Raw genomic sequence first — 72,089 nt, 5'->3', positions numbered from 1 at the left:
AAGAATCAATGTCTTTTAAGGGAAAAAAATAAATTAATAAGTTCGTATTTTGGAACAGATTTATGACAAAAGCTAGAGCTATGTACATACCCTCTAAGATGCAGTGTTCTATACTATAATTCATATTTCCATTGTTATACGTGTTGCTTACTTTTAAGTAGACTTTTTGTTAGAAATTAAACACCTTTGTGTATAAGAGCATAAAGTAAACATGCTACGTAAAAATAGAAACTCTTTCTGAATAGAAAACTGAAGCACTTTGAAGGTTGGATGCCCGCTGACAAGTGTAATACTCTGTATGAGTATGATAAAATCTAACATCATTACACAAATTGCAACAGGTGAAGTTACAATTCAAAAAAGCTCTTTTTAAGCAACACCACATTATAGACATTTCAAAGACAAAAGCTTTTTATGACTGCTGGCTATTAGAAAATAGTAGTTTAGAGGTGCTGTATTTTGCTGAACTGAGAAGTTTAAATTTGAAATAAAGATAATTTAATCTACTACCACAGAAAAATACATGTAGTCACATATGCTGTAAGATTGAAGCACATTTCAAATCTGTGTCAATCTTATGTGTATCAGTATTTTCTTTAGCAAAAACAATGTATCTGCAATACATAGATTTTCTTTCTATATCATCTTTCATCCAGAAGCTAATCTTAAAGACTAGGAAAATAAATTCTGTTTGGATTCCTTCCAAACCCATTAAAGATGAAAGACAGCTGCTCTTTGACAATATTTAATATCAGCACATCATCATTTATAACAGGTATGTCAGAAGAATCTTGAAATAACTATTTTTCAAAAAACATTTAGAAAATAATTTTTGTTTCTTTTAAATGAAAAATTCATGGGGAAAAAAAACTTACCTTTCTATACAAATGCATTTATTTCTCATTAATATAAACCCTGAAAATTAACCATTAGCTTTTTTCATTAAACTGTATTGGCTTGTGTTCCTTAACTCTTTTTTACAATAGATTCTTTAGACAGGTACTTTTCTCAACAGATACCATTTCCATGTGCCAGCCATGATGAATTTCCTCCATTCCCCTTAAGAAACACTGGAATATTTAATGAACATAGGCTACAACTGTATAGAAGTGGAAAAAAGAGTTTGATGACAAAATCATTGCTGCTTCATATCAAAAGTCTGGAAGTGTAATTAACCTTCCTCTCTATTAAAAACACAAATATTTTTACTGATATTAGTTTATTTCTTAATTTTCTTTATAAGAAAAGTAACATTTGGAGAAATATCTTGTCTTTGAGCACTGATTTTGCCATGTAATTAAAATCTTCTCTTTGAATTAATGTATTACAATTGTTTTAATAGGATAGAAAATTATTTTGAAGTCATGTTTGACACCTCTTAAGTCTGACACTGAATCTAGTCAAGTCATATCTGGCTGTCATTACATTCATGTAAGAAATCAAACTGCAATTATTCAGGTCATATTAGACACCATTTTTTTTCAGGACTAGAAAAGTTACCATCCAAATGAGACTTTCTCTTTTCATTGTCTGCAAAGGGAGCCTCTGTGAATTAACTTAGAATCACATATTCAGCTTCCATTTTACTAAAATTACGGTAAATGAAACCTGTCCTAAGTACCTTTCTGAGGTCACCGTATTAGATACTGAGCAGACATAGTCCTGCCTGGCTTTAGAAGTCAAGCGGCATCACACCCTCAGGAGTTTAGATTCTTATGCAGTATATCAAATGTCATTTCTGGATCTTACTACCTGTTTGTAGTTGCTTTAGATACAGAATTAGTTTTGTTGTGAGTTTTTAATTTGTGTGTTTAATTAGAAGAAATAGTTGTACAGTCAGTGAACAGTGGTATTGAAAGAATAAAATTACATTTGTAGAACTAAAGTAAAAAAATAAAACTTAATTTCACTTAACCAATAGGAAAAAATTTCATTTGCTGACATTGTTTTAGGTTATGTCTTATTAGACAGGCATTTTCTAGCACTTTCAAGCACAAGTCGTGTTCAGTTAAGAAGCGTTTGGAATATGTGAGACATGTTTCTCTTAACAATATTTCTGAGTGATTATTTCATAAGACATTTTTTTTAAATAAGAATTTATTTTCTGATAAGAATCTCAAATCAGCATGTTATATATGTAAATTGAAAATTGTAAGTATTACAAGGTATCTTGGATAACTAGTATCTAACAATGGTAATTATTAACGTATTTACATTTAGCACTCCAGTACGCGAGCATCATGCATGTGGTCTTTATGCACTACAAGGCTCACATTCTCCAAATTGAAAAACATTCTAAAAAACAGTTATGCATATCCATAACCTCACTATCCTGAATCAATTGTTATAGAAATCACATGTGAAACCCCCAAAATATCTGACCGCTTCAAACTATACTCCACAAGAACATGTGCCATAATCAGTTTAGAATTACTTATTATCTCATTTATTAAATTTAGCACAGTTGCATTAACAAACCACTCTTCCTTACATGCATTCTTTGAGGAAATAAACTGAATACAAACAGAAACAAAAGCCTGTTCCTGACTTCTGAGAAAAGAGACAGTCACACTAAAATTCTGAACTCAATCTCAAATCTGATCTCTTTCAATAATAATGAAAATGTTAACCAAACTAGGCAATAGTAACAGCAAAGACAGAAAATATCTATAGTTCATTGATTATACATGGTAAATCCTTTCAGGCAAAAGAAGAATTACAACAAAAGTTTTATGGCATCAAATTATGTGCTCCAACCATTCAGCTAGAAAGTACTGGACAAGGAAACCAAATGAATCACAACTTCCTAGAGATGTTTGTGTGTCTATATTAAAGATCCTTAACATCAGGAGATGGATCATGAATCCTAAATGGAGAGAGAAGCCTTTTCCAAGAAAGAGTAAGTGCTTCTCTTTAAGAAAGAGGCATAAGACCTGAAGCTCTCCTCAGCATTTTTGCTAGCAAATTTACTCTCCTTAGTAAAGCATCCCAGGTTATGGACTACTGTCCTGGGTTTAGCAGTGGCAGTCATTTTTCTCTTTCTTGGTAGCTGGTGCAGGGCTGTGTTTTGACTTTCAGCTGGGAACAGAGCTGAAAAACAATGATGTTTTGGTTTGGCCAAGGACTTTGTGGGCCTCATGCTCTGCCAGGGAGGAGGGGAGCCAGGAGGAAGCAGAGACAGGACACCTGACCCAAACTGACCAAAGAGGTATTCCATACCACAGCACGTCATGCCCAGGATGTAACTGGGAGTTAGCCGGAAGGACAGGGGGGACTGCAGGGTTTGGAGGAGGTATCGGTCGGTGCTTGATCGGACTGGGGGGGCAAGTTATCGGTCGGCTGGTGATGGGGTGTTGTATTCTCTTCCCTTGTTATTTCATTTATCATTACTATTATTGGTGTTAGCATTAGTGATTTGTGTTATACCTTAGTTACTAAAACTGTTCTTATCTCAACCCGTGGGAGTTGCATTCTTTCTGATTCTCCTCTCCGGCTCTCCAGGAGTAAGGGGAGGGCAAGAAAGGGGGGGAGTGGGTAACAAGCTGTCTGGCATTGGTTAAACCACGACAACTACTTAGGTCTGTAACTCCTTTCAAGCACTACAAAAGGAGTTTTGGAACTGAAAATTGAATATGCATTTCTATATGAAAGAACAAGAAATTATCACATCAGGCATTTTAAGAAAAATATCCAGTCTCAAATGCTTTGCCATATAATGGAAAATGAATGACAATCTGGAGTCTTGTTCCAAGTGTTTCCTGTCAGTTCTGTGCAACCTACTTGTTACTAAATTATAAGAAGTTCTCCTCTGCCTGGTTGTTCTGTTTTCAATTTTTTAAAATATACATCTAGATAAAAAATCAAAGATATTTTGATAAAGAAAGAACTTAGAAAGCTAATATTTTTTCAAATAAATATTTTTTTCAAAACTGCATAATCAACAGTAAAAAAACCAGAATGCCTTATTAGTTTTATTATTAGTAGTATTAGTATAGCTTGCTTTTTTTTTTTTTTCCTGCAGTAGTGCACTCTGGAGTGGTGAATTATCATAGAATGAAATAAAAGTGAACATCTGAATCTGGTTAAACTGGCATTACCTGCTTTTTAAACATGAAATGCCTTCACTTGGAGCAGACTCTTCAGAAAGGCAATTTTTATTCTGATATATATCCCTATAAGATTATTGTGTGATTTTATTTTTGCCTATTTTAAAATTGAAAATCCTGTATCAGTAACCCAGAAAAACAAGATTTTTCACTCAGCAACCAAATATACAGAAGTCATGTGGTGATATCAGAAATTTACCCTCAAATACTTCAGATTTATATGAACACTCGTGTGTTACATTTTTGGTGTTTTTAGTTTTGAGCTGTGGTCTGTGTGGTGTGTTGACCTTGGTGGGCTGCCACGCCTCCATTCAGACACTTTCACCCACCAAGCTGTTCTTTCGCAACCCATCCTCTATAGGACAGGGGGAAGAAACAAGATAAAAAAACTTATGGATCAAGATAAAGACAGGGTGCGATGGGGAATGGGTGTTGCAGTCAGTCCATAATAGCTCCTCTTTGCTATTCCTTCCTCCTGAAGTTGGGAAGTTTAGAAACTTCACCAAAGCTGTAATAAATTATTTTTCATTAGATAATATTAATATCATGGCCTAGGCCCAAAATGTGGCATTTTTTTGTCTCCAGATTGCTTTGTTAAATCTCTGTAATTTTCTGAGTTTTCTAATAGCCATCAGGAAAAAAACAGGTGTTGCCGGCTTGTATCTTCAGTCCGTTTTTAATGCTTCTGTAGGTACACAATAATAATTACCAATTTTCCATCATAACACTGCAATATTCTTGAAAAGAATTTATTACATTGGCTATAAAAAACAACCTAAGTAAAGACTTAAGAAGTTTTGGATGTAAGTGGTAATCAATGCAGTATTCAAGACTTCTAAAATAGCTTTTGTTGGGTATCTGACATGTTTGTGAGTTTAATCACCTGTATTAAGGTGATCCACATCCAAAGGGACCTTGACAGGTTTGAAAGGTAGGCCCTTGCAAACCTTATGAAGTTCAACAAGGCCAAGTGCAAGGTCCTGCACCTGGGTTGGGCCAATCCCAAACACAACCACAGGCTGAGGGAGAATAGATTGAAAGCAGACCTGAGGAGAATGACTTGGGTGCGCTGTTTGATGAGAAGTCAGCATGAGCTGGCAGAGTGCGTTTGCAGCCCACAAAGCCAACCGTATCCTGGGCTGCATCAAAAGGAGCATGACCAGCAGGTCAAAGGAGGTGATCCTGCCCCTCTACTCCGCTGTGGTAAGACCACACCTGGAGTACTGAGTTCAGTTCTGGGGACCCCAACATAAGAAGGATGCAGACACATTGGAACAAGTCCAGATGAGTGTCACAAAGATGATCAGAATGCTGGAGCACCTCTCCCATGAAGACAGGCTGAAAGAGTTGGGCGTGTTCAGCCTGGAGAAGAGAAGGCTCTGGGGTGACCTTACAGCAACCTTTCAGTATCTAAAGTAGACCTACAAAAAATCTGGGAAGAACTTGGACTTCTTACAAGGGCATGTAATGATAGGACAAGGGGGAATGGCTTTAAACTGAAAGAAGGTAGATTTAGATTAGGTATTAGGAACAAGTGCTTTACTGTGAGGGTGGAGAGACTCTGGAACAGGTTGCTCAGAGTAATTGTGGGTGCCCTGTCCTTGGAAATGTTCAGTGCCAGGTTGGATGGGGCTTTGAGAACCCTTTTCTAGTGGAAGGTGTCCCTGCCCATGGCAGGGTTATTGGAGCTAGATGACCTTAAGCGTCCCTTCCAACCCAAACCATTCTATGGTTCTAAGATTCCCTGCTTTCTCATTAAATCTTTCATAACAAGAGACTTCAACTATTCAACTCAATGCAACAACTAAGAGTTCTCTGGTAAATATTCTCATCTTGAAAACACGAAGCAGATATATTCCAAGATAAGACTGTATTTTGCTGTACTTTTCAAGCTTTAACCACTCAGGGCAAGACTGTCAACATTAATTAAACATTTCTAGGGTAAAAATTAGATCTGGTTAACTTTAATATGTTCATAATCCAATTTATTTTGTTGAATAGATCAGGGACACTTCAAGGAGCTTTTAGTATGGAAAAAAAAAACAAGAAGGATTTGCACCTAACTTTAAGCAGGAGCAGTTGATTTTAATCATTTTCATAATTATATGTGACATACTGTTTTTGTTAATTGCTTCACATTTTACATTGCCTCTCCACATAAAAGGATTGGATATTTCATCTTTTTTTAATTTAAGATTATTGATATAAAGCAAATATATTCTTGTATAGAAGAAGAAATTTTATGTACATAGTGGCAATGATTGCATTATTTTTTGCATCCTTTATTTTTTACCTTCAATTTTTGGCTCTGTCATTGCTGTAAGCAGTAAGTTTCTGCACATACAATATTGTCTGTACAAAGGAATAGCGGTGTTTTGAAACACACAGCTATCACTGACACTGGTCAGATCAAGACTGAATTGTAACAGCTTATCAAATCCAAACACAGTCCATTTTTCAGACACATACTGACTTCAGCAGGCTTTGAACAAGGCTCAAGTGCCTGTGTTTTTCCATTTCTATTTTCCTCAGGCAAGCAAGTCCTTGGTTGCAAGAAACCCATCTGGTTCTGCAGTGTCGGAGCTGTCTGCAGGAGGTCAAAATGTGAGGAGCCCAGACTGGTGCAGAAATGTCTTCTGAGCCCCAGGAAACCTCAAGCCAGAACTGCCCTGCTCTACCAGTCTCTCATGCAAAAAAGTTAAAGCAGCTCAAGGCAGCAGCTGAGCGGTGGTTAGAAAGAAGTATAATTCCATCTTCCCTGATTCTTATGGGTCAGAAAAAGAGATGTTCATTTAAAATGTGTGCAGAAGAAAGAATGCACTAAATGTTGTTTTAATGCACTTATGTTGAAACTCTTTGTATATTTTGCAGGTACAGCTAACGTGTTTTTTTTTTTTTTTTTTTTTTTTTTAAGGCCAACCTCTAACAATGAAAAAGCTTTATTGTTTTGTAACATTGTCATGGTTTAACCCCATCCAAACAGCTTGTTCACTCACTCGCCCCCACCCCCTTCTTGCCCTCCCCCTATTCCTGGAGGGACGGAGAGGAGAATCAGAAAGAATGCAACTCCCACAGGTTGAGATAAGGACAGTTTATTAACTAAGGTATAACACAAATCACTACTGCTACCACCAATAACAATAATGATAAAGGAAATAACAAGGGAAGAGAATACAACACCTCAGCACCAGGCAACCGATAACTCGCCCCCCACAGCCCAACCAAGCACTGACCGATACCTCCTCCAACCCCGCAGTGAACTAGACCTTCTGGGTAACTCCCAGTTACATCCTGGGCATGACGTGCTGTGGTATGGAATACCTCTTTGGTCAATTTGGGTCAGGTGTCCTGTCTCTGCTTCCTCCCGGCTTCCCCTCCTCCCTGGCAGATCATGAGGCTCACAAAGTCCTTGGCCAAACCAAAACATCATTGTTATCAGCTCTGTTCCTAGGCTGAAAGTCAAAACACAGCACTGCACCAGCTACCAAGAAAGAGAAAAAATGACTGGTACTGCTAAACCTAGGACAAACATTATTAAAGAGTTCATCAGTATCTAATATATTAATATAACAGCAGTCTGAATGCAAATATTTTTATTGTGCTGTAGTTTAGTACTAAATTGACAGAACAAAATGATACAGAACTTGCTGGTTTGGAGTCTCCTCAACAGATCAAATAAGTTTCAACCAATTGTTTGTAAAGCTTTAAAGATAATTTTAGCACAGTTTTAGGAAAAGTTGTGTGTTTATATGTGTGTTTTGAAAGCACAGAAAACAGAGAATATACCAAAGCACTATGCACACAAAATCAATTACTACATCAGAAACTAAAAGACATAAAGGAAAGAGTAAATGGTATTTAATGCAAGAAAATCTTCCATATTCACCTGGGGAGACAGTATTGAGGTATTTATGAATACGATTAATATTACTCATGTTACGGTAGCATCTAGATCTATGTCAGTTCTATCCTTATGACGAATCTATCCCCTATCCCAAATATTTATCCCTTTGATAAATTCTGTACAAACTCATACTATCAAAAAAGAATAAAATAATGTAACTATCAGGAAGAGTAACTTCTGTTACTGAAGTCAGAAATCCTGAACAACTTCGCATCTGCCCAATTGCTATTGAAAGACTCAAGAAATAATATAACACAAAAAGTATATTTGAGGCAGCTGTGTAAGTGCCTTTAAACAAACCTGACAGGTTGAATTATGTATTCATACAAGGAAAACCTGAGCTTAGTTTTCCTCCATGCATGAAGTATTGCAAATGTACATTTCTCTGTCCATTGACAGTCACTTAAGCACTAAGCTGGGGGCTATCAGTTGGATAGAAGAAAGGGTTGTAACACTTCTAAAGTTATTCTAAAGATCCTGTTGTATTAGCACAATATGGCAAGAGTGAGTGTACCAGAGAAAGAAAACATGTCTTTTTAGCTTAGAGTTATGACATTTAAGCAGAGATGAAAAATCCTAATTCCCCATCCCTGTTCCAATAATTTATTTTTTCTAATGAATTTTAATATAAACAGCTTTCAACAAGACTGTGAGCAAAGAAACAGAACTCAACCATCTTGTTCAGTCCCCTTTCCCAAAACACCCTGCTGGTTTTGAATGGTCTCTTCTTAATCAGGTAATTTAAAGTTATTTACTGCTTAATAGCACATCTTAAGCAGGAGGAGAGTAAAGTATGCTAGAATTATAAAAACCTTCTAAATGTAGAGATATGACACATCTACAAAAATAGTAAAAGTGTATAAATTACAATAATAAGCAAGATAATTTTACCATTGAATTTCTGAAAGATAGATGAGACCACAGCTAACAAGTCATTTGCAAAACATGCCAGTGGTTTTCAAAGAAGTGGTTACGAGTATCTATTTTCATTCTAGAATTAGCAATAGTCAATATGGTATCAGACATAAGAAACATTCTGCTCCTCAGCACTTGACTACTGACTACACAAATGTGCTAGCAACTCTGGATCTCTTTTTCAGGCTTCTTCCTCTCTATGTGCACTGTGTAGAAAGCCTTGATTTCTAACACAGTCCTCAATCCCCTTCCAAAGATACCTCTGAGCACACAGGTACCAATGTTCCTTTTTAAAATCTAGCTATCATTTTACAGGTACTGTGCAAATTGTATGCTGGAGAGAGTTGGATACAGCTGAGCGGTGGATCATTTTACCCCATATAAATTTCCAAAAGCCATGCATAATGTGTAGACATAATTCATTCCACCATTAACGAATGTGCTAGAGGGCTTATTGCTTTCCACGGGCTTTGGAAAATATCCAGAAAGTTTATGTAGGCTAAATAGCTAACTTGTAGAGAGTTAATACATTTCAAATTATGGGTCCATGCCCAGAAACCTTTCCTCTTAAGTAAAGTATGCCAGCACTGCAAAGAAAGTGCCCAACCTTGTCACGGTTTGGCCTTTTTTACCTTTTAAATATAGTCCAGAGCAGAAATGTTCTGAATACATCAATTCAAATTCTAATGCACAGCTTCACTCCATAATCAGACTTTTTTCTGGCTTACTCAATCATCTGATGACTGTGAAAGCAGAATTGCCCCTGGCTTCTTGGGACCCTTCAGCAAATCACATCATGTAGCTATAAAATGAAAATGATGTAGTCATGCCTATCACTAAAGGGATGTTTGATAAAATGTACGTGTTATGCATTTTGTTCAAGTGCATCAGTGAAAGGTACAAAATGAAAGCTCGGAAAATATTAGAATAAGACATCTGTAGTGGAATCTTGTTACATGGTGTATACAAAAAAAAGAAAAAAAGATACAACCTTAGAGGGAAAATTATGTGCAGATAACAACCATCATTTTAGTAGCAACAAAAAAAAATCTATACACATTTTACCATTGTTCATCCATGTGAATACGAAGTCAGGTTATTATACAGATTCAGAATTCCAGTTTTAACTTTTTATTTAAAGTGTAGTCCTTGTGAAAAGCTCAGAAAAAGTACACTTTCTTGTCTAATTTCTTTTTGCTCTATCTTGTTTTCAATTTTAGCTGTAACAGTAACTAAAGGGAAGGTTTTCGTAGTAACTTTGCGAAGTATTCCAGATCCAGAAATATAGCTACTCATGAAGATTAGAACATTTAAGAGATGCATTTATAAAAATGTAGTAGAATACATAGTAACTCAATGGTACGATACCTATGTATGTAAAAGCTAGACTTGTAACTTTACTGTATTGTGTGCAACATTTATTAAAGTTCCTCATATCTATAGCAAAATTACTGTAAATATCATTATTATGCCTATAAATGCAAGACAATAATGAACAAATCCTTTCCATAACAAAAATGCAGCATTTATTTCTAAACAAGAATCGCCACAGCAGTGATCCCTGGGGCAGGGGAAGTGGGAAAAGCATCGGTTTTCATATATTAAGAAGATGGGAGATGAAATTAAATTATTGTGTATATTCTTCAGAATAATAAGGGCATCTACTTCTTTGTATGGGCATCTACGTCCTAGCACAGATAATTTTGTTAATGCAAACAGTTTTTCTGTAGGCTAGAGTGGTTCAGAAGATCTTAGGCAGGCATTTGACAGCAAATGCTTATGCAAAGTGATGTAAATGAGATGACAAAACCTATTTAGAAGTACTAAAGTCTCTAAAATAATTGAACAACTGTTTCTAAATTATATAATTCAAAAGACAGATTGTGCCTGTACAGGCAGAACAGCAATATGTAAGGCAAGTGACAAACCACGATACACCAATGACAAACAAGTGAGATCATAGCATATATTTCCATATTCTGTGGGAAAGTATTTGTTCTGACTGCACTGGGAACTATATTGACTAGAATACCCCAATATGATGGTTATTAAAATAGAAGAGATGAAACATACAGAGAGAAAGGTATATGTAGTTTGTGATTTATGCTCATTTTAGTTAGTTTTCAATTTTAATGACAGCATAACATTGTTAGTTTAAGAACGTAACTATCTTTTTTTTTCTTCTTCCCCTCCCCCCTTTATTTTTGGTTCCTTTTAAGCTAGATTTAGTAGGGTATTCAGCTCCAGATAAATGTAATCAATGCAGAGACTAAAACTCAACCCATCACAATAAATTCAGGTGATCTAATGTTCATGGTAATACTAAGCTTAAATTCAAGCCCTTAAAGCCACCAGTCAGAGCAACAATTTAAAACTGAACTGCCTATTTTTGGTTTACGTCAACTGTTTTCTTCTTTCTCTGCAACAGCCTGGGGGACATATTGATCTGCTTGTCACTGCAGCATCCTTTGATATGTTTAAGGATTATTATTTAAGGATTGTTTTTACTTCATTGCTCTCTTCTTCAGTTTAAACAAGCCAAGTCATTGCATCCTTTCTTCTGTCCTCTTCTCTAGGCTCTATGCAGATATTACTCATCTTTCCCCAAGAACAGAATAAATTTCGCGAGTTTTGTCATGAAAGTTTCATAACACAGTAACATTGAGCTTCTCCACACTTGCTGCTGAAGTTGTTCCATGGGCAGAAGAGGTTTTGAAATCCAGTGAAGGAGAGAAAGAGGGAATCTAGCTAGTATGACAAATCCACAGTATGACAAATCCACAGTATGTTAGAGATTGGAAGGGACCTCAAAAGATCATCTAGTCCAATCCCCCTGCCGGAGCAGGAACACCTAGATAAGGTTACACAGGAACGTGTCCAGGTGGGTTTTGAATGTCTCCAGAGAAGGAGACTCCACAACCTCCCTGGGCAGCCTGTTCCAGTGTTCTGTCACCCTCACTGAGAAGTTTCTTCTCAAGTTTAAGTGGAACCTCTTGTGTTCCAGTTTGTACCCATTGCCCCTTCTCCTATCATTGTTTGCCACTGAGAAGAGCCTGGCTCCATCCTCGTGACACTCCCCCTTTATATATTTATATACACTAATAAGGTCACCCGTCAGTCTCCTCTTCTCCAAACTATAGAGACCCAGCTCCCTCAGTCTTTTCTCATAAGGGAGATGCTCCACTCCCTTAATCATCTTAGTTGCCCTGCGCTGGACTCTCTCCAGCAGGTCCCGGTCCTTCTTAAACTGAGGGGCCCAGAACTGGACACAATATTCCAGATGCAGTCTCACCAGGGCAGAGTAGAGGGGAAGGAGGACCTCTCTCGACCTACTAACCACCCCCCTTCTAATACAACCCAGGATGCCATTGGCCTTCTTGGCCACAAGGGCACAGTGTCGGCTCATGGTCACCCTGTCGTCCACCAGGACCCGCAGGTCCCTCTCCCCTACACTGCTCTCTAACAGGTCGTTCCACAACCTGTACTGGAACCTGGGGTTGTTCCTGCCCAGATGCAGGACTCTACACTTTCCCTTGTTATATTTCATCAAGTTATTCCCCGCCCAACTCTCCAGCCTGTCCAGGTCTCTCTGGATGGCAGCACAGCCTTCTGGCGTGTCGGCCACCCCTCCCAGCTTAGTGTCATCAGCAAACTTGCTGATAGTACACTCAATTCCCTCATCTAAATCATTGATGAATATATTAAATAATACTGATCCCACTACCGACCCTTGAGTCACTCCACTAGATACAGGCCTCCAACTAGACTCCGCCCCATAGACTACAACTCTCTGGCTTGTCTCCTTCAGCCAGTTCACAGTCCACCTCACTACCCGATCATCCAGACCACACTTCCTCAATTTAGCTGCAAGGGTGCTGTGGGAGACCGTGTCAAACGCTTTGCTGAAGTCAAGGTAGACCACATCCACCGCTCTGCCATCATCCATCCACCGTGTTATTTCCTCATAAAAGGCTACGAGATTGGTCAAGCATGACTTCCCCTTGGTGAAGCCAGGTTGACTGCTCCTCATAACCCTCTTATCTTTGATATGCCTTAAGATGGCACCAAGGATAAGGTGTTCCATTACTTTTCCAGGAATGGAGGTGAGGCTGACCGGTCTATAGTTACCCGGGTCCTCCTTCTTGCCCTTTTTGAAGACAGGAGTGACATTTGCTTTCCTTCAGTCCTCAGGCACCTCTCCCGTTTCCCAAGACTTGGTAAAGATGATGGAGAGCGGTCTAGCAATGACCTCTGCCAGTTCCCTCAGCACCCGCGGGTGCATCCCATCTGAACCCAGGGATTTATGGATGTCCAGATTGCTCAACTGGTCTTTAACCCATTCCTCATCGACTAAGGCAGACCGCTCCGTTGACCTATCTTCATCTGAGGTCTCAGGGGTACAGGGCTCTTCAGGACTGCCTCCGGCAGAGTAGACAGAGACAAAGAAGGCATTTAGTAACTCTGCCATCTCTGTATCTTCTGTCACCAGGGCACCTGTCCCGTTCATCAGCGGGCCTACATTGCCTCTGGTGTTAGTTTTATCTGCCATGTATTTGAAAAAGCTCTTTCTGCTGTCCTTGACCCCTCTCGCCAGCTTTAATTCCAAGGAGGCCTTAGTCATCCTAGCAGCTTTCCTACATCCTCTAGCAGCAGGCTTATATTCTTCCCAAGTGGCCAGCCCTTCTTTCCAGGACCTGTAAACTCTTCTCTTCCACTTGAGCATACCCAGCAATTCCCTATTTAGCCACGCAAATCGTAACATAATAGTGAAGATGTTCAGCCTTGAGAGCTAGGCTTACTTTACAGTTAGGGTATAGTTAGGCTAATTTATGCAGTAAGGTCTAGGGAGATATGTCACATTCAAGGAGGCACTTAGATTTGATTAACAGACTACTTCTGAGCTCGACAGGCGTTTTTACCTGGATCTTCATTGACCTTAAGGGGTAGTTAGGCAGACAACTGCATGTAGACATTTAAATTTATGTCTCTGTCTAAAGCTGCATCCATCTTCAGTGATTATAACATCGAATAAGAATAAAATTATTAATTCATGGGAAACAGGCAAACCTGGGACAAATTAGATAAAGGAGGAACACTCTCCTAAATTATTTTTTAGAATACTCTGTGGCCACAATGCCATTGAGAATTTTCTGTATTTCTACATTCCTACATATAGAAAATTGAAATAAAAATCATACGTGATTACTGAAGATTCAATATGCATATCATTGTAGTCATTAATTACATTTTTTTCCTTTATTAGCCAAGTGAATACACCATAAGTATCACTACATAAGTGTGAACCTGTGTGTATGCCTACTGTGAGTGTCAATAGACTGGAATATTGTTAGTAGGTTAATTATTTGGTGGAACAATATATATAATTACTATGACTTTTTCTACTTGCTTTTTCTTAGTACATGATTTCTTTTCAAGACCAGGAAAGTTAACTCCTCAGTCACTACATTAATACCTGTCTGGAATTGAAAGTATTTGGAAATTCCTCAGATAAGGAATAAATTTGTCAACTTGTTGTCTTTTGTCAATTGACACACTTGCACAGAATCATTGTGGAGATAAAGTTTTAAATGCTGTTTTGTTGGGTTGGGTTTTTTTTTTTTTTTTTTTGACGGGGTCAAATTTCTATATTATCAATAATAATCTAACACCTGTATAAGAGTTTTTTTATGTTTGTTATCTACACATATTAGCATTCATCTATATTCTTTCTTGTCCTGACTTTCAAGTCCTCTTATATGTATAAAACAATAAAAAATATATACCTTGTTATGATTTATTCATTTGTATAAAAAAGATTATGTTGTTTTGATAATGCAACAAGTCATATCTGGTAAGGTCTGGAGGAAGGGGCTTGGAATTCAGACAGCTATGAGAAATGCAAAACCAATAAAAGCTTGAAGGCTGAAAGCTACAGACTAAATAACATTACATAACTTTGCAATATATCTCAAATTGTTTTTCGAAGTTACACATACCCTGACTACTGAAGCACAGACAGTGCTATGACATGCAGAGTGAATGTCCCTATATCATGCCCTGAAGCTCACCTCCAGCCACTGAAGCATTAGTAACTTTGCTGTTCTTGACTCGCAGCCCCTAGCCTTTGCTCTGTGTTTTCACTTAAAGGAGGAGTTCAGATAATTTACTTGAAATGTATAAAGCTTCAGGTGTCAATTACTAAGTAATGACTTTCCCTTGGATCAGTCACAACTTTGAGAACAGGTACATGTGCCATTTGGCAGGGTCCTTTTTCTTTTAGCTTTGTCTAACTCACTTTTCCTCACCTACTCTTAGCAAGGGAATTGTCCCAAAGGGTAAGAAATGTGCCCCTACACAAAGAAAGGGAGACAATTTTTTATATACTTTTCCTCTCAGTTTGACCTCTTCTTATTTCTGTGTGTAGTTTTGCCTTTTGATCTCGCCTGAATTAGACAAAGCAGTTACAACTCTGAATATAACTGCATGATTTGCCCTGTATGTGATAGATTACACTCACTGGATAGGAAGTTTGGATAATAATATGCAAAAAGGAGAAAATAGTATACCATGTCTAATAAACACATGTATTTCTATAATTTGTTATTTATCTGCTCCTGATATAAAGAAATAATTCATTTAAATATATAGTCCTAGGTTTCTATGCTTCTTAGTAATATTGCTGCTATTTCTCCTGTTTCTGTGTCACAAGGCTTTTTTTTTTAATATCAATGTATTTTTTAATAGAAAAATCTATGGTTTATATTTTCCATTTTTATATAATGCCTAAACTAGAATCAAACGTTAGCTATTAGATATAAAATACAACAGCTACATGTAGCTTATGAAGAGACGAAAAAGAAATTGGCTCCAAGATATGTATGCATACCTTACATTCCTTTTCTCCAATGCTATAGTCAGTTTGGGATGAAGATATTAAGATATTTAAAACTTTAATATGAGGTATTTGGTTTCCTTATCCTTACGATAAGAGACTCATGAGTTAAGACAAGCTAAATAATTTAGCTGAGCTTTATACATCAAGCCAGTCTTAACTGTTTAATTCAGATTCTAATTTTGAGTAGTATATATTGTATTTTATTCACAAAAGGTATTTTGTCTGAATTTATTTTGTACAAGTTGCAACATATTGTATTTGATATTTAAAAGTTTTGGCTCAGCACATGAAGTACTATATTTAGAAAGGAAAACAAACCCCCAGTAGTACAATGGTCTGTCCTCCAAAACACTGGATTTGGGAGAAGAATCTCATGAACATCAGAGTCCTGATTCCTTGTTTTCTAGGTCATTGTGCAGTCATGCAAATTGGATGATAAATATTTGTTTAAAATTATTTCGTACTCTGTGTACATACACAAAAATAATTACACTTGATGAAAAGCTGTACAGAATTAAGCCAAATAAACACTTCGGCTTTGACAAACAACTTATTTTTCTCTACTCGCACTAAAATGCTGAGAAGTAAATGCAGAATTAATAGATTAAAATCAGTGTTTCACAATTACAGTTTGGAAACATGGAAATGGAAATGCTTTAAGTAATTGGCACATTTTGCAGATAATTAGTATGGAAAGAAAAATTTATGATGATAAATAAGGAGAGGGAAGTCTATAAACTGATTCATTAATAGGAAACAAAAATTTCAAAATAAGTTTGAAGACTTCTATTCATGGATATTTTTTAGGCTGCTATTTTCTCTTTATTTTTCTTTAAATATAAATAACAATAAAATATATTTGATCAATTGATCAAATCACCAGTGACTTAATGACTAATCTGAGGTATGAAAATAATTACATGGAGGAAAGAAATCCAATCAAGTGATAGAAAGCCTTTTCACCTCCCAGCAATATACCCTCAATTTTTACCCTCCAAATCCTGTAAATGCTATACTTTTAGATTGTCAGGACAATTCTTTTTTCAGGAAAGAATTTCTACAAATAAGACCTGAGGGACCTGAACTGAATTCCTTTTGCAAGACACTGTGAACTTGAAATAGTCCTAAGAGCTCTCTGGGAGGTTTCCCTCACCTACAGCTTTAGTCAGCAATGATAAAGCTGTCTACATCACCTGGTCACCCATTATAACCCCTAGAGAAAAACTTTTTTTTTTAGAGCAGATTCATCTGATTTACTCTAAATGTCTACATTGTGAAGGAACAATGTGTCTCTCTCTGAACCACAAAGCCAGCCTGGGTTGAATCCCATTTTATATCTCTTTCTTTTGCCAGTTGTAAGATGAGGAACGTAGTCATGCCTTTGTCTTCAAAAGAATAATGAGATTTAAATCTAAGGTACTGTGAGTTGCACAGGGTTTACACATAAATATTAACTTCTGGACATTGAAATAGAATTGATCAATTATCAACAAATAATTTTGATATATCAACCTGCTAATGAATTAACTATAACATGAAGATTTATGTAGCTTATCAAATGACAGACAGAAATGACAGGTTTATAGTGCCATGATAAAAAGGAATCTGAAACTGAACCACAAAGATAAGTGTGTCCTGAGGTCAGATCTGCTTTTGCTGTTCTACCTATAAATTTAAAGATACAGGATTAAGACTTTTCAATGTTACGGTACTGCTGCAAAAGACACACTACTTGTGACAATGCAGACAAAAAACCCAAGATTTTATAAATACATCCTGGAGAAAAGAAGAATAAGACTAGGAACACAAATAAGAAAGCTTGAACAATAATTCAACTACTTTTTCCCCCCCCCACTTTGAATTTGCAGTGCCAGCAATATGCAATACAACTTTAACTTAGAACCGCTGAACTTTGTTTCTGTCATTAAAAGCATAGCCTTGAAGCTCTTCACACCTTAAATTAAAATTTTGTCTAATTCTGTTTCGGTTTTTTTAAGTGATATCAATATGGGCTTCACGATCACTTCCAAGACAGTATGTTCTTTCTTTGTTCAATTTATGTATTTTCACCAGAAGTTTATAAGCTTAATTCAGGTCACAAACCTGAACTTCTCTATTCTCTGAATGTTTGGGTTTTTTTTTTTTTCCCTGAATGTCTAGCTCTCTTTTAGGTGATACACTGTCTTGATAGATTGTTGTCTGTGATGCCAGGAACACTAGTGAAGATCAAGCTGGTCTAGCCAGTGAGCAGGTGAAGTGGTCTGGCAGCCAGGGGTGTGTTACACCATTACAGCCATGTCTATAAATGTGAGTTGGCTGCTGGAGGGACCAGGGGTGTCCCATCCAGCTGACAGAGAGACTCATTGGGTCCTTATTTGTGAAACACGTGTGTGTGTGTGTGTGTTTAGGAATGAGGAACCTGGGGAGGATCCAGGACAAAATACAGGACTGACTGTGTCCATGGCCAGCTACTGGGAGTTCTGGCATATGTGTGCTTCTGCACCAGTGGTGGCCTCAGGGGCTTGTATGTCCAATTGCTGGAGACTGGAAAGATTGTCATCCAGGGGCAGCTACCAGTCAGACCCAATGCCTTGAGCCCAGCTGCTGGAGAGATCCACATTGCACACATGTACACCTGTACATATATATTTCCCACTAACAGACCTTCACCCTAATCAGCCAGGGAGGGAAATAGGATGAGGCCATTGATGTTGCTTGTGTGTGGGTGCTGACTGTGCCTGTCTGGTTTTGCCGTGTGTGTATATACATATATATATGTATGTATACATGTTTGCATACATCCACATGCATATGTGTTGTAAGTGTGTATGAGTGTGCTTACTGGGAATACATGCTCAGTATGTTATTTACAGAACATTGCATTGTTTCAGAATATAAAGTAGCTGGAAGAACTAGCAGATGTATTCAATCTCCTACCTCTTATCTGGTAAGGTTTCCTAGGTTCCTGAGAATGAGAAAGAAAGAGGAAGAGCCGTGTTTGTCCAGTGGCTTGTATGTTGACTGGATTTCTTCAAAATATGAATGTTTAAATCCACAAAAAAAAAAAAAGGGGGGGGCTGTTTATTCATCACAAATAAAAGTGACAGGCTTAAAATCTTTTTGAGCCATAATGGCAAATGTGCTTTCAGAGATGACCTGAAGAACAGGGATGGGGACTCTGGTATAGATGTGATATATTTAAAAAGGCATCAGTGACAAAAGAGTACATATAGGTGTGTATGTGTATGGATGCACGCATGAATGCTTGTGCATATTTTACAAATTTTTTTACACACACATACAAATTTCTTTAAATCTTCACTCATTTCCATTTAGAGGGAAAGTTGTTATAACAGCACTTGCTTTGAAGGAGAAAGACATTTCCATCTATTTGGTGTACTAGATGGTTTCTAAGCTAAAGAGGTAACTTACACAATTAAACGTTATCTTCTTAATAGGATTGCTGTTCTACAATATTAAAAAAATTGTAATGTGGAATAATACAAAGAGAACATCTTAAAAAAAAAAAAAGACATTTTAAATGTTTTTTTGTGAACACATGCCCTGTGGTCAGATATAACTGTAGAACTGTACTTGAATGAAACCTGAGGTGACAGTTAAGGGAGAACACTAATTTAATAACAGTTGATGAATTAAGAAACCATATTACTTTTTAAAATTACTTAGGAAATCTCTTCCAAATCCACTTGGTTGCCTGGTTGATTCTTCTGGACAGAGTGTCAAAAAGATTTAGAAACACACAGTCTGTACAAACCATTGTGTTTGGTTTAGCTTCTTTTTCACTTCTGAAAGAGACTTACATCAAAGCCTTATATTTCCATTCCAATAAATACACTCTGTATGAGAGTTTTCCTTTTGGGACAAAATAGTGCTGATTATCACAGAATTTCTTCTAAACAATACATAACCTTTAGCATTCACCACTTTTAAGAAGAATACACTAATGACACAAAGTCCAAGAATCATTAGTGGTGATAAAAAGTTCCTTTATACTAATGCATAACAGAAAACCAAACCCTTTGCAAAAAAATATATCTTTCCAGGAAAACATCATAATTATGGTGGCATAAGTATCTAATAATTAAAGACAAATACCAGAAACACTATTAATTCAGTGTCAGCAAAATGAGTACGGGGGATACTTGATAGTTGTGGTTTCTAAAATGTTTTTAAAGCAAGCAAGGAACAACTATGCTAGAAGGGAAAAAACCCTTATATAACAAAAATATCATTCCTATCACCTGCAAAGACCTCAAACAAGATAATTTCAGGTACTTTTTAATAGATTTAGACGTTTTCAGAGCTACCCTTGATATTTCCATTTCTAGAATAGATTATTTCAATTAATTTCTCAGGAAGCATAAATTAACCTGATGCCTCATCTCGGTACTCCTCTGAGTAGTGGTAGATAAAGGGAATGTCATTATATATAAAAAGACAGAACTTCTGACACTGGTGATTTTTAATTAAAAAAGAGACAGTAATACTATGTACATGACAGTTTCTATGTACATGTACATATTTCTGTGCAGCACAAGTTTTAGCTCCAACTTCTCATTTGTCAGGGGATATTCTGAGTCTTAAAAAAAAACAACCGAGCTAGTGCTGGTTACTATGAACAATACTCTAGTTTAACTACTCCATGAAAAGATAAAATTAAATGGAGTACAATACACCTGCTAATGAAATTTCTATCTTGCTTTTGGAAGTGATTCAAAGAGGTAACAATGTCCTAAGACATAGATTAAAAGTCTTCTCCCACAAGAAAAACATAAATTCCCTCCTCCTGTAATAACAGTAACAGTGTACTATGCATTGATTTTGGAATCTTAGAGCTGAAGTGAAATCACTTCTCCAAGGATGCATTAATTGTACTCACAATGTTTTTGACAGATGCTTGTCCAGCTTCATTTAAAGACCCTAGTAAGAGATTTAGCAGCCTGTTAGACAGTGTGCTTAAATATTCTACTATTTGTATTATATGGTTCCATTTTTTTTTTAGTTACATATAACCTAATTTTTCCCTATTAAGTTTTAAGGCCATTAGTTCTTTTGTACCTTAGAAATTTTTCCTTTCCTCTTGTCCTGGGTTCAGCAGTAGCAGTCATTTTTTCTCCTTCTTAGTAGATGGTGCAGAGCTATGTTTTTGACTTTCAGCCTGGGAACAGAGCTGATAATGCTCAAATGTTTGGTCTGGCCAAGGACTTTTCTGTGCCTCATGCTCTGCCAGGGAGGAGGGGAAGCCAGGAGGAAGCAGACAGGACACCTGACCCAAACTGACCAAGGAGGTATTCCATACCACAGTACGTCATGCCCAGGACATAACTGAGAGTTACCCCTGAAGGGCTAGGACTGTGGGGGTTGGATGAGGTATCAGTTGGTGCTCATTCAGGTGGGGTGGGGCAAGTTGTCGGTCGGCTGATGCTGAGGTATTGTATTCTCTTCCCTTATTATTTCCTTTATCATTATTATTATTGGTGGCAGCAGTAGTGGTTTATGTTATACCTTAGTTATTAAACTATTCTTATCTCAACCTGTGGGGACTGCATTCTTTTCAGTTCTCCTCTCCATACCTCTGGGAGTAGAGGGAGGACAAGAAGGGGGGGAGTGAGTGAACGAGCTGTGTGACTGGGTTTATACCCGACACCTCTCTGTATCACACTTTTAGGTATTAAAAAGAATGTCACCTTGCTCCTTCCATGACTCTTTCTTCATTAGGACAAACAGTCCCTGTTCATTAAATCTTTTCAGAGGACCTACATTTTCTAGACACTGATCATCTCTTTGATATCCTTTGGTCTTTCTCCAGCTGTTCTAAATTTTTCTCCAAGGACATTGTACAAACCTGACAACAGGAATTTAGCTGAGGCCTTTCTGGTTTTGAATAAACAGGATGTATTACTATTTCTTGCCCATCTGTTTTCTTTGTAAAGCAGTCTTCTTTAATCACAGTCAGTTCATGAACCACTATGAAAAAGTCAGTTTTTGCAAAACTGCTAATAATTTTGTTCTGCTGGTATCTGGCATTTTGATATCTTATTGTTCTGCCTCAGCAACAGCAACAAAATACCCCTAATGCTTTACTAAAGGTTTTCAAGCATTTATTTACATTTAATTTTTATGCTTTCATATATGTTTCTGCATACATCTATCATGGTTTAGTGTGAGGTGTCCCTGCCCATGGCAGGGGGGTTGGAACTAGATGATATTAAAGTCCTTTCCAACCCTAACTATTCTATGATTCTACCCATGCACGTGTATCTCTTACATCCCGATCTTTGTTCATGATCATTTACTTCTTACAAACATCTTTTTTTCCTTCAAATAAGTAAATAAACAGCAAAATGTGTTCTTCCTTGTTACTAATATAAATGTGATCACACTTAAGATCTTAAGATAGTTTAGTACTGTACAGTTGCTTTGCCATACCTTAAGCTTTCCTGTAACTTGAATGAAAAAGGCCCGTGATTCACTGCTGAAGAATCCAGATTCTATCATGGAGCATGAACCCCATTCTCTTTCACATCTGCAGATGACTAGCTACACAAATAATGCGTTATGTGCCAGGGCAAACACAAACAAACATATTTTAAACAACGGAATTGTTACTGAATTTTGTCTGAAATAAATTAAGAAATAGCATTCTAGATTTATGTTATTTAATTTTCAAGATGCAAATGTACTTTTATGTAATATAATAACCTTATGATAATTGAAGTCTACGAAGGCACAGTTTATTCATTGATAATGCACAGTTGACACAACTCTGGGAGACTGATTTACATTTTTGGTTTTGGAATTCTGAATTAAAATCTTATAATGGTATCTTTTCCATAAACCAGACAGTCATTTTCCTGAGAGATCCTACAGTAAGCTAGTAACCTTTCTTTTTTCTTAAGGTTTTTGGGGGGTTTTGTTTGGGTGTTTTTTTCCCCTCATATTTGCTACAAACTGCAAGCAAATGTCTCTGTAGACATTCAGAAAACAGAATGAGTAATGCTTTTACTGCCTTGGTCATTTAGATTAGTTTTGTCACAGGCACTTGGAAAATAAAGAACTCAGCGTAAGTATATTGCCTCTTTGTTTTTCCTATTCAGCTCTACAAGTCAAGAGGAACAAGCACCAAATACTGAAATTTTTTTTATCTTTCTCCTACATTCATGTGGTCACAATGATTATACAGAGGTGAAGGAAAACAAAGGACTCACTCATGCTATCATTTCAAAGTCACTTTTATTCCATATATATTGAAAACCACATTTTACCTAAAGTCAGTCTTTAATAAAATGCTTCTTTATTATCAAGTCTCTACAATGTCTTTGCCAGCATGAATTAATAAGAATTTGACTAGTGTTACAGGAAAATGCTAATAGTCATGACAGTTTAGTAAACTTACTCCTTAAATTCTCAATGACTGCATTTCAGGAATAGCTAATCTTTATTACTTCCTTAATACATCAAAATGGCAGGTCCTGATCCTGCATTTGCTCAAGTTCTATTCCCTGTGGGTTTTCTGGATCAGTATAGTGCATATATCATAAATGATAGAATAGTTAGGGCTGGAAAGGACCTTAAGATCATCAAGCTCCAGCACCCCTGCCATAGGCAGGGACACCTCCCACTAAACCATGTCACCCAAGGCTCTGTCCAACCTGGCCTTAAACACCGCCAGGATGGAACGTTCACAACTTTCTGGGGCAACCCACTCCAGTGCCCCACCACCCTCACAGTAAAAAAATTCCTCCTTAAAATATGTATACATAAATATGTATATGCACACTAATATATACCACCATGCACTGATAGCCAATGTCCTATACTAGCTACAGAATATTTATAGACTGCGTGGAGACCTCATAGCAGCCTTCCAGTACCTGAAGGGGGCCTATAGGGATGCTGGGGAGGACCTCTTCATTAGGGACTGTAGTGATAGGACAAGGGGTAATGAGTTAAAACTTAAACAGGGGAAGTTTAGATTGGATATAAGGAAGAAATTCTTCCCTGTTAGGGTGGTGAGGCACTGGAATAGGTTGTCCTGGGAGGTTGTGAATGCTCCATCCCTGGCAGTGTTCTAGGCCAGGTTGGATGAGGCCTTGGGTGATATGGTTTAGAGTGAGGTGTCCCTGCCTATGGCAGGGGGCTGGAACTTGATGTTCTTGATGTCCTTTCCAACTCTAACTATTCTATGATTCTAAGACAGAAAAAAGAAAAAGTAGAAGAAAGTAAAAAGGAGAAAAAAAAAAAGAAGTAAAACAGATGTTGAAGAGAAATACTGATAGGTTATGCAAAGAGCAATGGATCAATACTTGAAATGTTTTTACCTCTTTACTTTTTTTTTGTGTTTTCTTAATGACTTCTTTGATTTATAGTTTGATTTTGGGGTGTGGGGCTTCTATGGGTCTTTTTTGTTTGGTTTGGGCTTTCTACAGCTGTTTTGATTAAAACAATGCTTACATTTTTCAGTCCTCTCTTGAATCTTCCTATTAGAAGTGAGACCAAGGACTCAAAGCAGTGCTAACAGAACAGAATGTTTGCCTGTGCATTAACTGAATTATTTTCCATAGTGGTTTAGGACTTTCCTGTCTGAAAAAAAATTTATGTGGGAAGGAAGTCTTTATAGGAGTGTATTATCATATGTAGTTAATCAATTACATTTTGCTTGACATTAATATTGAATAACTACACGACTAACATCTAATTTTCTGCTTTCAAATTATTGGAGTAAGAAGCATTTTTGTGTCCATTTACACAAAAACCTATTGAACTCTTCTGTATTTAAGCTTAAAGTAGCAGTTACTTCATTAAATTTTTACAGATGAGCCTCTGCAATTACTTTCATCATCTGAATTTTTCACTTCCTCCTGAAATAGCCAAGTAATTTATCTGGTAGAAACACATCCAGGTTAGTACAATCTTTTAGATGTTTAATTTACAAGCTTAAGATAATACATGAATATAAGAATGGAAATTATGAGGAATTTTTATTAAAAAAGATTCCATTGAAAAATGCCAAGAAAGCACTTGTAGTTATAGGTATTTCTGAGAAAATTGTTTCCACAGTGATCCTACACAAGTGCATATTATGAACTTACTACCAGTCATCCTAGGCCAAACCAAAGATCCATTTAGTATCTGGTCTCCAAAAATTACTAAAGTGCATACCTAGAGAAGAGTATAAGAAAATAGAAAATGTCATTGCATGTGTTTTTTCCTCTAAATCTGTATGGAAGTATCTGGTTGCATGTAATAGATAAAATATTATGCAAAGATTGTGAAAAGATGGATTACTAATTAACATTATCAAGAAGCACTGTAATTACAGCAAATTCTTTCCACTGCTGAGCATTAATATTGCCATACCTTCTCCATTTTCTGAGATTATCTAAAGTGTAATGAAAACCAAAGAGATATCCATTTCAGAAAAATATATGTGGATAAATATGTCCTTTTAAGTAGTCCCATTGTAAAAAAATAAGTTTTCTAAGTCATCTTTCTGAAAAGGGTCGACATTGTTAGATTTTTGGTGGGAAAAGAAAGTGATGCAGTGTTACCTGCAGTCATTTATAATCCAAAAGATGATAATAAACAAGACAATTAACTGTGGTGATGATAATCAATGTGTAACAAATTATCATTAAACACATATTATGTGTTTATTGGAATGAAGTATTCTTACTTCAATCATTAAAGTCTAAAAATTTCATACTATTTAAAAATTCCATTGATACAGTTACAAATCTTCTCCTAGCTAAGTGGAAAATTAAGTTGAGGAAAAAAATATCTGAGTGTACATCAACAAACTGAAAGAATTACCTTTTTAGAATAATTTGCTAAGTTTAGTGATTCTAAACACTATTTTACTACGTAGATTTTTTAAGAGTAGCAGTTCTCTGTGAGGTTTACTGTTGCCAGCAAACTGAAAAAAAAAACCCAAACAACAGCCTTTCCGAATCCCTGACTGTAGAGGTAAGCAAATTGTCATAAAATTTGTAACAATCAAAATCTATTTATATTAAATAGAACCTGATTTGACTAAATCAGTCACATTTAGATGGGATCTTGCTCTAACTGCTGCTTCATAATTTGAAAAATTCAAAGTATAATTTTATGAAAAAATATTTTAAATTTAAAATGTAAAATAATCATATACTAATAATTTGGCCTTCTGACAAATAGAATATATAAGGTAAGAACTGTTAAAGCCTGAAAGATATTCTGAAAAAGTAAGATTATTGTTATCTTTGAAATGTGTGAAGAGCTACAGCAGTAGTATGTCAAGCAAACAAGGTTCATTAATTTGACTAGTACAGAAATGGATTAGTCTTCAAGGGTTTCAGATAGTTTCAGCATTTTATTTAGAAATTTGAAATCGTCAGTAATGTAAAAAAAAGTTTTAACAATAAACTTAGGTAACTACATTTCACATGCATTCTTACTAGCAGTAGAGAAATACTCTGATTTAATGCAGCATTGATATTACCACTTCTCTGTATCTTATAGAAGTTAGTTGAATATCCTTTATTTCACAACAGTGTTTGCTGAGCATCACTGGTTTCCTGAACTTCACAATCAGGAAGTCTGTGTGTAGAAGAGAAAGACTCTTCTACTTTGCCCTCAGAAGTCTTTTGCAGGACTGTATTAGAACAGCAAATACTTTGCCTAGAAGGGACCTCTGGAAGCTGTCTAGTCCAATCCTCTGCTTTGAGCAAGGCAACTGCTTTCTCTAGACCAGCTGTGACTTTGTACAGCAAAGTCCTGAAAATCTCCTGGAGACTAAGGTCCTGTGGATACTTTGGGTAACGCATTTCAGTGCTACACTACCTTTCCTAGTGAAGAAGGTTTTATTAGCATTCAAACATATTTTATGTGTTTACTATTGATACTGACCTTCACAACCTGTGTGGTGATCTTCATTACATACTTAGCTGTTAGAAAAAAATGAGGGGAGAAAAAGACACGTATCTTCCACTTTTTAAGGAGACAGTGTCACAGGAATCTTCAGAGTAATTTTTGTGAAGTTAACATATAGTTTGACCTTACAATTAAGAACAGCCACTGTAAAAATTTGGTACATCAGCATCCCTAAGTTTCTGTACACTTTTTACTATATACATCTGCACAGACAAACCAATCATCTAGGATGATGATGATTCATAACTCCAGACGTAAAAGACACCATTCCTTAGCTTTAATGGCCCTTAGATCACAACATGAATAAAAAATTAAGGAGGCATCATTTTCTTTACAAGATTGCTTTTATATATGAAAATAATGAAGATTCAGTTTGTTCTGTGATCATTCTTATGAATAAAGGTAATAATGCAAGAAGGCCAGTTGACTTCAGATGACATTTCAGTGCTTAGAGCAGTGACAGATTTCATCCTATAATAAACAATTGCTTTAGAATCTATAGAACATGATTCAGCCTTCATAATATCATGTATGGCAGCATTAAGATAGCTATCCTCAGCACATTCCCTTCAGGAAATCTTAATGCATGAGTGGTCAATTGACAGCAACAGTACCTCGTCCCCATCTCTCCTGAAGTGATATATTACTTAAAGACACATAACATATGAGGCAGTTAAAATCTCCATATCTTAATCATCATTTCATAATACCTTAAGGAACTATTTACCTTCTGTGAACAGTGGCATTTAAATACTACAATTCTGATTTCTTAATGTTTTACATTCTTCTTTAAATCATATGATACAGTGCTGTGAAATATTGAGTCCCTCAGGCCAGATGAAAAGAGCAATCTAAATCTTTAACTGTTCTCAAAAACTCTTATAACACATGACCTTAGAGGGTTTTTTACTGTCCTCTTTGTTACCCAAACATCCAGGGTGTCTGGATGTCCATAAACTAGCCCAGCATTGGTAGTGTGGACCCTCGCATCTTATCAAGTTTCGTAACAATTTGAAGGAATCTTTGGGGTCTGATCTAGCATATTCAAAAGATATTTGTAACACAGGGTCTTTTTAAAAAGTGCAGTTGCAACGACCTTCCATTTACAAAAGAACATGATTGCATAGATGGACTGTTAGGTCAATCCTTTCTGTTAAGAATGCCATGCATTTAATTAAGTCTGAACTTAGACAATTACATTAAATATGAACTATGTGAACGTACTGCACCACAGGGATGGGAATCCATAATATTCTACCTCCCATAAAGTGCATATAACAAGGACACAGAAGAAATTTATCTTCTTATTTGGTCTCCTTGACCAGGAAAGGAACTTTCTGTACAGCACGCTGCATGCATTCAGCACAGAAAAATGGGGAAGGGAGGGTGGTGTATCAGATCATATGCATGAGCTTTTTTTAATATTTCTTAATATGGAACCATTTAATACTTATTTAACCCAAATATGTTTCATTATGGAAGTGTTATGTTGGCTTTGAAGTTAAAAAAAATGCAAAAATAAAAATAACAGTAAAATTTATGATGTAGCAAAATCTATTTTACAGTTTAAAATGCAAGTCTATGCTAGCATTCCATCAGATTTCTGCATATTCAAAAGGTTTCAGACTTCTTTTTGTTTGAACAATTAAGTACTGTTCTCCTGTAGTTTCTTTGGTAACTAGTTACAACTGGAAGAATTTAAATAATTCTTAACTTGTAAAACAATTCACCTCAAAATAATCTCGATGAATTGATCTATAAAGGCAAACAGCTGAAGTTACGATAAATAACATTTCTCCTTGAAATATGAAACCAAGTTTTTCTTTTCTGTCATTCCACTGCAAAAATAAAAGTAATAGCAGGAGTAGAAGCAGTCCTTCCAGTAGTAATAGGAGAAACATACTGTGAATATCTTGAAGTTCATGTCATAAAACACAAAACTTTGGTAAATACTTTATGAAATGTGCTGTGCACATGTACTTGCACTCCACATTGGTGAACCTGAATAAATAAAAAAAGTTCTTCACATCTTGCATTTATAGAGCTGAACAGCATCTGGTGTTTTACTTTCTTCCTTAGGTTAGCTGCTATCCATTAAACTGTGGCTCTTAAGAATTTGTTCCGTTATGTCAAAAAGCCAAAGCTAACTGTTAGGAAATGTGCAGGAAAAACAATGCTGTATCTTTTCAGTATGGCAATTAACTTTCCTATATTTATTCCAGCTACAATTCGCTCCTGTTTCAAGGAATAAAAAGATTTGATACCAACTGTTGAACATGATCAAGAATACCATAAGCTTCAGAAAGTCAAACAGGGCCAGGTTTTTTGACTTCTAATGCAGGGTCTGTAGTAGATCCATCTTCTCTGTCTGAAGTGCAACAGGGTGCACCAAACATTAAGTCCCAGAGGAAGTGACCACTTAAGGCAATGCAAACACTGCAAAACCTCACCATGGAGTGGATTGTACTGCCAGAGGTCTGTCTACAGCTGAGCAGGAAATTCATGGAAATGAAAGTATTCTGTGCTGGGGAGCACAAGAGAAGAAAAGAGAAATAAGTTTTTCAGCTGATCTTTTGAATTAAGACAAGTGCTTGATTGGGTTTTCTTTTCCTCATAATGATTTCAGCACCTACATGAAACTTACAGACTGTGTTGGTGTGGCTAATAAAGTTTACTTCTGTAGATAATGGCATTCTCAGAATGATAATCCAGAATCCTTTCTGATGATGATTTTGAGATTCAGTCTGCATTTTTTCCCTTGGCACTATTACTTTAAAACGTGAAATAATGTTTTACTTGTGATAAATACCCTTTTTTTATTAACACACCATAAGTGGATCTTTATAAGATGGTTTGATACCCCAGACAAATCTTTTCAGTTTAGCATACTATACAATTAATATTCTCTATTAAGTAAATACAAGTAAGTTGCAGATTTGTAAACACCCCTTGTTTGGGGTCACACTGGGGACTTTTTTGTCATGCAAAGAGTGGCCAAAACTTGATCCTTAAATTACAATCAAGAAAAAGTGACTGCAGGTGAAAAACCTTTGGTTTAGAATCTGGTAGGTCTGACTCATCACTGATAAAAAGGATGAATTCATTTCCAGACTGGAATTTGCTTACAGAAAGGTTGATCTGTCATTCCAGTGGATGATAATGTGTGAAAATATTGGACTAACAATGAATAAATACTTTATGTGTAAATTTGGGGGGGGGGGGTTGATGGAAGGGGGTTTTGGGGGGGTTGGTTTGGTTTTGGTGTATTTCAAGCTGTTTAGAAGCTTGGAGAAGCATTGTTGCAAGTAATGTATAAGTACTGGTACTAAAAGTCTGTATGACAAATACGTATAGCAGAAAAAGAAAATAGCAAGAAAAAGAAAGAAAAATACATTTAACTTTTAAAAAGTTGAAAGGATTAAAAAAGCTTTTAAAATGCAATAAATTGCTTTAATATCTGTTTATTTAGGGAACAGGTCTATAGTGTTATGGAATATAATTTATTCACTCGGATATGAGGGAAAAATGGTAATTACCTTGAGGTACCCTAACAATGATAACATAGCTGCCATATACACCAGTGTGCTTGGTGAAGTACTGTTGTCACACTCGAACTATTGTGCTGTTAGGAGAAAAATATATCCATTTAGTTGCAAACTGTCAAATACGCTTTGCCTTCCAACCTCTGGTACTCTAGCTAAGTGAATTGTATCAGACCATTTAACTGTGCCTTGCCATCAGAAAAAAAATTAAAAAGAGATAAGGGTATTAAGGAAACATTTCTGAATATCCCTCCCAACTTTCTGCAAACACAAATAACATTAAGGAGATATTTCTAGTTCCAAGGAACAGTTAGAATCAGATATTGCATTCTTTTTTTCTTGGTACATTATACCTTTCTTATGACATGATTTTATTTTTATCAGCAGATACTGATACTATTCACCTGGAGAATAATCACATAAGGCCATACTCTCATTCCTTTTTGTTTTGGCAATATAAAATTTCCTCGTAGCTGGAAAAATCACTGAGAAGGTTATTAAGAGGTGAAGCTATAGACAGACCCCTCCCTCTTCATCCTGCAAACTTTCACGACATGGCAGTCCAGTAGAGACAGATGATGGGAAAGTAGATAACGTGTCACATTCTAGTGATTCTTAGATACTGCAAAACCACTTGCAGAGTTGCAGACTGCCACAGAGTACAGTTGCCCTTACATGTGAATTATGTGAATCTCCCTGCTAAGGGAAAGCTAAAAGCTAAAGCTCACTTTAATTCTGCTGAGTGATGCTCTGGAACAGCTGTATAACAGAGTTGATTTGACATTTAGATCACTCTTCTTTCTGATGCTCTGAGGCTACAACAAAGAATATTTTGCTACACAGTTGTCCTCAACATTCTGCCAAGTAACTGTTAGCAGCTAAGCAGTGACATCTGTGCATGTGGCAATTGTCTTTAGTCTGAAGCTATTTCTCTTAAATCAAAGCTTGAGGGCCTGAAACATCATGTCCCTTCATCTTGCCAATCGCAGGGTATTATTTTTACTCCCACTTTTTACTAATGGAAATAACTACTGAAATGAAAGAAACTGCAACACTAAACTCTGTTATCTAGTACCATGAACCGTTCTGCTCTGTGGTTTTGTTGGGTATTTTTCCTCTGTACTAATTTGAGGTCTCTGAAAATCCTACAATGAACAATGTTAGAGGGTCTGATTTAATATTCAGAGTTTTCTAGTATCACTTCCATTGACTGAATTTGATTTTCATTGAATCTGAACTTCAAATAAAGAAGTTACTTGGTTTGTTGGTTTGGTTTTTTTTGGAAAGTGAATTGCTTAAATGCAGATATCTAGTGTCATTTTGATGCTCTAAGCCACCCCACCAAGGTTCCACTTGCTCCTCTAGATCAGTGCATGGGTTTCCGTAAGTTGCATGACACCTCTATGAAGCCCATTCACGTCTTGAATATGCAAGAGTAGCTAAAAATAACTGATAGTTATTTAGATAATTAAATTAATGTAAAGTTTATATAGCTGCATTTGCCCTTTTGTCTCACCCTTACCTGCACAAATAGTGTTTAGCATTCTGTTTACTTATCTGGAATAATGACAGCAATAAGACAAATACATTTTATTGTTGCTATACCAGAGTTACTCTTCCTAATCCTCCAAATACAAAGGTTTTCTGAACTAAATTATTCATAGTCATAGGAAGAGGAAATAATACTTGTTCTCTAACAACTGAAATTTTGATTTTTTTTACTTCCATAGCAAATTTATAACACCTCAGTAATCTTAATGAAGAAGTTGATTTGCTAACAGAAACATGTGGTCAGATCCTCAAATTACACAAATTAGTCTAGCACCATCAAGGTCATTAACTCTATGCAGATTTGAAAGAACTGAGAATCTGAATTTTGTATGTAGTATAGGAAATTTTCTCTCAGAAACATATGTACAAACATTATGAAGAACTCATATTTGTATATACAAATAGGTAAGACATCAACAGTAAGATGAACTAAACAATAACTTTTGAGTTTATCAGGACTTCAATGAGAAGTTTAGCATACACAGGTGGACATGTACTAATGACACTGATCTTCAGCTCTACAAATACAAATTAGAAAAAAACCCCACCATTTCATGCATAGTCAGTTTACAAAAGGTTTGCTTAGAGGAAGATAAATGCAGGTCAGAATTTGTGTTTTGGCACCATGTCATTCATGCACAAAAATTGAATGGAATTACTGCACTCTGGACAAGATGTTTCTGTCCATATGAAAAGAGTGAGAATCGTTGCGTTTATTTCCCAAACATTTTTAAACTTGTGCATGCAGGAGTTGCTTCCTTCTTTACAAAGCGACCTTTAAGAAAAAGACATTAAAAAACCCTCTATTTCTTTTTCATTGATAGAGAGTAATTCCTTCATTTGCTTGAAAGGCAGCCAGGAATAATCTTTTTCTTGTCAATTGAAAAAAAAATACAAAATTATACAGAATAAATAGCAAATATAAATCTAGCAAGAATTCATTGCAAAAATAAACCTGCAGTGTTCTATTTTTTTTTTTTTACCTATTTTTCCCACATTAGGCTCCTCTAATTTCAGAAAATATAACCTATTTTTGTACAAACAGCTAAATACTATCATTCTTCCACATGTCTGTACTGCTGCAGTTGTTCTGTCTGGGAGCTGCTTTTGGGTAGGATGGAAAAGGACCTGTATTTGCACTTGGAAGTTCCTAGCCACAGCAAACTCATTTTTTTCCAAGAATATTTAAAGCCAGCACAGAAGTTACTTATATATACATATATATTTTTAAAAAACAAACTTATTAAACACAGTAACATATTTACAGCTGATTCTCAGTAGCTTTTCAAATTGCCCAAGATTATGAGTTGAAACACCAGTGATTCACAATATTTTATAGCAGCAGCTCATGAAAAGATTGTCCAAAATTAGGTAAAGCTATCAGATAGGGAAAATAGGAAAAGGTTTGTTTTTTAATTCAAAAGGCTTGGGTTTTTTCTTCATTGAAGACGTTGGGTAAAAACGGTTACATATTTTTTGTTCCACATACTGATACAGAATATACAGACTGAAGTTTCATGTAAAATACTTAAATATTTGCAGGTTCTGGGTGCACAGACAAAAATATTTTCTTTTTCTGTGTGGGTTTTCTGTTCTCTTTTGTATTTTTACTGACATTTACTATGATTTTAACTCTTTCATATTTATTATAATGGTATTGTTAGGTGCAGCTGTAGACAGCGGTCATGAACCCAGTGCATTTACTAACCTAACCAATCCACTCTAACCTTGTAACTACAAACACAGGTGTGATTTTTTTTGTTTGTTTTTTAAAAGGATCAAATTAAATTGAGTGGAAAAGGAAGTAAATGGGACATATTTTTCCATAGGTCAGGTACAAAATGGAGAGTGCCATACACACTTTTTAAAAATGTTGAGGAATATTTCAATAACCAATTTTCCTCCCACAGTTCAATCACACAAAGTTCATGTTTAACTTGGGGTAAGACATATTGCCTGCACATAACCCCATGGCTTCCCACAGTGATCCCTGAGTTTTTTTGCTAGGATTACTGTGCTTAAGTTCTGACTGTTGACATGTTATTATAAGGCACTTTTATTTACAATGGTTCCAACTAAAAATAGGATTACAGAAATTCAGCCCCAGCCTGAAGTAATATCACTTCATGTTTGCTGCTCCAGGACTTCCAGGTAGTCAGGCTCAGCATGTAAATTAGCTTTGAGTTCAAAATACTCATTTTTAGTTTGTTCTAGAATAACCTTTCTTGGCCTGGAGTACATGAGCGTCTCCATTAGCTTCAGCTCTTCATGTGTTCCAGGATAATGAACTTCCATGTCAGGCTGGAACTGGACAATATTTTTTCTTAGATACTCTGTGATCCCTAGTTGCTGAAGTTCTCTCTCTTTTTCAAGGATGTTTCTATACAAGCAGCTGGCATCCTGAAAAGAAAGAAACTCTGCAGACTGATCTGTAGCTTTATATTTGATATTTGAACCTGTAAGAGGTGAACTGTTCTCTCTTTCCAGGAGACTTCGGCAGAGATGTTTGGAATCATTAGCTTCCTTCTCACTTCCCTCTTCCTGTTGCTCAGTATGCTTGGGGCTGAAGGATGGGCTGTGGTAGACCTGAACCATGGGAGTAACCATACGTTGCTCATAAAGAGTTGCAGATGGATGCTCTGTTGTGTGGTGTGTTGTCTTATGCCCGTACATGCTATACTGAAGGTGAACCGGGCTACTATCCCTCATTTGATCATCTGCTTGTTTCTTTTTGCATCTTCGTCGCCTATGAAGAACCAGAACAACTATTCCTGCTGCACAAAATACAATAGTTATAAACACAATTAGAAGTCCTAGTATTAGAACAGAAAGTGGGACAGCATCTGTAAGGGACCTAAAGATGGTGTCTGCGGTGTTGGTAGTAGTAGTAGAAGTTGTCACAATTACAAAACTGGCATGAGTTGGTAAAGCAGGGCTGTTTATCAAACCTGGACACAGGACTTCACTGTTGAGGGATTTCAGCTCTTTTTTTGCTAGGTGTCCTGGAGATTTACAAAAAATATCACCCATCATTGTATTCTTACTCAGTTTTTGTATCCATTTTTGCAACGCAACAGAATCACAGGTACAGTCCCAGGGGTTGTCTTCAAGTTCGATTTGTACCAGCATATCCAGTTCATCCAAGACATTGCTCACAGGCAAATGAGAAAATTGGTTTGTTTTCAGATTTAATCTGGTAAGTGGAACACCTGAAAAGATATGGGGTGGCAAAGCCTGCAGAAGGTTGTTATTCAAATAAAGGACCTTAAGTTTTGGCATTACATTAAATGTCCCTGGCAAAACTTCGTTGATGGCATTATATTCAAGGTACAAGTATTCAAGGTGCTGAAGGCCAAGGAAGAGATTCTGACTCAGCTTTGTAAGATGATTGCCATTGAGATATAATTTCTGCAGTCTAGTCAGATTTGTGAAAGATCCTTCTTCTAGGATTTCAATGCGATTGTTCCCGAGGTGAAGCATTTCCAGGCTGGCATAGTCCACAAGATCTGATTTCAGTAATGTCTGAATAATGTTTCCAGCTAGAATAAGCTTTTTAGGATTCGGAGGAGGGGGTCCTAAATCAGACAAGCTTTCAATATTTCGCTCCTGGCAGTGCATGAGAACCCCTGAGAGCATATGGCTGGTGCAGTGACAGGGAACAGGACAGTAGATTCCTGGAAACTCAGTAGCAGGCTTTGAAGTATGAAGCACTAAACTTGGTTCTTTAGTAGGAGCTTTCAGGATAGGAATCACCTTAGTTGACAGGTGACTATCACCGATAGAGGTGGTTACAACCAAGGGCAGTGACCCTGAAGGATCTTCAAGTTCATTGGCAGGATTAGTAGGACAAAGTGATTCTTTTTTCAATCGACTTAAGATGCTACCTTTGATAACTGGAGGACTATTGCATACAATGTCACCTATAATTGATTGAGGAGGCATGTTTTCTAGCCATATTTTCAGCTGCAGCAAATCACAGTTACAGGCCCATTTATTGTCTTCCAACTGAAGGTCTAGTATTCTACCAATGTGTTCCAAAAAGCCAACATAGGGCAGTGTCTGTAATTGGTTTCCACGAAGGTCTAAATGGGTCAATGGCACAAAACGAAATATATTCGGAGGGAGATACTCAATGGCATTATCATTCAAAATAAGCACTTTAAGCCTGTTGAGCTTGCTGAAGGCACTTGCTTCAATCACTGTGATGAAATTGTTGTCTGCTTGAAGAAACTCCAGATTTTCCAGTCCATTAAACATATCTTCTTTAAGTGTTTCTAAAGAATTGTGATTGATATGAAGTTGCTTAAGAAGGCTGAGACCATTGAAAGCCCCAGGCTCAATATTTGCAATATTATTAAAACCAAGATGTAGAGAGATAGCATTAACAAGGCCAGCAAAATCATTCATATGTAACATAGTCAGGCCATTGTTTAACAGATTAAGATGGAAAGGCCGTGATGGTGGGACATTTATTTCTGACACCATCTTGATGCCTCTTTCTTCACAGTTTATAATCATGGTATCATCCTTTTCTTCACAGGAACACAAACTCTGACAAGATCCTCTGACTGAAGAAAAAGAAGGCTGTGAGTGGAAAGGATCAGATGCAATGACAACTGAATATAGAATAAAAATCCAGAGCTTCATGATGCCCAGCAGATTCTATTAAAAAAAAAAAAAAAGGAAGAAAAAGGAAAAGTAATCGGGTAATGGTTTCACAGGGTTGATTTTTATTTCTGGGATGTAGAAGAGCAATAACAACTCCTAGCAATTCTCATTAAGCTACCTCACTTTGCAAGCAATATTATATCATGCAAAACATTTGAATTATTTTCTAAAGAGAGAAAAATATAATTTAATGTACTGAATCAATAAGCAATAACAATGGGAGTGCTTCAGTACTTTCACGCTGATACTCAAAGTAGGAGATAATCAGGAGCGTGTTGACTTTATTTATATATCATATAGAATGTTTTGCCAGTGGACAAAAGTAGTAAGTTACTGCCCTAAGCAATTTATATCCAGGCTAATATAATATTTTGGATAGTTGTTCTGTGTCACCATATAGCACTGCAGATTTTTAGAGTACATTGCTAAGCTCAACTTAATGTGTCTAGCTGCTGAAGAGAAGAAATAAGACTTGGTTTGGTTCAGCAATATGAGGTGAGAACAAGCCCATTCAGTCAGGATACAAGGAATTTCTCCTTTGGTTCTGCATTATGTGTATAAATCAAAGGTATTTCCTCTGTAACCCTTGCACCTCCAACCCCCCCCCAAAAAAGTACACAAAAATATTGATTTTTCTTTACTGAAATGTTAATGCATATATTATAGATTGTGGATATTAAGTGAAAGCAGAAACACTAGCGCATACTAGTGTAATATGTTTGAAGATAACATGTGCATTAAATAATTGTGTACACAATTAAAATAAAAAAGAACAAACTGACAATGCAGTACATGTCAGAAGAAATATGTAGGCAAGGGTCAAGCATTATTTTTAGATTATTAGACTACTTCCAGTTATTATAATCATTAATTATTGCAAAAGATCTAAAACATACATAGTACTGTGCTTTACAAGTTAAAAGCAACCACCAGTTATGATCTCTATGTTATGTAACTTAAATTATCATCTGTCAAGCTGATCTTGAACTTTGAAATACCTGACAAATGCATCATTACAGTACAACTATGGAGTCACAAGCAAAATTTACACATTGTTATAATTGGTGTTAATCATTTTATGCCACACTTTATTTGAAGATTCTTTGTTGTGTTTTTTTCTCGCAAGGCTGTCTATTTAACAAGAACACTGGTAATTCTTGACATAAGAGATGGAGTGAAATCACTGTTTATAATCTTTAATTAAATATTTCCACATTTGCTTAAAATAAATAAATACTATTTCAATTGCATGGAAGATTTAAAATACAAGGACTTTTTGGGGGGTGGGCTATTTATTTTGGGACTGAACTAATCAGCTTTCTTAAGTAATCTAATAAGGGTCACTACTGAAACATGAAGCACACAATGTTACTGCATAACCAGCTGAAGTGTTAATTTCTGAAAGATTAGAACCTTTTACAAGAACCTATTCAATTACATACATGAACACTCTTACAGTGTGGCCATATGATTTGGCATCTCATCTATATATTTTAATTATCATGTACCTTTATTATTAGCAACACCATTTCTCAAGGCTTCTCTTAAAACAGATTGCAAAGATTTATACATGTAGACACTTAAGTGGCGTGGTGTATCACACACACACAAAAAGGAACAACAGCACAATGAATTATGATTTATCCATTAGAAGTTCCTAGTAAGTGGGAGTAGATGTATGATTTTAGAATAGTGAGATTCATACCATGAGAAAAAAAATGTTCTTAAACATATGACCTTTCATCTTTGTTTCTGTACTACAAATAATTGTATTGTCTCACTCCTGGAACTCTAGCTGACTATCCTTAACATACACGTCTTTAAGTTTGTTTTCCCCAGAAGTACTGGATGGGAAACAACATGTCAAGGTGTTATTTTGAAGTATGCAGAATAATTCTAGAATCATATTAAGCTAGAGATTAACCCTTGCTTTACATGCATCGACATCTCTTCCAGTGACCCAAGGTAAAATAATGAAGGCTTTTGACACAGATGCCAGCTTCAAACCTACTGTATGACTAATTAGACTTTATTTTTGTACACTTTTTCTCTGTAGAAATTCCAGCTTCAATCTGCATCAAATTTAAACTGCAGTTAAAAAGTCCCTGAGCAAAAATTAAGGGGGGGGGGAGGGGGGGGGGAATCATCTGAAAAACATGTTGCATTCTAGTCCATATTGAGAAATTAGCTTGTAAAAATGAGAGCCCTCCTCTCAAAGATGAAAGTAACAACATTTGTAACCAATTGGAAAACATTCCCATTTTAATCATCCTCATACTTTTGTGAGCACCACTGCCAGAACTCTCACACACACATATATTCAGAGCAAAAATTAATAGGGCCGTTGTAGTCTTGGCTTTTTTGGTCTTAACACTTGGGAGCATGTAATGAAGCTCTCAGTGGGCTACTAGTGGAAAATAAAAGCTGCTTTTAAGATTATCAACATTTAACTAAATTCACAATAAAGTAAAATTTTATTTTAAAGTCTTGGTAAAGCTGACCTTTTTCACATGGTGAGGTTTTTCAGCAAATTCTGCATGGTAACGTAAGTTTGTTCATTTTACCTGCTTTCATGAAAGTCACTGCTAACTTCACACGGCAACAGCTTATTGCAGTAGGCATTCTAAAGACTGAAAAAGTCACAGTCCTTTCTATGAGGCAAAGTTGAATACTTTCAGAAGTAGTCACTTTATAGCAAAGGCATTACACACTTGACAAATAATAATCACCGTGGTTTTAAAACACTGAAATAGCTTGCTATTTTACTGGGCTGTGTGTGTTCATTTGGACGCTTTAATTCAGCTATTTAAAAACTGCATGTTGAAGAATTTCAAAATCTCAAGAACCAGTAATTTCTAAAAGCCATCAGGATTGTTTATCAAATTCTGAAGGAAATCACAGTCAGACATGCATTTAAGACCACTCTTCCACTTCAGGAAATAAAAACAAACACCCATTCGTCCCCCCTCAAGGGATCTGAAATCAGCGTTCCCTTAACACACACATTCTACACAGCTGGCAGTCTGAATAAATGCAACTGGCAGACTGTTCGAAAAAACAGTATCAACAGCCATCACTTAACATAAAAGTTGCACAAAGTCCTGCATAAATTCCACTGTTACTGAGAAATAAATTCCACTGTTAAATTAATTATCTAACTGGAATCTTTCTTACCTGTACAGCAGTAACGCTCCCTGAAACGCTCACTAATGCACAGTTTAAGCAGCTGTTTCAATGCGATGTAATTTTTCCCTGTGAAAAATGCACACTTTCGTCTGAGTTTCACTTTGCTGCAAGGTCTGGCAATACTACAGCTGCTGCATAAAGTTAAAATCCTTGTTCAGAAGACAAAGTGCAAAGCATTCAATTGAAAAAAATCTTCCAGGCAGCGTGCGCATTAGACTATCCTGTAAGTAGTTGTCCTTCTTCCTCAATTAAAATTCACAGCGTACTTCACAGCTATGCTGACTTATCTGCATATAGTTAACTGTTTGCAAGCATTTGGATGCAGTAAACAAACAAGAGCTTAACTTGATCACTTGGTTTGTCAGATTTTTAGATGCAAGCTGCTTCTGTGTGCTCTCTGCTCTTTCTAGTCCTTCTTGTTAGCGCAGTTTGTTATTAGTCAGATTGCCACGGGCACGGAGGTAGGCGTAAATAAAGAGACTTCTTGGCTTTTGACTCAGCCTTTAAGCCCTTCCCCACCAGAGAGCTTTAATCTGCCAGTGTCATTTAATACAAGATACAGCTCCACCTTGAGACAGCTCAGCTCCTCCTCCTGCAATTTCTCTCACCTCCTTTTTTCCTTATCTAAGTGAACCTCGGAAAACAAAATTCAGCTAAACATCTCCTAGATTGCTTAAGGTTTGTTAATGGCTGATTTTTAAGAACAATAAACATCCACTGCAGCTCTTGCAGTTTGTTCTCTTGGCCAGATCTTACATTTAGCTTATAGCTGCAAATGCTTGCTTTAGAAACTGAAAGCATTCCTGCCCAAATACACTCCACAAAACACACCACAAGGGAAAACCTTGTCCTATCGAAAATATGACAATCACAATGAAGTGTAGGATTATTCAAATATATAAAAGAGACAATACAGGTCTCAATCCAGTCTGCTGAATGTGACAGGGGTAGGGATGTGTATTTACAGTTACACATACCTTATTTCTGAGAAAAATAAATTGTGGAATATTAGTGCTTATTCTTGCACAATGATTGCCAGCAGTACTTTTAAAACTGCCCATCTTGTTCTGTGGGAAGAAAAATGGGTTGATTGTAATTGTCTGTTTTACAGATGTGAGATTGCATTGCATTTGCATGAAACATTGCTTTGATTAAAAATATTCTAGTTTAGGGGGATAAGGTATTCTTAAAGACATGTTTTGTGCTTAATGGATTATTTTCTTTGTGCTCATAAACAAGTAATTAGCAGGTACAGTAGGGCTACAGGAAAATATTTTTTCCATGCAAGGAAGATTTTCCTCATTCCTCCAGCACTGCATGGGATGGTTTTATATGCTGCAAATATTACTTCCTTGTCCATCCCATTGCCACAGAGACGCAAAACCTTTTGGTGAGCAACAATAGCTCTGGTGCTTCAGTGTATTTACCCTGTAGAGCATAACATTTCTGGTTGGTTCTTATTGTGTCCTGGATTACTTTACAGATTGTTTGCTACAGCCTCAATACCACTCAGATTCCTGTAACTTCCTTAGAGCTGTTAGTTCTCCAGATGGCCTCATTTGCCTTTGAAGGGGTATTGTGAAGTACTGTGGTGAAGTACTTCTTCCGTGTGGTGAAGGCTACTGAGATCTTGTCCTATACATACATACATACATACATATATGTACACACACATGCATATATGTAAATACACAGAGACAAACACATATATGTATATATGCCTTTGCGTATTAGGATGAGTTCTTTTAGTATTTTTTCCACAGGAAAGATATGTAAGTTAGCAAAATAATAAAGATAAAATATTACTAAGAAACAGCAACAATTTTATTTCCATTCATTTCAACACATCACTTATTTGACTGCATTTTGCTAGTTTTAATGAGCCTTGCCACTCTTATCTTGAATGCAGACATTTGACTTTTAAAGCTCGAAGATTCTCAGCTACATGTGTCCAGGCAAATAAATCATCATATTCTTTACTCATTTTGAATTTATGAATTGCAAGTCAGATTCTTTCTAATTTTTTACCAAACATATTACAGGTGCTCACACTTAGACTCATAGAATGGTTTGGGTAGGAAGGGACCATAAAGATCTAGTTCCAAACCCCCTGCCACACAAAGGCACACATCCTACTAGACTAGGTTGCTTAACACTTCCAAGGATGGAGCATCCACACCTTCTCTGGGCAACCTCTTCCCAACACCACTGTAAAGAACTTCTTAACATCTAATCTAAATCTACCATCTTATAGTTTAAAACCATTCCCACTTGTTCTGTCCCTGCATCCCCTTGTAAAAAGTCCTCTCCAGTTTTCTTGCATGCCCCCTTTAGGAACTGGAAGCTGCTGTGAGCTCTCCCTGGAGCCGCCTATTCTCCATCTGAACAAGCTCAGCTGTCTCATCCTGTCTTCACAGGAGAGGAGTTCCAGCTCTTTGATTATCTTTGTGGCCCTCCTCTGGACTCACTTTTTAACAGGTCCACACATTTGTTATGTTTTGGGCCACAGTGCACAGTATTCCTGGGGGGTCTTATGACAGCAGAGTAGAGGGGCAGGATCACTTCCTTCAACCTGCTGGTCACGGTCCTTTTGATGCAGCCCAGGATGCTGTTGGCTTTCTGGGCTGCAAGCGCACGCTGCCAGCTCATGTTGAGCTTCTCGTCAATCGACACCCGAAGGTCCTTATCCTCAGGGCTGCTGTCTATCTGTTCCCTGCCCATCCTGTATTTGTGCTTGGGATTGCCCCAACCAACATAAGGACCTTGTATTTGGCACCTAGCACACTTCACCTGTGGTTAATTTGTTTGAGATGGAGAATATATTTACAGATAGATACTATGTTAAAACATCATTCTTTGCTTTTCAGGTAATAGCCAGAAGAGTAAAACTGATCACAAAAAATAATTTCCAGAAACCCAACTACTAAAAATAGGAAAACATTTCCTAATCATATACAACTAAAAATCATCAAGACTAGTTACCAATAATGTTTGTCATTCCACAGACTGCATATTTAAAAGGTTTATAAAAATACTGCTAATGATTGTTTTTCTACCAAAGTTTTATGAATCATTAAGCAGGTTATTATAAAGAATGTGTTTCTGCAAGTACATCTGCATGGACAGTGTGGAACTGATGTGGAGTTTATATCCTGTACTTTAAACATTCACCTTTATTAATTGCCCTGACAATTCTAAAATTTGTGAAGCTGTATAAATAACATCTAAAACTGTCAGGCTTACTTAATTCCTAAAAGGCCTTAAGCTGTTATGTCATTTCTCTTTACCTCTTTGCAAAGTACAGAATTTCCATAGATCAGAAATGAGACAATACCCTTCTAACTATACATATACTGTGCATAATTCTCCCCAAGCTAGTGAGTCTTCTTATTAGTATATACATGTAGAGATAGAAGTTTTAATCCTATTATGCATGTAGGCCTAATACAAAACCGTTAAAAGAGAATGTTCTAATGCTGTGTACAATGTTTTGTTAAATTCTCTTTTATATGGCAACCTGTGCATGTTTTTATTTTTAAATGGTATACATTACAAAAGAAAGATCTGAGCCTTAATTACATAATTTGTAAATTTTTGTACTACCACAAAATGCCTAGGAAGGCTTTTCCAGAATCCATTGTTTTCTTCCTATCAATACGTTTCCTTCATTCAGGAAAATTCTGAAGACTACAGAGACACCCATAAGAAGCAGTGGAAAGTTTTCTGACACCCTTTCAGTCAGAACTTACTAGTACCATCTCAAGATTACTTTGAAGAATGTTTTCCATATAAAGGATATTAATTTTAAATTCAGTTTATGATTTACAGATTAGTCTTCAAAATACAAACTTTCATTGGACCCTATTTATTTTTTTAGTAAATCTAGTATTTAAAAATAACAGAAGGAATAATGATCTGCATGTACTTTTTCAGTGTCAGGTAAATCTCCTCTCATCATTCACAACTCATCATCACTTCTCAGTATGTACATAAGGAGCCATTGATTCCACACAAAATATATAAGCCAAATAATCTATCCCGCCACATGTGCAAGAGTCTGCTTGTCCATATCCACAACTCTTCACTCATATTTCTTGCAACACCAACTCTTTCAACTCTGTGTAAGTATTGGTCTTAGAGCTACATATTGAAAAGAAATATTCTTCTGGAACAACTAAGTAGAATCTGAATATTCATACCTGAGAGAGCAGGCTGAGGACTCTGTTGAAACTCATATACATAGTATATCTGAAAACTCCATATGCAGAGTTATCAAGGATAAGTCTTAACTCAGTAAGCTCAAAGAAGATAGCACATAGGCACACACAAAACAAGAAAACAAAAAAACCCCACTACAATACAACGTAGCTACCAGTATGGAAGCTACCAGTGGCTACCATAAATCCAATGCAGAACCTTTCTCTCCCATGACAAAGGAAATTAGGAAAAGTTTTCTTCAGCTGGAAGTTTCATTACAGTCAAGTGAACAGGAAAGAAACCATTCAGATTGTCATTAAGAAAGAGAGTGAGTTATTTTTTAGGTATCCATTTATTTAATTCAGCTACAGAACAAATATTTCTCTAACTGAACTATTGCACCTTTTTATGCATTGGGATAGGTCTTACTCAAAACCTTTTCTGCTTTGGACACACTGTGTGGCTTTCTGCAGACATGAACACATTGAAATTATGTAAGCGAAGGTCAGGGTTCTGCTGTAAAAATGATATGCAAGCCTAGTGACTATTCTCTAAGTAAATATATGGCTTAAGTTTTCCATGATCCTTACTGAGAGGCAATTCTCTGAAAAATCTGCTGAAATGTGTCTTTGATTTGTAAGAAAACAATCAGGCTAAAGGAATAACTTTCTGTTACCTTAATGCAGCTTCTAAGTAACTAAATTTATTTAGACCCATATATGCATACCTAAAATGCACATATACATACATATATGTCATTGTATGTATTGGTAATCATCATCATCATGCAAAAATCGTATTCCCAGAAGTAAAGTATTTTGGAGAAAGGTGCATTGAGGCGACTGTTCTTTATTTTTCATTTTTCGAGCTTAAAAGTCATACAGTACTTTACATTTTCTGCTGGAGTGAACACATTTTATCCTAGTATTCTTAGCACCATGACTCCTTACAAAATACTAACTTCTTGGTGATTTAATAAAACATGATATAGTGGCTGCAAATAGCCTTTATATTGTAAATACATGAAATCAAGTAGATTCCTCTTTCACACTTCTTGTTTAATAATCCTTCTTTATTATGTTACTCAGCTAATTGCAAATGTGTAAACAATTCTCTAATTTGCACTATTTCCTTCTTCAGTATTTGTGCAATAGATCTTGAATCTTCTGTGTTGTTTACTCGCTGAGTTTAATATCAAAGTTAAAATCTTCTAACTTATTCTGACATAATCTGTCTTGTTCATACTTTTGATGTTAGACAGATGTCCCTTGATCTGAAAGAACCTCTTGGAACAAGTAGATTCTCCTCTCCTCCTGAGCTTGGCAATATTCAAAAAACTGCCTAGAGGTGACTGGTCTGTAGAGAACAAAAGTCACCCAAGAACTTGCAGCCTTCAGTTATGATGTATCAGATACATTTTTTTAAAAGGTACTCTGCTTGCCAATGACCCAAGAACAGAAAAAAATTCTTGAGTCATGGTTTGGCATTGTTCAGCATGCTAGCAGCCCAAAAGCCTCTCTACCAATGTGCTTGTACTAAATTTTCTTATTAACTTTTACAGTCAAAGAAGCATTACTGACCTTACATTACTGTAGATTTAGAGTGATACACTCCATTACTGTATAGGCATCTGAAACTTTTTTGAAAATCAAATGGGTTAAAGTGCCTCTTATCCATGCAGTGTGAAACCAACAGAATTCCCTTTGACTTCTGTGGGCTCTGACTTCTTTTCTAATTTCTGATTATGGACTTCTAGTCAATATCCCTTGAGGTATATTCAAATAAAATTTAAATTGAAAAAATCATTGCAAGTTTATATTTGCCAGTTATGTTCTAGTTACTTTTTTTTCAAAATACGATAGCCAATTAGTTACCAACTGCAGCTCTAAGAAGTCAGCTTCACATTATAGTTACAAATATTCCAATAGGAGTGTAGTCAGATTTTCTGACTTTCATGTCTGACAGTAGCTGGATGCCTAGCTCTCATAAGACCTTTGAAAGAACATTACTTTAATCCCAGTAGCTGGTGAAACCCAGAGGTAAAAGAATTGTCAAAAGCTTTCGAAATAAGTAATGGAATATTTTTATCCGTACCACATTCTTTTAAAACCAAAATTGCTTGGTCTTCTGTTCCAAAGATGGAGAGTAGAAAAATACACACATACACATGCTGTACGAATTTGCAATGTACTTCTGATGTTCTTTTTTAAATTACAACCTAAGATGTTCACAATTCCAGATGAACTGCTAATTTTAGATTCATCTGTCAGTAGTTTAAAAAGTTTACTGCTAGCACGCAAAAGTGCAGATATGCTAATATACTATAAATCCTTTAAAGGTAAAAGAAAAGAAGGGAACAATAATCACTGAGTGTGATGTACTCAATAATGAAAACAAACAAAATTACATAATTCATTTATGTTTACATTCATTTTTTTCAGTGTTAAAATTCACTAAGTATTTTTCAGTAAGTCTGAATAGGAAAACATTAAATATTGAAACTGCTGTGTAAACTGATCTGCCTTCCTTTTGGCTATGAATACTCCATTGATACTTAACATTACTATCTGTGGTAGTGTGCTCCTCCTCCTTTTCTTTTTGAGCAATAGTCACCAGTGGTAGTCACAGTGGCTGCATCTGGCTTAAGCTGGCTTCTGGGAAGACAGATAACACAATATCTAAGACAACCTAACACAGATAACCTAATACCTAAATCTTGCCTAACAGCTGAGAGCTATGTGATCATGCCCCAACTTTTTGCTATGCAAATATGACTATAAGTCAATCATTTTACTCCATAAATAGCGGACAACCCAAGGGCCATTGAGCTCTCCTGCAAGAGTGGAGCCTGAATGCCCTTCTTGAGTAGCGACGCCTCTCCCAGTTAGTCCTTGGGGCTGAGAGAATCCTTATTGCATCAGATACTTTGTAAGTGAATTGGGAATAAGCACAGCGAAATTTTGAAATCTTAGTGAAGTGATAGTAAAGACTGACTGTGCACATACAATCCTTTAGCTATAAACTGTTGTCCAAGTCTGGGACTAAATCTGGATCCAGCTGCACCTAAACTCCCATCAGAAAGAATTTTAGAAAGTAAGGGGAGCCTTTCTTAACCTCACGACTCAATGGCAGGGTGTCCCTAACAGTTTTTCCAGACACTGTCCTCTACACAGTGAATACTCCAGTTCACCTTGCAATTGAACCTTGATAAACCACTGTCACATTTCCTATCAAACTTTGTTAAATTTCTATTTTATAACGATAATAATATCATTGCTTTTCTCTTATGAGTGAAGTGCGTCACCCCGTCAGCAACAGTATCCTGTTAACACAAATGAGTTTCTACATGCTAGCTATGCCTAAGCCTATTCATGATAATGCGTGCCTGTGCATAACCTAATTGTACATTACAAGCTGCTGCTGTTTCACAGAAATCCAGCTGAACTAGATTTTATCAGGCAACTTGGAAAAACACTTGAGCAAACTCTGCATCAGTCAATCAAGTTTGGAATATCACTAGATTGCAAATAGCCATGGTATTCAATTAGTTTCTTTTGAGGATATTATATACATACTCAGTAAAATTCACAGACCAAACATAAGGCTAATACACTAATGAATTAATATTTAAGATGTGCTTTGAAGACTTTTTTGTCTTCTTTCTGATAATGAATATCCTTTAGAGAGGCACAGATCTGCTTTCTGAAGTCCATCTTGAGTATGTAATACAGGAACTGAAGCAAGTGAGTGTACAGGTCAAAGAACACTCTGGATCTGTAAAGTCATAGGTCATTGGTAGTGTTCAAAAGACTAGCAGATCTCAACAGCTGGAAGCATGCCAGTCACCACACTGACTTCCCAGTACAGGACTGATGCAAGCTAATTAGCAATCTTAAATTTCTTTAGTTAAGTCCAAGTTCATTGACCTATTGTCTCTTTTCTAACGTGTGGATGCTTCAGGGACAATTTTTCTTGCCTACCTTAAGATGACAGTCTTTGGAATTAATTACTCTAGAAGTCCTTTTAACTCATTGAGTTGTCTAGAGGTTAGCTAAGACTTGGAGAAGCTATTTTTAGGCATCTGCAATGGCTGAGATAAACCCTGTCCTAAACGCTATTCTGAGGTTAGCAACTACCAGTATACTGGATCTGGGATCTGGTTGAGATGGAATTGTTTTTCTTCATAGTAGGCTGTATGGTGCTATATTGTAGATTTGTGGCTGAAACAGTGTTGATAACACAACAGTGTTTTGGCTATTGCTGAGCAGTACTTTTACAGTGTAAAGGCTTCCTGGTTTTCCAACTCTTCCCTGCCATATGAAGGTTGAGCATGGGCAAGAAGCTGAGAAGGGCCCTAACCAAGACAGCTGAACCAAAGGGCTAGTCCATGTCATGTAGTGTGATGCTCCGTAATAAAACTGAAAGGATGAGCATGCTGGGGCAAGGAGCTGCTGCTCAGAGATGGAATGGGCATTTGTCTATACCTGTGAGATGATAAATGATTGTTGTCTCATTTGGGGGATATTTTTGTTGGGGTTTGGTTTGAGTTTTTTCCTCCTCTTTCCTTCATTTATTGAACTATCTCTGCCTTGACCTGTGACATTGTTATTAATATTTGGGTTTTTTTTTGTTTGTTTGTTTCTTTCTTGCTTTTGCGCTTCCTATTCTCTTCCCCATCCCACTGTGGGTGGGGAGTGAGCAAGCAGCTGTGTGGTGCTCAACTGCCTACAGGGCTAACCCACAACACAGAGGTGCAATAAAGGTCCCTATCTCTAAATTAAGAAGGTCTACATACCTGTTTTACACAATATCTGAGTAATCAGTTTTTTCAGGAAATGGTAGAATTGGAAAATAAATTCTTGTTGTTTCAACTTTGTCTACTTCTGAAAAGTCTGTAGGTAAAGTCACCCTTCTCTGGTGCAGGTCCTGAATGAAAAAGACTGCAAGAGGATTGGGCTCTAGTGGGAAGCACACAGCTGCAAAAAAAACTGAATATAACCGTCTACAGACATAAGTCAGGAAAGGTGCACTAGATCTGTGCTCTCTTGCCCACCCTGGAATAGTCTTATTGCATAAAAAAAAGCACAAAAAGGAAAATAATGTATGAAGTAGGCCTGTATTATTCACTTAATCCCTGCATCTAAATCCTCAGGTGCTCTTATGAGCAGCTACCTCCTTGAGTATATTTTCTTGTCTTCGCACATGGCCACGTAACCATACTCCTTGTTCCTATTCTTACTATTACCACAGAGCAAATAAAACCCACTAAATAAATTAAATCTACCAGATTTAGGACCCACTTCAACCTTTCTGTCAAAATGGGCAGAGCACACAAACCTATCTCTGCCAATGATTTCATTTTTGGCTACTATTTTGAAATAGACATTTATTTTTGGAAAGCAACATTGTTGTGGTTTAAGCCCACCTGGCAACGCAGAACCACACAGCCGCTCGCTCACTCTCCCCCTTCATCCCCTAGCTCCTGGGGGGATGGGGAAGGGAATCGAAAGAATGTAACTGCCATGGGTTGAGATAAGAACAGTCCAGTAACTAAAGTATAACACAAACCACTACTGCTACCACCAATAATAATAATGACAAGGGAAATAACAAGGGAAGAGAATACAACCACTCACTATCAGCCGACTGATACCCAGCCAGACCTGAGCAGTGATCTTACCCTTCCAGGTAACTGCCCCCAATTTATATACTGGGAATGATGTGCTGTGATATGGAATGCCCCTTTGGCTAGTTTGGGTCAGGTGTCCTGTCTCTGCTTCCTCCTGGCTTCCCCTCCTCCCTGGCAGAGCATGAGACTCAGAAAGTCCTTGGTCAGAGTAAACATGACTTAGCAACAACTAAAAACATCAGTGTTATCAGCGTTGTTCCCAGGTTGAAAGCCAAAACCACAGCACTGCACCAGCTACTAAGAAGAAGAAAAATGACTGCTACTGCTGAACCCAGGACAAACTTTTAAAAATGCAAGGGTTATGTTAGTAACTATAGAAATAAACACATTAGGTAGGGTAAAAATTATACAAATTTCTGAAATAAAAAAATATTATTTTGAATGTTTCCAGGAGATTTCAATCTATTAAAGGAAGTGCATAGCTATATCTAAGCCCATTTTGATTTCCACAGAACGAATGTTAGATTTGTATGCCTCAGGTGCATAAAATATGTTGAAAAACATTTAAAGGTATTTTTTGACCAGTTCAGCATCCTGTAGCCATAGCTTGGCTTGCAATTTTGATGGCACAACTTTGGCTCTAACATCAGGTTAAGTTCTGTTTTATTTCGAAAATAAGAACAGACATACCACTTTTTTAGTACTATTTTTTATTTAGGTAGATATGGACTCCTGCTTTGCTTTTATGCAGACAGATAGTGCAGACCAAATGAAACTTTGAGTTCACCTTTGAGGTGAAAGTAAGAATTTTTTTTCATATATAACAGAGTTCATCTTATCTTGAAGTGTCCTTTGTGGTTCAGATCTTGTGAATCTGGTTTCTTATATGGACCAAGGATATTAGTACAGCAAAACTAGACATTTTCCCCTCTGTAAAAGGGAAGAAAATTCTCTTTAGAATGAAGAAAGAAAAAATCCAATTTTGTATCCTCAGGGGTAAGGGATAAGTGTAGGAGTGGGAATATTTCCAGGAAAAAGAAAATCAGAAAGTGGGTCAGGAAGACTGAACTTTCCTTCTTTCTGCTGTTGCAGAATAGGGTGAAGTAGTTACTGTACTGAATTCACCTCACCAGCTATGGTCACATCATTGCACACCCTTACCTCTTCTCACTGACAGCGATAGATGCAATAAGCAGGAATATATACATTATTTTTGCTTTCAAAAATCTATTGCCCACACTACTTGCTATGTACCTTGCCCATATAGAGAGCTTTTTATGAACACTTAATCTTTGCAATTAAATTAGTCTCATTTTCAAGTGGGATTGTATAGGTAGGGCAGCTTTGTTTAGAATCCAAAGTGAGAGCAGCTTCTGAATTCATTTTCTGGCTTTGTTTTTTCCAAAATCTTTACCTGTCTTTAATATTTAACTACAACTGACCATCTACTGGCAACTGCAAAAAGCCATATGGATTTCACCGAGTCAGACCATGAGCAGGTGTGAGCTTCACTGTAGGAAAGCTACTGAGTCAGCAGCAGGGACTGGTATTATGAATGACATCAGGGATGGATTTTTTTTTATCAAAATCACCTACAGCATGGTGGTCACCATCTCAGTCCGATTACTATCAAAGAATGTGGGTGGTGAATTAACGCAAAATGCTGTGCAATGTCCAGTATAACCTGACTGAATAAATATAAATTATTTCTTCCCTCAGTTTTCAGGTTGTAGTCGGGGTTTTTTTGAAACAACAATATAAAGACTTTCTAAAAGAATGATATTTTTTAGTTTAGAGTACCTTTATTGAACACTACCTATATTTAAATACCTGAAAACATATCATATATTGCATATATTTCTAAAATGACACATTAAAATAATATAGTTCATAGTCAACAAGCCGTGTGATGCTAACTTAGAGAAATCCCCATAAATTAATAAGCTCATTTAATGACAATTATGATAATTTACGTTCATTTAAGAAGTATTAGTTTTCAATTTTACAGGCCACTAGAGTCATCTTTGACTCATTCCTATAGTTATGAGTGCTCTGAGGTAACACAGACAGTGATCTCACAGGTGAAAATAATAAGCTAACCCAATTTTGAAAGATGATAAAATTCTAAGAAAAAATGTATGCTCTGAATGCTACTTTAGTTGGTATTTCCTGTTCTAGTCTGTCATGGTTTAACCCCAGTAAGCAACTGAGCACCACACAGCTCTCAGCAGGATATGGGAGGAAAGAATTGCAAGGGTAAAAGTGTGAAAAACTGTGGCTTGTGATAAGAACGGTTTAATGACTGAAATAATAATATCATTACTACTAATAATAATTTGAAATAAAAAAAAAAACACAACAAAGACAAGTTAAACCCAGGAAAGACAAATGATCGAACAAGATGATAATTAAGGTCCTTCCCAACCCTAACTATTCTATGCAATTGAAAACAATTGCTCACCACTGACTGATGCCCAACTAGTCCCTGAGCAGTGCCTCCTCCAGCCAACTTTCCTCCCAGCTTTATATGCTGAGCATGGCACCATATGGTATGGAATATCCTTTTGGCCGGTTGGGGTCAGCTGTTCCAGCTGTGTCTGCTCCCAGCTTCTTGTCCACCCCCATCCTACTCACTGGTGGGATGGGCTGAGGAGCAGAAAAGATCTTGGCTGTGTAAGCACTGCTCAGCAATAATGAAAACATCCCTGTATGATCAGCACTATTCCCAGCACAAATCCAAAACAGCCCCATACTTGCTACTGTGAAGAAAATTAACTCTATCCCAGCCAAAACCAGCACAGTCTACAAAACAGATAATCAAAGCTGCTGGCATATTAATTCATGCTCTTTAAAAATCTCCTTGCAATTCTGTGACATTTAGTATATAATTTTGAAAATACACTTTCTTATCAAAGCTCTTTTGAATAAAATATTTCTCATTAAGTGGGTGCCAGTTTAGAACTACTGGGCACATTCAGTGAACTGCTAGCTAAAATATGGACCAAACCATGAATTCATGCAGAACCTAGCCTGAAGATCACAGCTCTTCTGCTGTGAAAATTGATCAAATTGATTCAGTTCTCAATGTAATTATAATTCTAAAATACTGAAGCAAAATTATATTGTTTAGTGTATCTAAAACACAAAAGAAGCAAGCACTGAAGATCAAGGGTCTTATGACGGTACACTGATATATCAAAGTATTGACCATCTTCCACAGCCATTCAGCATGAGCTCATACATTCCTCAAGTAATCACTAATTTCAAGATCTAACAGATATTCATTAAAAAACATTACACTTGCCTAGTAAAACATCATAATTACGATCAGTCAATCTCTATTTTCTTGGTGAATGTAAGTACAAAAATATACAGTGTATTTTTTCCATCCTTGCAATGTTTCCAAACTTCTACATTAACTATGTTTCAGTTTCAGTTAACTTTTTCATTATTTTGGCACTGTCAGCACTATGCTGTCTTTTAAATTTTCTCTAAATATGAATTACATTTCATAGTTGGTGTTTAACTGCATGTCTTATTTTAATTGCAGAAGTATTAACTGTTCAAAAGCTTGAACATTAATGCATTCATTTATTATTTATATAAATAACAAATATGTTAGTGTAAATGACCATAAATGTCTGAATTTGAGCTTTAGAACAGCAGAGCAATATAATGCAACATGGGTAATTAAAAATTAGATCTAAATATAGACTTTTATATACATAGGTATTTCCATATGATTGTAAAGATAAGGAGTGTGTTGGCTTTGTGTTATCTTCTTGTCCAGTTATGTGTCATTTTTTCCTAGGTGATTTTGATTATGATACCAGTGCTGAAAGTCCAGTTAGGCTAACACTGAAATGAAAAGGAAAATACCTATTAATTCCTACAAAAGCTTTGGCTGACCCTACACAGCTATGTGAAATAACATCAATTTGTCAGGATTCTTCGAATAGTTAGTATTATAAAAACAACTGATTGACCACTTAATATTAGCTAATATGCTGCCATTAAACATGCTCATATCTTTCCCAGTACTAACTTAAAATTTTAATTTCATTTGCACCCTTAGTTCTGTAAAACTTGACCTGCCAACAAAGGAAAATAAAATTATACAACACTGATACCCGAAGTTCTGAACAGTATTAAGAGACAGAGCATGTGAAACTTGTTTTCTTCATCCAGTGTAATGCATTTCTACTCATTACCCTGCATCATAAAGATAACATATGGAGGAGCAGTATTTAAGTACAGATAATAGAATCATAGAATGTTCAAGGTTGGAAAGGACCTTAAAACTATCTAGTCCCAACTCCCCTGCCATGGGCACGAATGCCTTACACTAGACCACGTCACCCAAGGCTCTGTCCAACCTGACCTTTAACACTGACAGGGATGGAGCATTTACCACTTCTTCGGGCAACCTGTTCCAGTGCTTCACCACCCTCGCAGTAAAGAACTTCTTCCTTATATCTAACCTGAACTTTCCTGTTTAAGTTTAAACCCATTACCCCTTGTTCTTTTGCTACAGTCCCTGATGAGAAGTCCCTCCCCAGCATTCTTGTAGGCCCCCTTCAGATACTGGAAGGCTGCTATGAGGTCTCCACGCAGCCTTCTCTTCTCCAGGCTGAACAGCCCCAACTTTCTCAGCCTGTCTTCATATGGGAGGTGCTCCAGTCCCCTGATCATCCTCAAAGAACACCTCTGGACTTGTTCCAACAGTTCCATGTCCTTTTTATGTTGAGGACACCAGAACTGTACACAATACTCCAAGTGAGGTCTCACGAGAGCAGAGTAGAGGGGCAGGATCACCTCCTTCAGCCTGCTGGTCATGGTCCTTTTGATGCAAGCCAGGATACGGTTGGCTTTCTGGGCTGCGAGCGCACACTGCCAGCTCATGTTCAGTTAGTTGTCAACCAACACCTCCAAGTCCTTCTGGGAAGGGCTGCTTTGAATCACTTATTCACTGAACCTGTAGCTCTGCTGATACATTCACATTTGTATCTCACTGATAAATTCTGCAAAAATTTGTTCGTTAGTAAAGCAAACACTCATTAGTTTATACAAGGCTGCTGGCAGAACCTCAGCATGAAGTTGCTGGATCTAAAGAACAATATTGTTGACTTCAGAATCAGGTGGACTGAAGTCTCATGGCTGTGACCATGGTTTCGTATTACAGACTGACACTTAGGAAGTGAAGAATGGGGATTGATAAGGACTACAGTAATAATACTATTTTCTTCTTTCTCACTTTAAATGAAAATAACCATGTTAGAATTAATTTTGCACCATATTTTACAAATCACCATAGAAAATATCATCACTTGTACTTCATAATCTTTAATTTCTTTGTAGCTGAATCAGAATTTATATCAGGAAGGTCATTCAACAGGAATGCAAAAAAATTCATAATAAGAAATATAATGATTTTTTTTTAAACTGTGGTACTAATTATATCTCCTCACTTAATACATATATACATTGATAAAATATGATCAAACTATTATGACTCATTTATAAATATTTGTCTTAGGTGTTGGAAGTGTGGGAATTGAACAGATTTTTACATTCTCTATTCATTCTGAATATTTAATATAGTATATCTGAAAAACTTACAGTGCCCTTGTCTTCTTTGAACTAAGTATTTGTCAAAATTAAAAGTTTCATAATCTTTCTTGTGCAAAATAGCATACATAGATTGAAATAAAGAGGGAATTTACAAGGAAGACAGAGAAGACTGCTTTAGATCTATAGTTCAATACCACCCTCTCCTGGCAGTAAGCCTGAACAAAAATATCATCAGTAGTTTTAAAAATTGCACAAGTCTTTTTTGTATGATTTTTAAAATATTAACATCACCTGTAATAATTCAAACGATATGCTCATGTTACTGGAGGAGAAGAAAGTTAAAATCTTCTTTGTTTTTTTCTTGTGATGACGGTAATCCACTAAAGTTAAACCTCCTGGTACATATTTGCTGTGAATTAAACAGCTGTATTTTAGATTCATTTAAAGGTCTGTACAAATTTGACCAGCCTTCAGGCAGTTCCCAAACCATGTTTAGTTAACACTATTATGTTTAACCACTTACAAAAATTGTTATTTTTTCCCCTCTGTTGATTAATCCAGGATACCAAAATGTTAGGGAAAAGGTATCTTCAGAGAAAAGATCAGTAATTCAGTTCAAATATAATATGAAAATGTGAATAAAACACCACTGGAAATTCTGGGGAGAGCAGCAAGAAACATATTTCTCTTACCAACTTGTTTATATTTTGATGAGGAATAACAACTTTCCCTTTTCTCTACTTACCTTATAAGCTGTTTGCAATAACTTCTTATGCACTTACATGTTTCCTATCACAGTTTCCAATACTGACTGTCTTTGGCAAAATTTCAATAGCTAAAATGAAGTGCAACTGTAAAAGCAGTAAAATCTATCCAGTCATTACAAGCTTAGGAGAGGAGATGTTGTAAAGGTCATCTGGAATCAATTTCTGTTAACATCTCAATTTTTAGTGATTCCAAAATAGCAATCATGTGAATGTATAAATTGAAAATAGATGACCCCTGGCATGAACAGCAAGGCTAAATTTGTTTTCAGGGCTCAATATCTTTTTTGCAGCAGTCAAATGACAAGCTTCTGACAGATTTTGAACTTGTTATCAACATTAGATATTTCATGAAATAATGTTATTTGCTAAAATATATATACATATCTATATGCAACTGTCTAGTACAGTCTATAACGTTTTCACAATTTAGCCCTATTGAAATTATTGAAATGTTGGCATTCATTTCCCAGATTTGGCAGATATAAATATGCATATGATTCTTTCATCAGGTAATAGAGAGTCCTAAGCTATTTCCATGAAAATTAAAGTAGAATTATATCATAGAATACATGCATGTTGAATACAGTCAGACTGAAACTGAAATAAACTGGAATATTCAAGGTATTGGATAAATCCATGGCAGACATTTTTGTTTCTACTCACACAGCTCCAAGAGGCATGCAATTATCAGAGACAAAGTCATGAAGTATTGGTGACAATTTTAGATCTCACTATGTATCATAGAATATAGATCTGCAATGACAATGAACATTTAAAAATTCGTAGCAGTAATTTCACATAAGGTCTTTTACTTTCAATGCTGAAGAGAAAATTCCCTTGCCAGGATCTGCTTGGAAAACCTAGCTGCTCTCTTTCAACTTTTGTCCTTGTGGAAAATTAGGCACATATTGATTTGGATTTTTGGGGTGATGTGCAGCAATGCAATGTGCCATTGTATATCAAGATGTCTTATTACAAAGGGGCTGATAATTTGAATTTATTCATCCATCACAACAAATTCATTTGATTACCATTTGGGGTCAGTAGATGTGTCCGTTAAATGGTGATGTAGACAAGCATTTGTTTAATATATGAAATTCTGCTATAAAGTTCCACCTACCAACCTCAGAAATATTACAGAGGTACATAATGAAACTACAGCCTGAAAAAAGAGCACAATTGTTAACATCATTAAATAAAATATCAACTACCTTCTGGTGATCAAAACATCATTATTTGCAGTCACAGATCTCTAAACGACATGGGAAACTCAAGAATTCAGATTTAGTGTGTTGTGTTTCTGGTAAAGGTTGAATTTTTAATGATGAAGATTAGAAACCTTGAGGAAGTAGTAACAATCCCACTTTTGTGACAGTTTGTTTCTTCAAGGCAACTGAAGCACACACAGAGACATAAAACAATGGCTGTAGACAAACTAATGAAAGTTAAGATTTTAGAACAACTCTCAGTGGAGGCCTAGGAAGGAAGCCCTAGGATATAAATAGGGGATGTAAACGTTCATGTAATGGTATAATATATGTCACAGTACACTTCTATTTAAATTAGTTGCTTCAGGGTGAGGATGTGTTTATTCCAGAAGCTACATTTCCATTTGATCTTGATCTTGATCATTTTGTAATTGTGTGGAAAAAAAATAATTTATTGTGTGAATGACATTAAATCTTATCCCCAGGAGTTGTACTTAGTGTAATAATCTTTTTCCCATTCGCCTCTTGCATATGTACATGTATTTATGCAACTGCCTTCTTCATTATGAGTGCCTTCAAATGGCATAATTTTTTAATCCACTGGAAACTACAACCAATTTTAACAGAGTTGAGAGCAGCAAGGACAATCATATTGTATAACTTCCATCAGAATAAATGTAAGGGTCAGGAGGGCAGATTTTGTAGTTATTTGTGTGCCCATGAAGAAATTACAGAGGAAGTCCAATTACATTATAAAGTGGAATTGAAATAGGAGTTATAAACCCACCCCACACATTATTATCTATCGCTATGGAATTAACTTCACACAAAATATTATAAAATTTGAACAAAAATTCTTAGAAAATGGAATTAAAAAAAGGAAAATGTGTACAGTATGCAACATAGAGCTTAAAATTTCTCCCTTTGACTGTGCTCAAGTGAATCAAATCCCACTGCACCAATAGGCTGGGACTGTCAGCAGAATCTAAAGGGCTGCTAAGTCACTCTGAAATTATGAAAACAGGAATTGGGCTAGGCTTGGTTGCCTGGACAGTCAGTACGGTGTTTGAGGTAGCCTAGAGTGTCTAAAACACCTGCACATGTGTAAGAAGAGGACTTATAGGAGGTCTGCGCTCAGCAAGAACAGCAACTGGATCCAAGGGGTAATCCCAAGGGCATCTCATTAGGCACTGATTTCGAGACAGCTGGTGAGGGTTTACATTTAGTTTGTTGTAAATCTGCATAGCTTCCTAGATTTTATTGACCAATGGAACCATGTAGAACACAAATATAGCATTCTTGTTGCTAGTAACATGCCATAAGCTTTGTAATGAGTTTGCATAGCCTCTGGTTTGTCAGGTCTGTTCATTCTGAGCTTCATTGATCTGCTTGCAGCTTTGTTTTACCTAATTTCACTGTGACAGCAATTTCTCTTATTGACCAGATGCCTAGGGTTTATTTGTTCTGCTTTCATGTATCTCTTTGTGGTAGAAGCTTATTTCTGTACAAGCAGTAATAACAAGCAGTTTTTCTATGTAGAATGAGATATTGACTACTCATCAGTGCAGAGAAAGGCAGGCCTGGTGTGATAGCAAAGACCTTAAGAGGTAGAGATACACAACGTGTAGGAAAGGAGCTCAGGCACATGATGAGGCACAAGCTTGGCAATGGAGACCCTTAACAATTCACCCAAGGCCAATTAAAGAAATGCAGGCTAGGAGCTGGAAAAAAACTAGTTTTAATGTAAGATAGGTAAAAGTCACTGCCCTTAGTATTTCTGGAAGCAGTACAGAACTGCAGACCAATGAGAAAAAGGCAAAGACGTAAAGTGTGTTAGCAAGAATGTAAGAATTATTTTAACTGGATCTTGGAGAAAGCAGTAAGGAGCCATAAACAGGAACATCATATTCTTGACAAAGGACCCCAGAATCCAAAAACTGTATTGTCCTCCCACACGTCACATGAATGAAGCCACCAACTTTAGAACTCAAAGGAGCAGGGGAAGGGTGAGCATAACACCAGGAAGAGGGGTATAAAAAAAGCCTGTCTATAACAGTTTTAACTGCAGTATTATTCATTATTCTTCCACAGCAACTAGATGTGAACTAGTACTGATTAGACTCTTAAAATTTTATATTAACAAGAAACTGTTAATTGTATATACTTAAATGGTGTGCTTTCTTTTTACCCATAAACAAGATTTTTGGTTTAACAATGGGGCTTGTCCTGTTGCTTGCATAGATGCACATGGTGACCCAGGATATCATTTGTTGCCTTCCAAAAGGTACAGCTTTCTTGTAGTTTTACTGTCTTAGCTGCCAAACCCTTCTGGAATTCTGAGGTAGCAAGTTGTCTCATAAAATATTAAGAGTTTGTGTTAGGTAACTGAATTGAATCCCAGCTCTCCACTGACTATTGAAATGTGGGCTAGACAATTACTGATGTTTTAATCCCTGATCTGAACTTCAGCTAGCAAATGACAATTTAGCTACATATAACTCAGTATTATGGCAGCGCAGAAAAATATTCACACATTTACTACTGCAAAACACATTTTAGTATTGTCTTGTTTTTCCCCGCAGACTTTATAAAATACATCAGTGATATAATAGAAGACAAGCAAGTGTATTTTAAAATGCAATTTAAAACTTCCATTCTTCCCAATCAAGTACCTGAGAAACTTTAATGAAACCAACAGATACAATCGTTAGCACTTCCACATTTGAGAGTTAATAGGAGTAGGAGATGAAAACCTTTATGCTAGGTTCTTGAAAACACCAATATTCACTGTACTACCTTGAAAATTTTATAGTAACTGAACATCTATATTTAGCTTTTTGCATGATTAATTGTATACGCTGGAGGGAAGGAATGCCATCCAGAGGGACCTTGACATGCTTGTTAGGTGGGCTGATGCCAACCTCATGAAGTTTAACCATGCCAAGTGCAAAGTCCTACACCTGGGTGAGAGCAATCCCAGGCACAGCTACAGGTTGGGCGGAGAAGAGATTCAGAGCAGCCCTGTGGAGAAGGACTTGGGGATGCTGGTCGATGAGAAAATGAACATGAGCCGGCTTCGGTGTGCGCTCACAGCCCAGAAATCCAACCGTATCCTGGGCTGCATCAAAAGGAGTGTGACCAGCAGGTCAAAGGAGGTGATCCTGCCCCTTTATTCTACTCTCACGAGACCTCACTTGGAGTATTGTGTGCAGTTCTGGTGACCTTAACATAAAAGGACATGGATCTGTTGGAACATATCCAGAGGACGGCCGTGAGAATGATCAGGGGACTGGAGCACCTCCCATATGAAGATAGGCTGAGAAAGTTGGGGCTGTTAAGCCTGGAGAAGAGAAGGCTGTGTGGAGACCTCATAGCAGCCTTCCAGTATCTGAAGGGGGCCTATAGGGATGCTGGGGATGGACTCTTCATTAGGGACTGTAGTGACAGGACAAGGGGTAATGGGTTAAAACTTAAACAGGGGAAGTTTAGATTGGATATAAGGAGGGAATTCTTTCTTGTTAGGGTGGTGAGGCACTGGAATAGGTTGCCCAAGGAGGTTGTGAATGCTCCATCGCTGGCAGTGTTCAAGGCCGGGTTGGATGAGGCCTTGGGTGATATGGTTTAGAGCGACGTGTCCCTGCCCATGGCAGGGCGTTGGAACTTGATGATCTTCAGATCCTTTCCAACCCTAACTATTCTATGATTCTATGCACAGCAAGATAATCTTTTAGGATAGGCTATATAAAGGAAATTAATATGGATAAGTTCTGTTAATAAGCTATAAAATAAGTCATATATAAAATATTCAATTTAAAACACTGCATATTATTCCACTGAGCATAGCAATCTGAAGCAATACTTCCTTCCTTCCCCAGACTTCAGGAAATATTATTTTCCCTTTTCCCCCGATTAATATTACTTTTTCCTTTCACAGTTAATTTATCATGCTCAGATTTTTTTCTTCCCACCATCTTGTTCCATTACTGATTGCATGTCTCATCAGTAACTTTGCAATTACTTAAAATTATGTTCTTAGTAATTATTTGAAATTATTTTGACTCACATACCTTAATTAATGGCATTCAAATGAATGCTTAAACTTGATTCTGTCTTTCATTCCTTTGTAGTCTGTAGCTAGCTCAGGAATTCATTTCCAGACCAAAATTACTAACTTGTCAAAAAAAAAAAAAAAAAAAAAGTTTCTCCTACAAGGAACTAGGCTTAAAGTATTTAAAAAGCTATCCACCTCTGCCCTCTCGTGGTCAAGTCTGCTCTCAGCCACGTCTTGAGAGGAGGAAAAAGAAACCCGACAGAACACAGCTTGAGAAATAAAATCCTTATTGATTTTAGCTTATTTCATCTTAACTTACAAAATTCAGTTAACTATTCTGTAGGAATTGTTCTCGTGCAAAATATTTCTAGATACAGGTTTTCCAAATAAAAACAAACAAACAAAAACCTCACCAAAATCAAACCTTTATATGCTTCCGAATAAGGGTTATTTTTCATGTCCAGTCTCATTGCACTTCAGTTTCACTGAAGCACTTTAAGGGATCTTTCAGGTTTCAAGCACTTCAGGATGGGAGAGCATACCACAACTTATTCAGAGACTTTTGCTTGAAATTCCTGTTCGTGGTGTTTGTTTTTTTTTCTTAGAATAAACTCTAAAAAAAAAAATAAAACACCAAACCTAAACAAAAAAACCCAAAACCTACAACACTGTACTATAGGTTTTATTATAACAAATATAATAAGTGGGCTTTAAGTTAAGCTTGTATAATACATTCTTTAAAAGAAACCAATTTCAACCTATTAGTTTAACATTAGCGAGATTGTTCTGTACCTCCGGTGTGCTTTCCAGTAAGTTCTTGCTTCTAGGCTTGATATCAATAAAATGAGCCACTTCCTGGCTCCAAAAATATTCTTTCTGGCTGTAGAAAAGTTTGCTTTCCCATGCCACTGAGACCTCTCTGACAGTTTGTTAATCCCTCCAGCATCTCTGTTTGAGATGCAGGTGACATCCTTATCTGTTGTTCATCTGTTAATTCTATCTGCTCCAGACTGCTGACTCTTCTTGAACCTTTTTCTTCAAGTTCAGTTACTCCCAACAACAACTGCCCTAAAAAGGCATCAGCTGAGAAATCTCCCAAGTGTGCAGCAAATACTAAATACTAAATACTGTTCAAATAAAGGTTGAAGTGTGAGAAAGGAAGAATTAATAGGGGCCAGGAGGAACTGCCTAAAACCCAATGAAGAAAAAAAAAACCCCAAAAAAAAAAACCAACAACAACAAAAAAAAAAAAAACCAAAACCCTGAGTTTCCAGGCTAAAATCAAGCTAGGAGGAAAGGGTTAGCCTGCAGGGACACAACAGGGAAGATTTCCTTTTTTATTTATTCTTCTCTTCTCTGAATTTTGTCTACTTTTCGAAGTCACTTGTTCTACCACATATGAAAATGTAACTTTTTTAAAAGTACTTTTTGTCTTTTGAGAGTGATTACCAATGAAACAACTAAAATTTTTTAGATACCTTTTAAAAGCCTGATCAAGTTAGGTTTGTACATTAACTCTCCTAGCCTTCTGGGTTTTTCTCATTAGCAGAATAAACATCATGTTCCAAACAGTTCTCTTACAGAGTAAATTTTGTTCTTCATGTATGCACGTTAGGTCTTTCTCAACTGATGTCAGCAAAAAGGTCCCCATTTTTGAAGACAGGTTACTTATCATCACTTCAGTTTTCATTATACTCTAATTAAACTTTATTTAATCAGTTTCTATTACTTGTCTACACTGTGAGGGTGATGAGGCAGTGGAACAGGCTGCCCAAGGAAGTGGTTAATGCTCCATCCCTGTCAATGTTAAAGGCCAGGTTGGCAGAGCCTTGGATGGCATGGTCTAGTGTGAGGCACCCCTGCCCATGGCAGGGGGGTTGGAACTAGGTGATCTTCCATGATACCTTCTCTGAGGGGGTGAAGACATTCCCATGTGGTGTCCATATTAATTTTATTTGTAAGCTTTAGCACCTGCTCAATATTTTGGCAGTAAAAATTTCTGATGCCTTGCACTGCTTTTTGGAAATTTGTTTTTTTGTTTTGTTTGGGTTTTTTGGTTATTTGTGTGTGGGGCTTTTTTTTCCGTTTGTTTGGTTGTTTTTTTTATCTTGCAGCTTAAGTAAACTGGATGGTTTTGGTTTGTTTGGTTTTTTTTGGTTTTTGGTTTTTTTTATTTTTATTTTTATTTTTATTTAAGAAAATGTCAGGCGACTTTCAGGCTGGTTTTCTCATGGCTGTCTGACCTTCATTCCTCGTACATGGTTCCAAAGTTTGCAGCTTGGTGCATCTTTTCATATTTGACTCCTGCACATTTCATTAATACCATGTTTTCTTCTTCCAGACGGTAACAGAAGGGCAATTCTAACACCACCGTACATTGTTCTGTCACTAATACAAAAAAGGGCTGATCGAGCAGTGATGTAGCAGAAGACTACTGCACCACCAGTGGAAAGCTATCAGCATTTACTTACTGCTGATTTATATAATGTAAACTTTAACTATTTTCTTCACATTTTTATTACCATGACAGGAATGCAGTGAAGTATTGGCTTTTGCATGCATTCCAGATATTATCACTTACTCTCTTTCTCAATGTTCTCAGCACTGGTGAGGATGCACCTTGAACACCGAACTGCACCTTGAGCACCACGTTCAGTTCTTGGCCCCTCCCCATAAGTGATACTGTGTTGCTCTAGTGGGTTTTAATATGTTTTGGGGTTTTGCTTTAAGACTTCAGTATACCTAAACTTCATCTCAAACTACTTTTCATGAGTCTTTGGACAAGAGAGGAGGGTGGATCACTGTGATGATCAAGAGACCCAGTTTCTGTTTGTGTGAAAACAAAAGAAGGAACTGACAGCTCGTTATAGCTTGTGAAAACAGCTAAGGGTAGAACAGAGGATCAAGCTCCAGGACAATGGGGGGTGGTTATCTGTGTTTACCATGGCAGTTTACCCTGAGACCATGAGGATCAACTGCTCGGAGACAGCAGCACAGAAACTGTGGCAACTGTCTGGGCACAGAGTTAACTGGGTCTGGGGTTCACCAGATCACCTGTGGATGGATGAGTCTCACCTGTGGGACAAGACAGGAGATCCTGACCCTATAAAAAAAAGCGAACCCAGCCTTCAGCTGTGTGGTTTTCCACCTGGGAGTTTGGATTGCTCAGAGACTGGAAGGACCTAATGAAGAGTTAAGTACTTAAGAGGATTATAACTGAAATGACTACAACTTGATGATTGTGAAGATGTTGTTGTATCATCGGGTGGTCAGCCCATTTCTATGTTTTTTTTCCTTCATTCTTTCTGGGTTTTTTTTCCTTCTAATTCATCTCTCTTATAAGAGCCTAATAAGGCTTTTGTTCCTCATGACGCAGTTTTAGGGAAGTTTACAATAAAATCAATTTTTATTTCATGTTTCAGCTTCTGGAGGGCCTGTGGTTTCTCCTGCGAACTGCACAGTGTCATAAAATATCAGCCACCCCCACCCCTCACCTGCCGGGCAGGAGGGGACAATTGTAGCAGGCAATCACCTTGACTATTCCCTATCACTCTTCTGCAAAATTCAAAGTTTGCAGAAACGTCCCTAAAGGCTTCTTTCCATCCAGTTTATATAAAGTAAGAGTCTTGATAAAATTATGTTGTTAAATTTCTTTGCAGGCCAATTATAAAATGGTTTTATATTTTATGTTTTATATTTGAAGCTGGTATCCTCGTGTTCCTTGGTAGCTGTGAAGTAGGGCTTTACTAGCTACATTTGCAGTGATAAGGGATTTTCTTCTCTATAGGGCTTCTCTTGTTTTTTTTCCCAAGTATTCCAGATTGATTCGTTTCTACACTGCTTGATTGCTGTCTCTGGGATGGATTGCATGTGTCCACTCTACACAGCACTTGGCATAGGTCCCTGTATCCCTAATGGTGGGTCTGTGGAATTTGGTTTGGGGAGGAATGGTACTGCAAAAAATATGAACAATATGAAATCAGTGTCGCAGCCCTGAGATGCAATACTTAAATAATGTGAGCCAAACTGCATATGTAGTGTGTGATATGCAGGTTACTAGGATTGTTCGAAGAGCAAGGTCCTCAAAACCCTGTTGGAGACCATAGAGATAGCCAACTCTGATTACTTTTCTGGATTAAGCTCTTAGGAAGCAGTTCCTGAAATGATCCTTGGAGAATATTACTTAATTTTCTGCAAAAGGGTGTCCTTGAGGAGCTACAGTAAATGTTTTGAGGATATTCAGAAGTCCACAACCCCTAGAAGACCTGTGAAGATAACCATATATGTTGCTGTGCCAACACGACCTTAAAATAATCCAGGACAACAATCACATAAACATCACAAAGCCACCATACGTGAATATGGAGAATGGATGTGTAAGTGTCTTGAGCTGTAAGTGAAGGATATGAATGTCATTCTGCAATGGCAACATGAAGAGCAGTTTAGGCACTAGTTAGACATAATCAGCTCTGGTTAGCTAAGTCTGTCTTTGGTAATTAGTACTGCTAAACTGGTGAAGCTGACTGAGCGAGATTTGTTTGTTATGCTCTTTTCCATGAAAGAGGTTACCAAAGAGCAATTTTCTGTTGCTGCCAGGAGTAAGGTACAAGTGCTAAATAATTTTGTTTTAACCTCACCAAATGACATTGTTGAAAGGCTTAATTAAATTCTGGCAGCATAACATCTTGTTAAATTATGGTGACAATTAAAAAGGGAATGAGAGAGAGTAAGAAAGATAATACTCATTATTACTTCTCTGAATTAGTAAAGCCAATCAATAAGTAATCTTACTATAGTATTAAAGTTAGACTTCTGGAAGAACCTTTATGTTTCAGTGAAATTTAAATTATAGATTCTGCCTTTATATATTAGCAGAAATACTTCTTTCCAGTCTCTAATGCATAACATGCACTATAAAAGAATAAAAAACCCTCAAATCTACTTATCTGAAAAGCCTATTTCAATGTATCAGTTTCAGGCTAGTTGATGAAAACTTTTTTCACTGTATGCAAAAAGTTGATAATGGAGTAATTTTGTGCTATGCAGTGTATGAGCATAGGTAGATCTCAAAAACTCAGAAATAAATACGGTTTTGAAAATGTTTGGTTTTCTTTCAAATATGCAGATGCTACAATTATCTTAAATTAGAATGTTGGATTATAATGGGAGGTTTTACAAACTATCTTGTACTACAACTCTGGTATGTATTGTGAATCCTGTTCCTGCTCTTGAAAATAATACAACAAACCATATCCTCCAGAGAACTCTAGATAAGCAAAATTTTGTTCTTGATTGTCCAGTTATTTTAACTTTAATATATGTATTTTCCTGAAAATTTGAATGAAGTTGGCAGACTTCTTTTATGTTATTCAAGCTTAACTTCTTTCTACTAATTAAGTCTAGAACTTTGGGCAGTTGAAACACATGCAGGTTTAGTAATTGCCCAAACACTTAAATTAGTAATCTAATTTATTTATTGCTATTTATTATGATGGTGTTTAATGTCATTTCAGAGGATGAATAAGGAATGCTTGAAATGAAATACTAGGAAGTAATATGAACCTCCAAAAGTTTATCAGATTTAATAAAGATATAGGGCAGATATGAGCAGGTGGATGAAATGGGGACATGAATACAGGGAGGACTATATCCTCATTGGCTGGATGATGTAGTATTCTCTACATTAACTTTGTAAAACAGAAGATCACAGAAGTTTGATACAATATGATTGCATCTACAGTGTGCAGAGTTAAGGGTTTTACTTTGGATTAGTCTTGTCTGCTCTCTGGCCTGATCATTTGGTTAAAAGTTGTCCAGAAAACGCCTCACTGGATCTGCCATGATGTCATGATTCAGAGCGGAATAGGCTTCACACTTTGCTTCATCTAAAAGGCACTTGGCCTACATGCACTAATTCATGTGATTGATACACAAAAATCATATGTCTCTGAACTAAAATGATGACACATTCTCAACTTCAGTTTGTACAATTTAGCAAAACCTCTTAATCTCTGTATGCTCTTACAGAAATTATCCCAGAAAGATCTATTAATTGGTATATCTAGTTACCACATTTAAATGTTGCCAGAAGTCATTTATCCTCCATAGGTAACAGTAACCCCCAGACAAAATAAGACAATGAAAAGAGAACTGTCTGTTAATTTTTTTAATTGGTACTACTGCAAACTTTGTGTTGTGTCACTTGCTAAAGCAGAAATATTACGATACTTAAAAACCCGCTTTTAATATTTACCTTTACATTTTATGGGCATTCATTTTTACCTTTACAGTAGAACAAATTGTGTCAATATATGCTTGCTTGAGACTGTCAATTCTGAAGATCAGAGCTAAAGCAAAAGACAGCATGCTTAGGTGTGAGGAAATAACTCCTGAGGCAAATAAAGAAATTACTGATGGATATGGATATTACACCAATGCAGGGACTTTTTTAAGAGAAGATATTTAAAATAATGAAATTAACAGGTGAGGTTAAGAGATAGAAATAAACTAAACTGCTTTCAAATTTTTCAAGAAAGAGGAGTCAAAGAAATATGAGCTTACAAAAAAATTGAATTTTGTGCTTGTGATGCAGTTAGATGTCTTATATTTCATCTTTTCTGCAGATGGATTAAAAGTTAATGTTTGCTATTTTTATTGTTAGGGGATTTTGGTTTTGTTCATTTAAGAGAATAAATACACAATGAAATTTGGTGTAAGAACCAGGTATTTCAGAGTCAGGTAAATAATTGATAAGGTTGATAACATGGGATCTCTCCTATCAAACTCCTAAGTCTTCAGTATAGTTGGTAAAATAGAATACAGTATATTTGTATGCAGGGACATAAGAATTATGGCCTTATTTTCTCAGCATTTCCGTTTAAGTAGACAAATAAAGAAGAGAGAAGTAAGCTCACGCATTGTGCCTTCAAGCAGCAACATAGATCTATTTTAAAATTCCTCAGCCACTTACAAGAAGAGTAAAATTTCCAATTAATCAGCTCTTCAGAAACAGTTCAGAAGTGTCTTGTCACACAGAAAGTCATGAATCACACAAAATATTTGCCAACCTATCAAAGGGGAAAAGATTAATGTTTATAAATACCTTTCAGGTTCAAGTTAAAGGAGTGGGTTTGGAAAGGGAGGAAAAGAGCAGAATGGACTTCTTGCTTTTTTATGGCTTTATAGTGTTTTCTTCACTCTGTCTTTTTGCACACTTGATGACAATGTCTGTAGTTTTAGAGGAATATGAATCAATAGATGACCACAGTGATTTTTGAAGAAATTGCAGTACTTGCTAATATGAAAAAAGAGTATCTGCAGACAACAGGATAAGAGTGAATTGTGGTTGTTAGTGCCTGTTGCAATAGCACTTGACATCTTTGACTTACCGATTTTGGCAGAGTAATGTTCCTATACATAAAGAGGTCTTGTGAAAGCTTATTTTTTTTCTGCAAAGAACAAAAAAATACCCAACCAAAACCCATAGGCGATAAATACTAGGACTAGCATACTTCACTTGCTTAAGTGCTTTTATAATGAGACTATTCATAGTAATAGTGACTAAAACCAGATTTTTTTTTAATATATATATATTTTTTTTTTAATGGAAGCAGTGATAAGTTATAGCCCCAGTTTCAAAGCGTGGATGGCTGCTAAGTCCCACACGGATATTCTGACAATATCCTAAATCACTATCTGAGAGAAAATTCCCATACTATTTCATGGTTACATATTTCATGACTACTTCTGCTTCTTTCAGATGGAATTTGTAAGTAAAAAATATAAGCCAGTAGTAGTAATTAACTATTCATTAGTTGCTTGCAATTAAAGATGTCTTCTATGTAATACAATGAAGTAATCTCAAATAAATTAGTGACAGGTTGGGTTGTTATTTTTTTTTCAGAGGGAAAAGACAACCCTTTGATTGCTTGCAGTTATAGCTTAAATAGTATTTTATGAACTGTTGCACTCTTTGTGTTATGTGCAAACATGTTGCACTGTTTGTGTTATGTGCAACAGCAATTCAGAGTTCTCTTTTGCGATCTGCAGTGAAGGCTTTTAAGTGGCACTTTACTATAAGCGATACTAGTGAGTTGAAAGTTTTGAACTAGACAAAAAAGTCATAAAATGACCTGTCAATTATATTTAGGAAAAAAAATGTAGTTCATATGATGAAATTCTGTTGATGGGAGCTAAAGTGAACAGGTAGAAATATTCTTACTATGACCTCTTCATCCTGTGTAAGAGACTGAGAAGTTTTCTAATGAACTGCATGGGCTTAATTCAATTAGTACTGAAATTAGAAACACTCCACTGATTCTTGACAAGAGATGAATCATGCTTCAAAGTAATAAAATAGTAGAGTTTGTGATATCAAGTGTTGCATGAAAATGAGAAGAGTTTAGATGTCCAAAATTAGCTATAGGTTAAATGCAAGTGATTAACTCCAGAAGTGCAGGTATTCCCCAGGACTGCAGTGAAAGCAGTTCCTTCCTAAAAGAAAACACAACAGAAAACAGAATCTGTTATGTAAAACACAATATGCCTTGGACTCTGCTGTAAAAGGTATGTCTCAGCTATTTTGTCTAAGCAACTCTCTCAACCCTCTATCCTTTGTAAACTTTTCCTCATGTTATTTTGCAGAAGTAATTCCCCAAGTTCACTGATGTCATCATGATTCCTTCTCAGTTTAACACTAGACAGACTGAGTAATAAAACAAAAGAAGATATGTTTTGCTGTTTTTTTGAGTCCCATGGTTAAACGCTGAAGTTGTTTAAAGCTGAAAGCAGAATTACATTTCTCTATTTTGAGCTTCTTGCTTATTAAGAGCACAAGCTTACATTTTCTAAGCTTAAGAAGCCTAATGGACTCTCTTGAAATGCTGAAAATACTATGTTTTCCTGCTCTAGTGCATTAAAAGAAGTTCCCACATTGATTTTGCACACATTTATAGTCAACAGAGTCTAGTGTGTTACTGGTTTGATAAAAAGCACACGCTGTACTTCAGTCACATCATTATGAATAGAGGACCTAAATGAAATATGACATTTTGCCCAGACAGCTGTACGTAGATGTATATATATCAGATAGAAAATTTCCTAGATGATACTGATCTTTCTTATCCTGAGACATACAACAAGGTTCTTTAGCTTCCAAAACACTACTGAATTGTTCTGTAACCAAACATGCTGTTACTCTATACATGGAAAGGTATTATGCTGTTTAAAACATCACAATGTCTAACCCAGTTGACAATTCACAAGCTGTGTTTTCCTGCATCTAATTCTACTATGCAGTCTAATCTGTAAGGCATTCATTTATAATATCTAATGTACACCAATGGAGAATGCAAAACAGAGAAACCACGACAACGAAGAGGCATCATTTCCCTGTTACGGTCATGATAAGGTCAGAAATAGATGTGTTTTTGTAAGTTCTGATACAATTATTTAGCCTTTGCTGTTAAAAAACCATTTCTGCCATTTTTGAGAATAGCCATGCCAGCAGGGTTTGCCAGCAAAGACTGAGATATTTTATCATATTTTCTAAATTTACAAGTGTACTGTGTAAACTGAATGATTACAGGACCAAGAGAGAAATTATCTCTGCAAGCTGAAGAAGAAAGTTCTAGTAACAGCAAAAGGTTGATTTCCAGTCTATATTCCTCATATTATAGAAATAGTTTATTTCATGGCTCTGTAAAGCAAAATCTTTACGCATTTTGCATAGAGTTCAGACCCTCAAATTTTCTCTATTTCTTATTTTTAATTCACTGATTCGAAGGTTGAGTCTGCATTTCCTTTCTATAAAAATGGTTCAATTTCAGTAATGGATGCTGGGATAATCAGCATATTGCCCCTCCTTCATCCGAAGAACTTGTATGTCAGTTAGCTAGGATGCCTTGCTTGGGAAACAGAGGGTGTGTACTTGCACTCTGAAATTTTGGAAGAAATGTAATATAGGTCTCCCACTTTATGTCAACTACACTTACAAATACATAACTTCAATTTTTCATACAATGATGTGTGAAAAGTGGCCGTGACTGCTGTGTTTCATGCTGAAAGTCGTACTGTCAGTTTGTGTTGAGTCAGTTGTAAGCATACTGTCTTGATTGGAAAAAAAGCCCTGAATTTCAAATGACGTGAGGTAAAGGATAGCTCATGAGATGCTAAGCTTTGCCCACAGGGTGGCACTTCTCAGCACATCTGCATTATATATTACGGTTCTAGGGCATTTTTTATTTGTTCATTTTTTATGTGAATTGCTCACTTGTACTCACAGTGGTCGTTGGAGTGTTCTCAGGTTGCACACAATGGACAACTTTCAGATAATATTTGACCAGAAAAAGTGGCACTAAGAGCTAAGGCATTTCAACTGCTCATGGGTTTTCAGTACACAGACTCAAGCTGCAGCTAGGTCAGGGTAAAACATTGTAAAATACTTGTAGTGTGGATGGCAGATCCTCAGCACTAGTTGTTTTGCTGTACTCTTCATTGAGTTACATTTACTACCAATATAGGTATAGCTTTATATTTACAGAAGTTTTGGATTGTATAGAACTTCACCAATTTGGATGAAGGTTCCTAGAGAATCCCTGCTGCCTAACCAAGTGAAAAGGGTTGGGGTTTAGAATTTTGTTTTGGTAGGTTGGGATTATTTTTTTTTTAATGGTAACTTATAAATTTAGGTCACTTTTTTCTATTCTGAGCAATTTTAGATGTTTATAAGAATGTATAAGTCTAAGCAGATGATTCAGCTAATGAGATTATGCTTAAAATGTTGTTTTCAGAGAAGGTAGCCTTAAATATTTTTTCTGAAATAGAGTTTAGTTATTCTTGAAAATAACAGATGCATTAAGAAGAATTAGGAAAACCTCCAGTCTGTTAGCTGTTAAGAAACCTCCAGTAGGTGGAAATAAAGAATAGCTTTCAGATGATATATCAAAATAATTCTTCTCAATGGTAGA

The 72,089-nt window shown here is 36.5% G+C and overlaps 1 protein-coding gene across 1 annotated transcript; it reads right to left on the bottom strand.

Annotated features, from left to right (window-relative positions):
- Positions 1 to 33,653: 33,653 nt before the first annotated feature.
- SLITRK6 (SLIT and NTRK like family member 6) lies at positions 33,654 to 40,206 on the bottom strand. Its single transcript, XM_061355658.1, has 2 exons — positions 39,688 to 40,206; positions 33,654 to 36,507 (listed from the first exon to the last, which is right to left on the bottom strand). Exon 2 carries the CDS (start codon positions 36,490 to 36,492, stop codon positions 33,970 to 33,972), a length of 2,523 nt encoding a protein of 840 aa, XP_061211642.1. The 5' UTR covers positions 36,493 to 36,507; positions 39,688 to 40,206; the 3' UTR covers positions 33,654 to 33,969.
- Between the last annotated feature and the right edge of the window lie 31,883 nt (positions 40,207 to 72,089).

Source organism: Neopsephotus bourkii, unplaced genomic scaffold, assembly GCF_033783945.1.
Source record: "Neopsephotus bourkii isolate Nb327-2 ecotype Australia unplaced genomic scaffold, CSIRO-AGI_Nbou_v1 NB_821, whole genome shotgun sequence".
Taxonomy (NCBI): Eukaryota; Metazoa; Chordata; class Aves; order Psittaciformes; family Psittacidae; genus Neopsephotus; species Neopsephotus bourkii.
Note: the sequence above shows the minus strand (reverse complement) of the source record. Positions and strands in the feature narration are given on the sequence as shown.

Coding starts and splice junctions, on each gene's coding strand:
- SLITRK6 (XM_061355658.1), bottom strand. CDS start 36,492: ATGAAGCTCTGGATTTTTATTCTATATTCAGTTGTCATTGCATCTGAT.